Source organism: Bos grunniens, chromosome 29 (genome assembly GCF_055505025.1).
Source record: "Bos grunniens cultivar Pamir isolate PY7600 chromosome 29, Bosgru_T2T1.0, whole genome shotgun sequence".
Lineage (NCBI taxonomy): Eukaryota > Metazoa > Chordata > Mammalia > Artiodactyla > Bovidae > Bos > Bos grunniens.
This window is the reverse complement of record NC_141193.1, coordinates 347,377-414,249: the sequence shown is the minus strand read 5'-3', so window position 1 is coordinate 414,249 and position 66,873 is coordinate 347,377. Positions and strand designations below refer to the sequence as shown.

The 66,873-nt window shown below is 58.0% G+C and overlaps 2 protein-coding genes and 2 long non-coding RNA genes across 35 annotated transcripts; 1 reads left to right on the top strand and 3 right to left on the bottom strand.

Moving 5' to 3' along the window:
• Nucleotides 1–19,651: 19,651 nt before the first annotated feature.
• On the bottom strand, nt 19,652–22,704 carry LOC147341629 (uncharacterized). 4 transcript variants are annotated; one of them, XR_015157760.1, is made up of 3 exons: nt 22,331–22,704; nt 21,816–21,906; nt 19,652–21,281 (listed from the first exon to the last, which is right to left on the bottom strand). It is a non-coding gene; the product is annotated as an uncharacterized LOC147341629 (long non-coding RNA). The 4 variants fall into 4 exon arrangements; XR_015157758.1 differs by having other exon boundaries at nt 22,537–22,704; XR_015157759.1 differs by lacking the exon at nt 22,331–22,704 and adding an exon at nt 22,077–22,214.
• RNH1 (ribonuclease/angiogenin inhibitor 1) lies at nt 22,383–37,784 on the top strand. Of its 16 annotated transcripts, none has more exons than XM_086384167.1 (11): nt 22,383–22,524; nt 23,000–23,157; nt 29,405–29,510; nt 35,269–35,439; nt 35,553–35,723; nt 36,097–36,267; nt 36,360–36,530; nt 36,614–36,784; nt 37,004–37,174; nt 37,309–37,479; nt 37,602–37,784. In XM_086384167.1, exons 3-11 carry the CDS (start codon nt 29,425–29,427, stop codon nt 37,687–37,689), a joined length of 1,371 nt encoding a protein of 456 aa, XP_086240293.1. In that variant the 5' UTR covers nt 22,383–22,524; nt 23,000–23,157; nt 29,405–29,424; the 3' UTR covers nt 37,690–37,784. The 16 variants fall into 16 exon arrangements, with proteins under 16 accessions (XP_086240293.1, XP_086240294.1, XP_086240299.1 ...); XM_086384157.1 differs by lacking the exons at nt 22,383–22,524; nt 23,000–23,157 and adding exons at nt 22,839–22,969; nt 25,888–25,937; XM_086384168.1 differs by lacking the exon at nt 23,000–23,157 and having other exon boundaries at nt 22,387–22,524.
• On the bottom strand, nt 37,738–64,687 carry PTDSS2 (phosphatidylserine synthase 2). Of its 14 annotated transcripts, none has more exons than XM_086384181.1 (12): nt 64,267–64,594; nt 58,341–58,442; nt 51,315–51,397; nt 47,770–47,837; nt 41,931–42,065; nt 41,599–41,649; nt 41,079–41,192; nt 40,809–40,927; nt 40,363–40,477; nt 40,147–40,292; nt 39,773–39,831; nt 37,738–39,652 (listed from the first exon to the last, which is right to left on the bottom strand). In XM_086384181.1, exons 1-12 carry the CDS (start codon nt 64,446–64,448, stop codon nt 39,639–39,641), a joined length of 1,188 nt encoding a protein of 395 aa, XP_086240307.1. In that variant the 5' UTR covers nt 64,449–64,594; the 3' UTR covers nt 37,738–39,638. The 14 variants fall into 14 exon arrangements, with proteins under 14 accessions (XP_086240307.1, XP_086240308.1, XP_086240305.1 ...); XM_086384182.1 differs by having other exon boundaries at nt 38,937–39,652; nt 39,773–39,958; nt 64,496–64,687; XM_086384179.1 differs by having other exon boundaries at nt 38,937–39,652; nt 39,773–39,958.
• LOC147341627 (uncharacterized) lies at nt 44,204–44,602 on the bottom strand. Its single transcript, XR_015157763.1, has 2 exons — nt 44,488–44,602; nt 44,204–44,391 (listed from the first exon to the last, which is right to left on the bottom strand). It is a non-coding gene; the product is annotated as an uncharacterized LOC147341627 (long non-coding RNA).
• Nucleotides 64,688–66,873: the final 2,186 nt, after the last annotated feature.

Genomic DNA, 66,873 nt, shown 5'->3' with positions numbered 1-66,873 from the left:
CCCGGCTGACCCAGCTTTCCTGACGGGAGCCCCATTCCTGCAGGGGGACTCTGGGCTGCCCTCGGACACCCTCTGGTGGGGCTGGGGCCCCACCCCGGCATCTGGAGGGGACAGGCGCACTGGGGGACCCATCTCCTGGCAGCCTCGCCCAGTTGAGGAAGCCCTGTAGGGACCGATCGGTGCTGTGGGTCCCTGTGGACGGCTGCTCCTCGTGACGGGCAGCGTGGGGGTCAGGCCTGCCTCGGGGCCGGAAGCAGCCCTATCTCAGGGCCCAGGCCCCCAGGGCTGGGGGATTGTGCTGCCGCGGGCCTGCCGCAGCCCCCAGTCCCACGGGAAGAATGAAGCCCGCAGTAGGCCCAGCTGCCAGGGTGGCAGGGGGACGGCCTCTGGGGGATGCGTCTGCGTGCTGCTGCTTTGGCTTGGGGGGGCCCCTGCTGAGAGTGAGCTGGTGATGGGCCTGAGATCGTAGCGGTTTCGGGAACCCCATATGAAGAAGCCTGAGGAGCTCCCAGACCCCACAGGTCAGGGCTGCCCCCATCAAGGGTCAAGTGTCGCCCTGACCCTGGCTCTCGGGGCCTCTCAGTCCTGGCTGGACACTCTCTTCCCAGTCAGGACACCCTTCCTGTGGGGCTGGGGCAACGCCTGTTGGCCCAGCTCTGCTGCCGTCCTGGGCTGAGGGTGGGCTGGGGGCTGGCCCTGGCACATGTCCCAACCACAGCAGGGGTTCCGGAACTGAGGGGCAGGGTGTGTGGCCCACGGGGTGGCTGATGGGGCTTGCTTGATCGTCTCCTGGGCCTTGGAGTCAGGCTGGGCACATGGGGGTGTCACCACCTGGGCTCCATCTGGCTGTGGCCTGAGAGGGCACTGGACACCTGGCGGGCATGAGGCAGGGATGAGGGGGCTGTCTGGGTGAGGCCAGGCTTGGGGCCCAGAGGTCAGCATGGGGAGCCAGTTCCCTTCATTGATAGGAAGATGGGCTTGGCAGGGTCCCACCAGCCCCGCTGTTGGGGGAGCTCTCCGGGAAGACCCCTGGCTCTGGGGCGTGCCCAGCAGTCCAGGGCAGGCCTGCTTCTTGGTCACAAGCTGGACCAGCGCCAGAAGCTGTTCTGGCCCAGGAGCACAGCAGGACGGCCATAACCTGCTTCACGCCAGGCTCTTGAAAGAGCCAGACACAGAGAGGGCCACCCAGAGGCCGCCTCGGCTCCTGGACGGGCTCCCGGCCGGCGGAGCTTAGTGCTCTGGAGGGGCCACCTGAGAGGCCCTCGGGACTGGTGCAGGGGCCAGCTTGCCGCCTGGGTCCCCTCTGAGATGAGGTGAGTGGGGCAACGGGAGCCTCCTGCCGTGAGGGCAGGCTGGAGGCTTCACCTGGGGGGGCACGTGGCCAGGGGCTGGCCCAAGACCCCACGGTGGGCAGCTCCTGGGGCCCTCTCAGTTGGTGTTCCTTGAGGGAACGTTCTGGAAAGAGAGGCAGAGGGGGAGCTGTGCCTCGGGGGCCCCACAGGCGCCTGAGCTCCTGGGAACCTTCATCCTACCGAGCTGTTGCTGACTGGTGCGGCGTTTTCAGGAGCAAAAGCCCTGTTTCACAGCAGTGGTGCTGCTTTGGCCCTGAGCTCACTTGTGGGGCGTTTCCCCTGGCAGCCCTGCCAAGCACGGGGCCGTTCCAGCCAGGAGTCGGGCGCCTTTCTGTCCTGAAGAGCGGAGTCTGCACCCAGTGTTTCTGCCTCAGCCTGAGACTGGGGGGGCCCTGCGCCACCTGTGACCGTGTGCACCTGAGTCCTAACCAGTTCGGAGGTGCCCCTGGGCAGGGCGGGGCCTGGGCACAGGGATGCTCCCGGGTTGTGCCCAGAGCAGGCTTCCAGCCCGTGGACCAGGGCCTGCTGTCTGGGGAAGGGACACGTGGTGCGTGTTTCACGCTGATCTTCATTTCATACTGTCTGACAAACCTTCACGACAAAATAGGTGTGTTTCAGAAATAAGCCAAAAAAGCAGTGAAGTTGCGCTTCAGTGTTAAACGTTTTCAGGGGTAAAGTCTACATGCGATGACACAAACACCCCAGGTGTGCAGTTTGACGAGGTTTTGTTTCAGCTTGCTCACGTTACGGCTCAGTCTCTGGGGTGGCAGCCCCGTGGGTTTTTGCACACGTTACGGCTCAGTCTCTGGATGGCAGCCCCGTGGGTTTTTGCACACGTTACGGCTCAGTCTCTGGGGTGGCAGCCCCGTGGGTTTTTGCACACGTTACGGCTCAGTCTCTGGGGTGGCAGCCCCGTGGGTTTTTGCACACGTTACGGCTCAGTCTCTGGGGTGGCAGCCCTGTGGGTTTTTGCACACGTTACGGCTCAGTCTCTGGATGGCAGCCCCGTGGGTTTTTGTACACGTTACGGCTCAGTCTCTGGGGTGGCAGCCCCGTGGGTTTTTGCCCACGTTACGGCTCAGTCTCTGGGGTGGCAGCCCCGTGGGTTTTTGCACACATTACAGATCAGTCTCTGGGGTGGCAGCCCCGTGGGCTTTTGCATGCTGAGGGCCGGGCATATCCACACTCTGACCTAAGCTCCCCACCCATGAGCCCTAGAAGCTGCTGATACTTGTCCTCCCGGGGCTATACCTTTTCCAGAAGGTCCTATGAGTGGATTCACAGGTGGGGCTGGATTCCTTTTAAGACGTACAGGTCCCATTGAGTGAGTCAACATCCTGTTCCACTTGATGGAACCCCATGATGCATCCATCCCCTTGTGGAAGATCATCTTGGTTGCTTCCAGTTCTTAATGATCACGGATAGAGCGTGAATGTTGCATGCAGGTTTTGTGTGGATGTGAGGTTTCAGCTCATCTGCGTGGATAGCAGGGAGCATGACGCTGGTCACATGGCGAGGGTGAGTGCGCTTGGTGGGAAGCCGCCTGGCCGTCTCCACGGCGGCTGCACGTCCGCACCCCGCCCCCGCTGGATGCTGTCCTCGTGCATGCTGGTTCCCACTCCGCACGAGTCCTTTATTGGATTTACGATTGGCAGACATTTCCTCCCACCCTGGAGCTTTCTGCTCCAGCCTAAGTCTGGTGTGGAATCAATTTTACATGCAGATCTGTCTCTCATAGGTGCCCTCTCTCCTCTGACCGGCCTCTCCCCGAGTGCCCATGGCCTCGCCCTGTCCTGACATTCTGGCTTCTAATGCCACATGTGAGGCCCCTGGGGAAGGGACACAGGGAGCTTGTTTCACGCTGATCTTCATCGCAAAGAAGCCAGAGGTTTAAGATGGAGCCAGCAGTTGGCACAAGCCACGCCCACTGTGTCTCCAGCAGGGTGCGTCCTCGGACAGCAGTGGCCAGGCCCTCGGTCTAGGATACCAGCTGGCCCGCTCCAGGAGACCTTGTTCTGTGGCCAGGTCTGCGGGCTGGCAGGGATGGTGGGGCCCACCAGGCTCAGCCTCACACCTGGCTCCTGTCCCCACGATGCCTGCAGCCTGGTGGCCCCTCGGGGCTGGATGTTGCCTGGGCTGGTCGTGGCTGACTTCCCTGGACCTGGCGTCAGAGGTGAGCAGCGTCACAGCCACTCTTTCCGGGCGAAGGCAGTTGTGGGGCCGCCTGGCTTCAGGGCCAAGGACCCCCCTCCGTAGAGCACCTCATCGTGAGACGAGCCAGGTGGCCACTCCACACCTGCCTCGCTGCCGCAGTGCCACCTGGGCCAGACCCCTCTTCTCTCCAGGGTCCCAGCTCTGAAAGCACCTCTTGGTCCAGAGTGAGCGTGATGTCTTGGCTGTGCACGTGTGCCCTGCTTCTGTCATGGCAGAACCTGCCCTCCCAGCCAGCCACACGGCCTCCCCGGCTGTCAGGGTCTTAGCCCTACACCCATGTACCCAGACTGGAACAGGCTGTTCCGAAAGCAGTGAGGCGCTGGGAGACCCGACATTAGGGGATTACAGTCAAAGCTTCAGGTGTAGCAGCCAAATCAAGACCAAGCATAAGGAAAGAATGCCTGGGTGTTTCGACTGCATCACGGGGCTTGAGGAATCTTAGTCCCCGACCGAGGGTGGAGCCCTGGCTCTGCAAGAAGGTGCCAAGGCCTAACCATTGGACCACCAGGGAATTCCCAAGAATCCCTGTTTTTAGAACTCACGCTGAGAGCCTATGGACAGGGTGAGGCTAGACATTTTGGGTTCACTATAAAACACCGGTGCTGGTCAAATGTGTGGTGCATGTGGACACGGGTCAGGACAGCGTTGGTGGGGTTGGACCTGGCTGATGAAATTTGGGAAGGTTGCCACACTTTAAAAAAGAAAGACAGCGACCCCATGGATTGCTGCCCACTAGCTCCTCTGTCTGTGGGATTCTGCAGGCAAGAATACTGGAGTGGGTTGCCATGCCCTCCTCCAGGGGATCTTCCCAGCCCAGGGATCAAACCTGGGTCTCCCGCATTACAGGTGAATTCTTTACTGAGCCACCAGGGAAGGCACTAGTAGTAAAGAACCTGCCTACCAATGCAGGAAACATAAGAGACTTCAGTTTGATCCCTGGGTTGGGAAGATCTGCAGGAGAGCATGGCAGCCCACTCCAGTAATCTTGCCTGGAGAATCCCATGGACAGAGGAGCCTGGCGGGCTACAGTCCTCAGGGTCACGAAGAGTCAGACATGACTGAAGTGACTTAGCGTGCACATGCACACACTTTAAAAATAACAAATGATGGAAATTGTCTGAAAAAGCAGAAATGTATAACTAACATCAGGGGCATCATTTTGACCCCTTCCCCTGGCATTCAGTCCATCCGGGCACGGGTCCAGTCTGGTCTCTGATGCCTGGCGCCTGTCCCGCCTGCGGGGCCCTCTGGGGCCTGCTGAGCCATCCCACCTGGCCCCGCTCTCCCCCGCCCACTGCGCCGCGGCCCCCTGCTCCTCACGTGCCCACCCTCGCCCCCTTGGCGCTCTCCCCGCACTGCCAGGAGGGAGAGGCACCTCGCTGCCCAGCCCCAGGGACCCACTTGATGCTGTAGCGCACCCAGAACATGATGGAGTGGAGTCCGGCCCACGCTTCTCTGTGGGCGCGGCCAGCATCAGACCTAACCCAGACCCACTGCCCGACGCTGCGTGACAGCAGAACAAGAGCTGTTTCTGCAGAAACCTCTGGCTTCTTTCTGAAGCCAAGGCGGGTCACCAGGGACACCCGCGTCCAAAGCTCAGACGCCTGCCCATTACGGAGGCGCCTTCCAGGCCAGTTGGACCCCTCCTCCATCACCCGAAGGGGGCCTTCTAGGATGACCGCGCCTGGGGAGCTGCGCCTCTGTTCTCTGACCCCTCCGCAGGAGTCACACGGGACCGGAAGGGATAGGCGGGGACTGGGGGCGGGGCTGGGATGGCTCGGGGACAGGGACAGGAGGGGCGGGGCAGGGAGGGGCGGTGCTGGGCTGGGCCGGGCCAGGCGGGTGGGCCTCGGTGCGGCTGGCTTCCTTCCCCTCCGATCATTTCCCTCTCCTTGCGTCCTCCGGCAAGCACCCAGCTCGGGGTCCGCGAGGACTGGATGGCTGCTGAGGGCTCAGGCTCCCATCACCCTGACCTAAAACAGCCCAGGAGGCGTGCGGAGCCCCACGGTCCTGACATCTCCCTGTCAGACCCTGGTTAGGATGCAAAAATTTATCTTTGGGGCTCCCCATGGGCCTAACAGACACGCATATTTCCCGTTTCAGAGCTTTCTTTTGTTCATATAGTGAAAAACGCTTGACCTCCGCATATTATCCTGATTTCTGCGTATACCTGCTTGGTTTGGGGGCCCTTTCAGGAGCGTGATGCTGGCTGTGGCCCCACAGTGACCAGTGGGTGTCCGCCACCTCACTAGCCTCCTAGGCTCCCTCCTCCGGCTGCAGTTCCCCCTCTGGTCCTACTCGGTCTGGGTGCACAGGGCGCCTTCCCGTGTGACCTGGGGTACCCTCGTGGAGAGAGGGGCTGAGCGGTGGGAACCGACCACATGTAGGGACCTCACTTAGGAAGGCTTTCTTATCTTTCTGTGCTCATCTTTGGAACTCTGCATTCAGATGGATATATCTGTCCTTTTCTCCTTTGCCTTTTGCTTCTCTTCTCTTCTCAGCTATTTGTAAGGCCTCCTCAGACAGATATTTTGCCTTTTTGGATTTCTTCTTGGGGATGGTTTTGATTATGGCCTCCTGTACAGTCTTATGAACAGGAGTTCGGAATCGTCCATAGTTCTTCAGGCACTCTATCAGATCTAATCTCTTGAGTCTACTTGTCACTTCCACTGTATAATTGTAAGGGATTGGATTTAGGTCATACCTGAATGGTCTAGTGGGTTTCCCTACTTTCTTCAATTTAAGTCTGAATTTTGCAATAGAATGGAAAAGACTAGAGATGTCTTCAAGAAAGTTAGAGATACCAAGGAAACATTTCATGCAAAGATGGGCTCAATAAAGAACAGAAACAGTATGGACCTAACAGAAGCAGAAGGTATTAAGAAGAGGTGGCAAGAATACACAGAAGAACTGTACAAAGATCTTAAGGACCCAGATAACCATGATGGTGTGATCAGTCACCTAGAGCCAGACATCCTGGAGTGTGAAGTCAAGGGGGCCTTAGGAAGTGGGCCTTAGGAAGCATCACTACAAGCAAAGCTAGTGGAGGTGATGGAATTCCAGCTGAGCTATTTCAAATTCTAATAGATGATGTTGTTAAAGTGCTGCACTCACTATGCCAGCAAATTTGGAAAACTCAGCAGTGGCCACAGGACTGGAAAAGGTCAGTTTTCATTCCAATCCCAAAGAAGGACAATGCCAAAGCTGTTCAAACTACCAGACAATTGCACTCATGTCACACACTAGCAAAGTAATGCTCAAAATTCTCCAAACTAGGCTTCAACAGTATGTGACCTGAGAACTTCCAAATGCTCAAGCTGGATTTAGAAAAGGCAGAGGAACCAGAGATCAAAATGCCAACATCCGTAGGATCATAGAAAAAGCAAGAGAATTTCAGAAAAATATCTACTTCTGCTTCATTGACTATGCTAAAGACTTTGTGTGGATCACAAGAAACTGTGGAAAATTCTTAAAGAGATGGTAATACCAGACCACCTTACTTGCCTCCTGAGAAATCTCTATGTGGGTCAAGAAGCAACAGTTAGAACTGGACATGGAACAACAGACTCGTTCCAAATAGGAAAAGGAGTACGTCAAGGCTGTATATTGTCACCTTGCTTATTTAACTTATATGCAGAGTACGTCATGCGAAATGCTGGACTGGATGAAGCACAAGCTGGACTCAAGATGTCTGGGAGAAATAAATAACCTCAGATATGCAGATGACACCACCCTTATGGCAGAAAGCGAAGAAGAACTAAAGAGCCTCTTGATGAAAGTGAAAGAGGAGAGTGGGAAAGCTGGCTTAAAACTCAACATTCAGAAAACTAAGATCATGGCATCTGGTCCCATCATTTCATGGCAGATAGATGGGAAACAGTGGAAACTGTGACAGAATTGATTTTCATGGGCTCCAAAATCACTGCAGATGGTGACTATAGCCGTGAAGTTAAAAGATGCTTGCTCCTTGGAAGAAAAGGTATGATCAGCCTAGACAGCATATTAAAAAGCAGAGACATTACTTTGCCAACAAACAGCCATCTAGTCAAAGCTATGTTTTTTCCAGTAGTCATGTATGGATGCAAGAGTTGGACTATAAAGAAAGCTGAGTGCTGAAGGATTGATGCTTTTGAACTGTGCTGTTGGAGAAGACTCTTGAGAGTGCCTCGGACAGCAAGGATATCAAACCAGTCAATCTTAAAGGAAATCAGTCCTGAATATTCACTGGAATGACTGATGCTGAAGCTCCAATACTTTGGCCACTTGATGTGAAGAACTGACTCATTGGAAAAGATCCTGATGCTGGGAAAGATTGAAGGCAGGAGAAGGGGACGACAGAGGATGAGACGGTTGGATGGCATCACCAACTCAATGGACATCAGTTTAAGCAAACTCCGGGAGATAGTGAAGGACAGGGAAGCCTAGCATGCTGCGGTCCATGGGGTCGCAAAGAGTCGGACAGGACTGAGTGACTGAACGGAACTGAAGGTACCTCACTGGGCAACAGGAGAAGACCTGTTTCTTGTCCCGATTCAGCTTTTCAAATAACAGGCCTGTGGCTCACCTGGTTTGGCCGTGACTTCTCTTTCATGTTTCTCTGGGTGACTCCTTGCTCTTTTCCCCTGGTCTGTGCCCCTTGCTGGCTGACTCTGTCCATGCCGCCCCCACCCCCAACTGTCAGGAGGGTTTAGTTTGACCCCAGGTGGCATCTGTCCATCTCTGGACTGAGTGTCTGTACCAGGCCAAGCAGAATGGGCAGCGGGTCAGGGGTGTACGGGGCCCTCCTGGCAGGCAGGCTGGGGCTGTGGGCCTGGGAGGTGCCAGGAGAGTGCTGGGGGGTGGGTGAAGGGCCCTGGAGGCAGCCTGGCCTGTGGGCGCTGCCCCACACGAGGGGAGAGGCCTGGTCCTGCCCTCTGTTCTCTGCCTTCACCTGCTCCAGGTCCAGCAGCAGAGACCACACCTGCCCTGGCACCAGTGGAGGTTCCTCCGCAGACCCATTGGCGTGTTAGGGAGAGAAGCCTGCTCTGAGACCAGCACGCATGGGGGACGCCCAGGAGGAGATGGAGGCAGAGGCTGTGCCTCAGCTAAGACGGGCCGTGGCCCTGCTGCTCTCGCCCTGCGGGGACCCGGGCTGGGCTGGCTGCGGTCCTGGTATCAGATTCTCCCAGAGCCTTGTGAGGCGCCCAGGCCAGTGCCCTTCAGGTTAGGATGCTCCGTTGCGGCCCTGGTATTTACTCCAGTTCCTCAGCATCTTCACTCACTCATTGGCTCACCCGATCTCCAGGGCCTTTTGCTGGAAAATGGGGCGTGGTGTTGGCCCAGCTCCCAGCTTCCTAGGGAGGCCCTGAGGAGGGTGAGCTTGACAGGGCCAGGAAAGGCGCGGACCCCTCCCGGCCCGAGGATGCTCACAGGGCCGGGGCCGGGGCGGCAGGAACTGCGGCCGTGCCTGGGGGCTCTCGCCCTTCTGCCGCTGCAGCGTGGGCTCTCACCTGCGCCGAGTGGACGCTGCAGCCATGGATACTGAGGTCCTGAGTGCTGAAGCCGGGCAGCTCCTCCTGACCAGAAGACAACAGAAACAGGATGAGGACCTGGGCCCGGCCGAGTGCAGGGAAGTGCCCTGCACCCACCGACCCCCAGGTCTCAGCCCAGGAGACTCCGGACAGGAGGAATGGCCCCAGGAGGGTGCTGGCTTGGGCGGGGCTGCATCCCCACAGCAGCCCAGGAGGTGCCCCTCCTCCTGCCGGTGCCTATCAATCACCCACTCTGCCCCAAGCTGGCCAGCCCTGCCAGGAGAGCGGAGGCCTGGTCAGGCTCAAGAGCCTGAGGTGAGTCGTTGCCCAGCGCTCACCCAGTCCAGGCCACCCTCCTCCAGGAGCCCAGCACCCTCGGCCCCACCGTGGGAGCTCCGTCCCTGCACGCGCACACCTCTTTCTCCTCCTGCTCTGGGGCCTGGCCTGCTCTTCCACCCCCAGACCAAGGGGTCTCTCCTCCAGGGAGGTCTTTGAGCACCTGGAAATGCAGCCCAGATGGGAAGGAGGGGCATCCTGATGACTCACAGCAGAAGTGTGGTGACTTCGTGCAGCGAGAGCTCAGCATCTTTCCTGGGTTCCACTGGAGCCCCTGACTGGCCCTGAAACCCAGAGGGGCCGGGGTGAAGACGTCGTGGGGCAGGAGGCCTCCCCTGCCCTGCGTCCCAGGGGCCCAGCACAGACCTGCCTGCACACCCAGCTAGGACCCTGCCTGGGCCACCTGGTCCCACGTGCTGGTGCCCCTACCTGGGCATCCCCCGTGCCTCCTGATGAGGGTGTCCACCCGGACCCTGCCTGTTCAGTCTGGCTGTGAGCCCTGCCTGGAGCACAGCTGCTGCTGCTGCCGATGGCCCTGCCTGGGCGCCCCTGCTGCTCCTTGGCTCTGATCCCCGCTGGGACATCTCTGCTCCTGGGGGCTGTGATCCTCGTCTCGGCTGCTGTGATTTCTGCCCAGGGGTGCACCTGCTCTGACTGGGTCCCTGACTCTGAAGAGACATGTTCAAGCCTCACCTGATTCACCTAAGATCCCCGCCAGGACTCACCTGCCTGTCCCGGGCTTTGACCTCTGCCAGGCCTCACTTGCTCACATTTGGCTGTTATTTCTGATCATTCCAGGGCCAGCAGGGTCTCCAGCTTCTCCATTGTCCGATACTGCAAGACAAAAAACCCAGACACCCCAGGGCACCAAAGAGCCTCGGAGAACAAATGAGTGAAGCTGGCTCCCTGTTTTAAGTGCTCTGGTCTGTCTGATCAGCAGGGGAGATGACCACTCCGCCCGGGTGGGTGGCACCCCAGGTTGGCGCGTCATAGCTTGCACGCACACTCCTAACACTTCCACTTCCCAACTCCCCTCCCAGCCGCCTGGGAGATTCTGTTACAGTGAGATGATGAGGAACCGGAAGGGGAGAAGGCCCAGCAGGAGCACCATGCGCCTGGCTCTGAGTGTGAGGAAAGCAGAGGTCAGACTCGCGCTGGGCAGGGACTCCTGAGGCTTCTGGGAGCACGCCCTGCTTAAGCGGATGCCTGAGCGACAGGGCACTTCCCTGTGGCCCCGAGGTTAGGACTGCACGCTTCCCTTGCAGGGGGCACAGGTTCCATCCCTGGTCGGGGAACTAGGATCCCACATGCTGCACAGCGCGACCAAGGGAAAAAAAGCATGAGCAACAGAAAAAAATCGATAAAGTAGACTTTATCAAAATGAAAAGCTGTGCTCCAAATGACCCCATCAAGAAAATGAAAAGACAACATACACAATAAAAAATATTTGTGAATCGCCTATCTGACAAGGGGCCTAGTATACAGAATGCTATGCTAAGTCACTCAGTTGTGTCTGACTCTGTGCGACCCCACAGACGGCAGCCCACCAGGCTCCCCCGTCCCTGGGATTCCCCAGGCAAGGACACTGGAGTGGGGTGCCATTTCCTTCTCCAATGCATGAAAGTGAAAAGTGAAAGTGAAGTCACTCAGTCATGTCCAACTCTGTGTGACCCCACAGACGGCAGCCCACCAGGCTCCCCTGTCCCTGGGATTCCCCAGGCAAGGACACTGGAGTGGGTTGCCATTTCCTTCTCCAATGCATGAAAGTGAAAAGTGAAAGTGAAGTCACTCAGTCATGTCTGACCCTCAGCGACCCCAAGGACTGCAGCCTTCCAGGCTCCTCCATCCATGGGACTTTCCAGGCAAGAGTACTGGAGTGGGGTGCCATTGCCTTCTCCAAGTATACAGAATATATATATATAAGTTTATATACAGAATATATGACAAGTGTTCTTGCCTGGAGAATCCCAGGGACAGCAGAGCCTGGTGGGCTGCTGTCTATGGGGTCACAGAGTCGGACACGACTGAAGTGACTTAGCAACTCAACAGTAAAAAGTAGCAGCTCAGTTAGAAAATTGACAGAGGATGGGGACAGACTTTTCTCCAAAATCTACCCAGCTCTAGAGGACAAGGCCAAGGACACATGCAAACCCAGATCACACGGAATGGCTCCTCTCAGCAACGCGAGCCTGGGGAGAGACGGCAGCCCTTCCGGACTGCGGGCAGGAAACGCTGATCCGGGCTACACCATGGCTGCCCACGCTGCTCAGTGGAGGAAATCGGACGCAAGAGACCACAGACTCTGTGAGCCCACTGATCCAAAACGTCCCGTGTCGCCGGATCCACAGACAGAAACTGGGTTAGTGGTGTCCAGGGCTGGGGGAGGGTCGAGGGGCAAATCTCCTGGTGAATGAGGGACTCTTTGAGGAGGTAGTGAAACGTGGACGCAGTGGTGATGGCTGCATAACTCCACGAATACGCTAAAACCACGGAATGGGATACTTTAACACCTGGGTTTGGCGCTGTGAGAGCTGAAGGAAAGCTCTCTGAGCCAGATTCCCATGGAGGCAGAGCGGGGACGGGGGACCAGGGGGCTCTAGCACGAGGCACTCACACCTCCATTTGACTCACCTTGCAGCCGGTTCTTGCTGGTGATCTGCCCAGGGGACACGCTGGCCAACCCCAAGGGCACTGGTCTGGGGATGGACACGCACGACTTCAGGGGCCTGCATGGCTGAGGGTCTCTCGTCCACAGTTCTGAACACAGCACAGGGAAAGGGCTGTATCGTCCCGTTCACACCAAGGGTCCACTCATGCCTGGAGACTCGTTGGAGGCCCGGCCTGTTGGGAAACGGCTTGGGTGTGTGAGACTCATGGAGAGGGCCAGGGACAGGGCCCTGCGAGGGTTGAGGGCTGAGGCCCTGCATCCCCACCTCGGCCCCCAGGGCAGACATACTCGTGCGGCCTGTGCCCCTGACCTGGGGCAGGAGGAGAGACACGGGAGGGTCCCGGACACGAGCGCGGGGCCCCGGAGCGGCTGAAGCTCTGCTTGCCGCAGGCCTCCACCTCCCAATTCCTCCGCCCTTTGCCCTTCACCCCCTTCCCCCCATCCTTCTTCCTCCCGCAGCTGCGACACTGCCCCCGCCAGCCCCTCACCCCCTCCCTTTCTCCTGCCTTCTCCCCATTTCCTGATCCAGAGCACCGTCCATCCTCCTCAGGCTCACTCCGTCCTCCCCACTCCCTCCTCCCCCCAGCGCTCCTACTTCCTGCCGCCCCCTACTCCGTCACCCCGCATGACCCCGCACCCCTCTTCCTGCGGTACCCACCCCCCTCCGGCTCCAACTGCCCGCCTGCCTCCTCTCCCTCCAGCATCCTCTCTCCTGCCTCCTCTGGGCCAGGAGTCTAATCTCTGACCTTGGGCTCCTTTCAAGGACATGGGCACCTCTGGCAGCAGCCCTCCCCCCATGGACTGCTGAGGGGGCCGGATGCGCCTGGCCCGTGGTTGGCGCTGGGGGTCAGTGTTGGCTCGGCTGCAGCCTAGGGGAGTGAAGTTGCCTCCCGTGGCCTCTGCCCCAGCGTGGCCGCAAGGCTCGAGGGCGGCGATGGTCCTCACCTTTCTGACCTCGAGCTGCTGGAGCTGCGCCTTGTCTGTAATGATGGACCAGGGTCGGGTCGGGTGGGTTTGAGCAGGGAGGTCAGGTGAGGATCAGAGACCCTTGGGGGCTTCCAGCTGCCTACGGACATGAAGCAGAGGGGGTGCCAGCAGTGGGCGGAGCTGTGGGGTCGCTGCCACTCCAGCCCACAGTGGGGCCCCAGGTCAGAGGTCAGGGTCGTTCTAAGCCTTTTGCCTCGCAGGTGTCTTGCCTGTGGGGGAGACCGTGACGCCCTGTGGTCTCAGCTGGGAGGGCCGTGCTCTCCCACCGCCCCTGGCCCCCTCCCGAGCCCAGGCGTTCTCCCCCTGGAACGGAGGTGGTGCGCCACGGTTACCGAGTATGGCCACTGCGTCTCACAGCATCACTGGGTGCCCTTTCCACTTAGCGGTCTCCAAAATCTTCCTCATACCCTCCCAGGCTGTCTTTGTTAAAGGCTGTGTCATGTGCATTCAGTGGGTCCGTCATGATCGCTAGGGCTCCTTAGTGACAGGCACCCCTGTTCTGGTGTGACGATGCATATGGGGGCACAGGGGCTCCAAGCACTTACTCCTCCCGCCTCGGAGGATGCGGTCTGCCTCCTCTGTGCTCTGAGCTTCAGCAGCGTGTTTGTGGTACCCAGAGACCCCCGGCCAGAACCCTCCATGGTTCCTTGACCCGCAGACCTTCCCTTGTGGTGAGAAGTGCACGGTGACTCTGCTCTGCTCAATCTGCGCGTCTCTTAGTGAGATGAACAAGCGTATTCTATCAGCCCCCTTTTTATTGTGAACTACCTGTTCGTGTCATTTCCCATCCTTTTGCCCTCTAAGAAATTGATCCGTAGGAACTCCTCACCCATTAAGGACATTAGAACTGGAAATATTTTCCCACAGTTCCATATCTTCTTCTAAGTTTGATTTGGGTTTTCCTCCCCAAGCAAATACTTGATTTTCGTGTGGTTGAATCTGTTGTAAGCAGCATGGAGGGTTTTTGTGATTTAGAAACACTTTTCTTAGTTACAGTAGCGTTAGAGTAAGCTTTATCTGTGACTTGCAGCTGCTGTGGCTACTCCCTCCAACACTTGTGCAGGGTTTCCCCAACTATTCTGGTGCCACGTGGGTGCTCCCCAGTTTCTGTGCACCTTCCGCCCAGGGGGCGCTGGGGGTACAGAGGGTGGCGCGGGCTCCAGGACTGCCCCAGAAGGGCAGGTGTCAGCAGGCCTTCCTGCCGCTCACTCCTTCTCTCTGTCCTCATGGGCGGGGCTCAGAGGCGGGGCCCTCCCAGTGGGAAGGGCCTGAGCCAGGAGGGCCAGAGTGGACCCTCTGTGCCCGGGGCTGCTGACCAGGCCCAGGGCCAGGACTGGGGCAGGGGGCCTGGGGAGTGAGCTCAGCGCTTGCTGTCACTTCTGCCCCCAGGTTGGGTGTCAGGTGGGGCCCCGCTGGAAGGGGAGCGGGAGAGCACAGGGGTTGACTGTGAGCTCAGCCAGCCCTGCATCCACAGCCTCGCTCTGCACGGCCCCTGACCCACAGGAACCGGCTGGGCAGCGACACTCAGGGCCTCACCCACAGGCAGCATCCTGCTCAGCTGGGCCCCGCCTGCCTCCTGCTTCTGTCCATGAGCCTCAGCCCAGCCCCAGCACAGCAGCCGCCCTGGCCTGGCACACCCTGGCCACAGGGCCGCCCCATCCACCGCATCTCCCCGGGTGTCCGAGCCTCCTCGCCAGATGCAGGAAGGCAGCCCGCCTTACCGGCCTGCCCCCACTCCCGGCTCCAGTTTTCTCCACACTGGGCACCGGCAAACACTTGGGAACATGGTCCTGATTCCCGGTTTCCTGAAGTCCACGAGGTGAGCTGCGGGGCAGTTAGGCCGCGCGTCACAACCGCGGAGCTCGCTGGCCCCGGAGCCGGGCTCCGCAAGCAGACCTGCGGCGATGAGAGGCTGTGCAGCCAGCGAAGCCGCTCACTGCTGCTGGAGAGCCTGCGTGCAGCAGCGAAGACCAAATAAATTAAAACTTTTCAGTTAAGAAAATAAAGATTGACGGAGAAATTAAACAAAAAAATAAGAGCAGTTTTGATCAACACGCACACAGTAGGGGTGGGGGAGGGCATGCTGGCCGGGACGCTGGGGACACGCCACATGGAGATGGGGCCCCAGGAAGGGAGGTGACCCAACTGTGTTCCTCTCACAACCTCAACAAACGCAAACCCACGGAAACAGAAGGACAAGGCGCCCTGCTGTCCCGCGTGTCATAACCAACGTGTCCTATGGAAATGAACCAGTTCACAGAAGCCTCGACGCATGGCTGACGGGCTTGACCGAGGGGATGCGTGGAACCAGGGGCTGCCCGTGCCTCTTGAGCGTATGTGCAAGGGCCCCAGGACTGACCGCACACGAGGGGGAGGGCAGAACTCAGGAAGTGCTGCCCGAGGTTTCATGAGGAACAGTTTCTGCCACTAAGTCGGGAGCCAGAAGCCCATCATGGCCTGACCCCTCAGGGGCTGCAGGGGCCGGGCATGTGTGAGGAGTGTGGACGGGCGTCTGTCCCTGGCGGCAGGAGGTCCGAGGTGGGGTGGAGTCAGGGCCCGTGATTCGGCCGGATCCGTGAATGCTGGTGCTTCGGGGGCCCAGGGGCAGCCTTGACCCAGGGGGCACCTGGACGCAGCTGCACCCTGCATCATCCTGCACATGGGCACAGAGGCCGGCCACTCGGACCTGCAGCAAAAACCCCTGCCGGGCTCCAGGCTCGGCTCGAGCCCTCGGAAGCCAGGAGAGGCCTGTGGCTTGCTGGCCAGGCCAGCCAGGGACCAAGGGGCAGCAGCTCCTCCTAGGGGAAGCCCGTGGAGCCCTGCCAGGGCTGGGGGTGAAGGGCTCTGTGCAGACACCCGCTGCTCTCCCAGCTTCAGGCAGGGAAGGCTCAGGAGGTGGTTCTCCCAGGTGTCTCAGCCCCCGGCCCACCCATCCTAGGAAGCAGATGGACTGGGCAGAGGGGGCACTGCCCCCACGAATCCTTCCCTGATAAGGGGCAGGGGTGGGTGGCACCCTCATCCAGCCCTGTGTATGGTCTGAAGAAACCCTGAGGGCTTCCTGGAGGAGCTGGTCCTGCCGAGCTGTGAAACAAACCTGTTTGGTTGCGAGGCACATGCTTCATGGGCCTGTGATTGTAAGAAAGGGTTATGAAAATGTGTGTGTGTCTGTGTGATCTGATGTCTGAGGAAAAAAACAACAAAAACTTCAGGACATTTCAAAAATACACGTGTAGCAAAAATGCACAGTGCCCGGGGAGGGCTCTGCTTGGTGTGTCCGGAGCCCAGAAAGCACTGACTCGTACACGGGGCCTCACTAAGTTCTTGTTGATCGTTAACAAACAAACAAAAAGCAACCTCATACATTTGGAAACAGCTCTAATAGTTCATGGTTCTAAGAAGACATCATAAAGAGATTAGAAGTACTTCAACATGGTGACGCTAACAGGCGCAAGAGGTGGCAACCACGTGTTTCAGCAGAAATGCGAGCCTTCCTGTGATTTAAAAGAGTCACTGGAGACCCTGGAAATGGTGGGCGGCTGGGGCGACAGGAGGCTGGTGGCAGAATGGGGCAGAGCCTCTGAGTGAGAGAGGAGGACGAAGGAGGTCACAGGAGGCCTGGGAGCTGGTCCTTCCAAAGGCCTGGAGCCCATGAGCGTGTCTACCAGCGAGCAGGAAGCTCAGGGACCCCAGGGCAGGGACAGCCCCCTAGGAGCCAGGGGATGGAGGCTGCAGTCTCTTCACTGAGTGGAGAGACGGAGTGGCCAGCAGGCTGAAGCATAAGCTGCTCCCCAGACCCGGCTGAGCTCCTCACCGCCGCTGGGCAGCCTGTCCTCACTGTTGGTCTCTGCTAACTGTGGTTGGCACAGCGGGCGAGGAAGCTAGAGAGAAGACGCCCCACGCCACCTGCCGAGAGTGAGGGCAGCTCAGGGCCAAAAGAGACATGCTGCAGCGGCTGAGAGCTCGGGGCCTCGCCTCAGGCACCGGCCCCTCCCTCCCGGCGCCCTGGCGGCTCCTCACCAACAGGACAGGACCCTGCGATCGCACACCTGGACGAGCACCCCAGAGAAATGAAAACACAAGTCACGGCAGCCCCCTTCCCAACAGCCCTGCGTGGGGACGAGGCGCAGGGGTGGTCCCGCCCCTCCACTGACCTGTTGGCAGCAAGGGGGTGATGGCCATGACCCATTAGGGATTCTCTCCGGAGAACCGGGTGGCCTGCCAAGGCCAGTCCCCTACCTTGCACCGTGTGTGCGATTTCTCTGCTGCGAGGACCAGATGCTCACAGCCGCCCCTGGCATGGGGCCGTGTCCTCACAGGCCCAGGTCGTGGGCCCTCCCGTGTCAAGAGTCACCTGCCTGCATGTGACACGCCTTCCGGCCGTGCATCTTTCCTCCTCACAACTTTTCTCCCACCTGCTTCTAAGTCCCCCGATGACAGAATCATGGCGACAAGCGCTAATGCAACCTGAGGGATACAAGACTGCACCCCGGACCGCTGTAAGCCGAGTCTGGCAAAGAGCTGCCGAGTGTCCTGCTTCGGAGGGAATCCTGGGCACACGGACTCCTTGTCCCTCAGTGCTGGTCATTTCCTCAAACTGCAGAACAGGAGGAAAAGTGTCTCCTCCCAAGCTCCGCATCTACAGGGCCCAGCAGAGACCCGACACTGACGCCAGCAGTTCTGAGGCAGAAATGGGTCAGGCTGAGCTAGGAGCTGCAGATAAGCTTTCTATCTATAGCCTCCTTGAGGAAAGCGGTGTCTTTGAACACAGGCCTTTGGGGAAACGGGGGCTGGCAGGTCCCGTATTGCGGCACAAGAGCTGCCTCCGCTCGGCCCCCGGCCCGAGGTCTGGGAGCAGAGCCGGTCCCCAGCAGCCCGTCCTGGACAGAGCGTCTGCCTGCTGCTGGGGGACGGCGCTGGGGACAAAGGGGCTCCTCTCCCGGCTCCACCGGCTCCTGAGACTCAGTCACCAGGCGGCCTCCAGGCTGCCCCTCGTGCCGGTGGCCAACCCCGCGCCCATCCACAAGGCGTCCCGTACTGCCTCTCGTGGACATTCAGCTGCGTGGCACCCTCCTGTGGGTGCCCAGGAACCACGACCCTAGGTGCCCCTCAGTCCTCTGCCTTCGTTAGTTGTTCGGCTGCTCAGTCGTGTCCGACTCTTTGCAACCCCACGGACTGCAGCACGCCAGGCTTCCCTGTCCTCCACTATCTCCTGGAATTTGCTCAGATTCATGTCCATTGAGTTGTGATGCCATCCAACCATCTCATCCTCTGTCGTCCCCTTCTCCTCCTGCCCTCCATCTTTCCCAGCCTCAGGGTCTTTTCCAATGAGGCAGTTCTTCACATCAGGTGGGGAAAGTATTGCAGCTTCAGCTTCAACATCAGCCCTTCCAGTGTGTATTCAGGATTGATTTCCTTTAGGAACCACCTACTAATATGTGTCCAGACACACTAACTGTGGAAATAAAGGTTTTATACTAAAGACCCTTCTCTTAAAGTCCTTCAGGGCCCCTGAGCAGAACGAAGACCCTTGTGGTTGGAGCAGAACCCTCCTGACCGACACTGGAGGGCACCACATCTGAGGGCTGACCAGTCAGGAGGACCAGGCTGGTCTCCAGGTTCCCCATCACCCCTCCTGCCCGCATCATCCTAACAGCCAGGGGCCACAGTGTCCCCTGCTCCAGTGAGACCCTGGGCACCCCTGGCCAGCACCTGCAGCAGCCCAGATCTCACGGTCTCCATTAATTCCATTACAAGTGTCCACCCACAGGTGTGCATTTGTGGATACGTTTTAGGTGTGATCTTGCTGAGGCCACAACCTTAGGAATCTCCTGGCAACCCAGTGGTTAGGACTTGGCACCCATTGCCAGTGGCCCGGGTTCGATCCCTGCTTGGGGAACTAAGATCTCACAAGCCACATGCAGTGCAGCTTAAAAAAAAAAAGCAAACAACAGCAACAAAACCCACCTTTTCCCTTCCATTTTATGAATTCACATTGTGGAGCTCCACACTGTGACTTCTCCCACCTGTGCCCAGCAGGACCCCAAGCAGGCCTGTGAAGCAGCGTCTCACCTCTGCTGACACACGTCCTGCATCTGCGTGGCATCCCGTGAACTGCCGTGCTCGGCCTATGCACACACGGGCTGTCGCTGGTCCACACCTGGCTCTTCACTCCACATGGCTCTGCCCCCTCCTCCTTCTTCACCCCTCTCCCCACCTGGAGCCCTCTCTGCTGTGCTCCCAGGGCCTGGAGCTTGGGGTCAGCCTCACACATGGCTGGGGCCATGCTAGTGGGAGTCCAGCACAGTCTCCGCATGACCCCATGTTTCTGCCACCACAGGCAAAGCTAAAACAGTCTCCCTGTGTCCTCCTTTCTGTGGGATGGCCTGATTCCCGGGAGAGAAAGTTCTAGGTCAAAGGTCACATATCATTTCAGCTTTGCCAGACTGCTTTCCAAACAACCATTCCTCCAGACAGCACCACTAACATCAGGACACATATATTTGCTTTGATGGAGTTTGCGTCTCATGCGAAGTCTGACTGCAGGGCGATGAAAGCAGTCAATTCTAAAGGAAACCCACCCTGAATTTTAAGTTGGGTAATGTGATTCTCACACTTTATTCTTCTTTTTCAAAACTGTTTAAATTATTCTTGTTCTTTGCATCTCCTTGTGTAAGTTTTAGAAGCAGCATGTCTCTATCTACAAAAAGTCTTGCTGGGATTTTCACTGGAATTCTAATTAATTTGTAAATCAACTTAAGGAGAACTGAGATCTTCACTTCATCGAGTCTTTCTGTGAATGAACATGTATGACTCTCCGTTTATTTGTCTTAAACTCCTCCCCTCGTGTGTTTAACGGAAGTGCTGTGCTGCACCGGAAGCTAACATGGCCTTGCAGGCCAACTGCACTTCCGTGGTCTCGGCCGCGCTGGGTCCTCACGCAGCACGTGAGCTTCCTCCAGCTGCACGCAGGGGCTTCTCTTGGCACACAGGTTCTAGGGCACACGGGCTCAGCAGGTGCAGCACGAGGGCTTAGTTGCTCTGTGGCATGTGGAATCTTAGTTCCTGGACCAGGGATGGGACCCATATTCCCGGCATTGGAAAGTGGATTCTTAACCACTGGACCACCAAGTTCTTAACTATAAAAGTGTGCAACACTCAATCAAAAGTAAAGAGGTATATCAGGAAATAAGATGCACTCACAGGGACAGGTGAGAAAAACTGACCCAACAGAGATGAAGACAGCGGAGCTATTTGACAAGGACTTTAAAGAAACACACTAAATGCACTCAAGGAGAGAAGGACAAGATGAACAAATCCAACAGAGATGAAGACAGCGGAGCTATTTGACAAGGACTTTAAAGAAACACACTAAATGCACTCAAGGAGAGAAAGACAAGATGAACAAATCCAACAGAGATGAAGACAGCGGAGCTATTTGACAAGGACTTTAAAAGAAACACACTAAATACACTCAAGGAGAGAAGGACAAGATGAACAAATCTGGGCTGGAGGAGACCTGGAGACAAAAACAAACCAGTGGAAATTCTAAGGACATACACGGAACAACTAAACTCAGCTCAGCGGACAGCTGTGACGCACACCTACAGGTAAAGAGAGGGCAGGTCGGAGGAGCCCACGCAGGCTGAGGCAGAGAGTGAGGGGCACACAAGCTAAGACAAAGCAAAGCAGACCCTGGGGTCCGGGGAAAGGTCAAGAATATCTTTAACTGAGGTCTAGATGAAGAGCAGAAAGAGAGTGAAGCGTCAAAAATACGTGAGAAATAAGGGCTGAGACTTTCCCCAACTGACGAGAGATGTCAAGCTTCAGATGCTAGACGCACAGCGAGCACCGAGAAGGGTAAACACAGGGAAAACACACCCAGGCCCAGTGCAGTGAGCCTGACGACTGAGGATAGAGAAGAGAGCTTGAAGCACCCAGGAAGGCGCGCCACCTTCAAAGGAGTGACAGTGAGAAAGACAGAAAGCATGGAAACGGAAGGCAGTGGAGTAACATCCGCAGAACGCTGCTGCTGCTGCTAAGTCACGTCAGTCGTGTCCGGCTCTTCGAGACGTCATGGACTATAGCCTACCAGGCTCCTCCATCCATGGGCTTTCCCAGGCAAGAGTACTGGAGTGGGGTGCCGTTGCCTGCTCCGCTCAGAATGCCAGCAGAAACAAACGCCAGCCTATACTTCCACACCCAGTGAGAGCGTCCCTGAAAAATAAAGAACAAAAGAAGTCTTCAGAGAAACAAAAACTGGCAGAATCCATCACCAGGAAGCCCACACCAAATGAAATACCAGAAGGTGCTCTCCAGGGAGGGAAAAAAAAGTGACCCCATTTAGAAGTTCAAAATGCTAGGACTGAAGAGGGCCTGGTTTCAATCCCAGGTCAGGGAACTAAGATCCCACAAGCCACATGGTCAAGAAAGAAAGAAAGATAAGGACTCAACCAGGTGAATCAGGTAAGTCAAAAAATAATGACAATGACATAATTCCCAGTGAATTCCACAGGCCCCCACTGTGGCCAGCACACTCTGGGAGGGGTCCACTGCACGTATGGTGGTAACCTGCTGTACTCAGCGTTGTGGGGTATCTCAAAATCGACAAGCACAGGTGAGGAATGCGGGGGAAGGTCCTTGTAGACCTTCCTTTCCCTCCTCAGGAGTTTTACTCAGCTCTCAATTTTATCTCCTTCAGCTGGACCACTTCTTTCATTCAGTCTGCAGACAACTGGCCACGCTCCTCACCAGCTCCAGTCTGCAGGTCACCCTTCTGAGCCTGGCCGTCCCCTCCAGCAGGAATTTCTGTCTGCTCTGCTCAATGTTGAATCCTCAGCACCTACAACACACTTAGGCACGCAGGAGTCAAGGAATACATTTAGGTGAGACACTGAATTATTACCATTCATTGCCTATGTTAGATGAATAGATTACACCCATAGATTACAGATTTTTTTTTAATTTACAAAATTGCCTCTTTCTTTCAAAACCACTGTCTCTATGCCTTACTCTCCAGCTCCAGTTGTCAGTGCTCTTAGAATCCTGAGATCCAGACTTTGCTCTAAGTCAGAGAACTGACCCGCTGACGGCCCGGGCCCAGCGAGGCTTCATCCTCACCCGGTCGGACCTGAGAAGCCCACCCACCACCGCCCTGCTGGTCTGAGGATCAGGTCCAGCCCACGGGGGGCGTGGCTACACTCACCCCGCCCCTCAGGTACCGCCCCCGACACAGCCTGAGGCCCGCCCAAGGCCCCGCCCCCCGCCTGGGCCAGCGGACGCGAGGCCCCGCCCCCACTCTGCGCCCCGCCCCAGCGCGGGCCCCAAGGCAGCCCCTCGGTCGGAAGTAGGCCGTGTTCCTCCGGGTCTGCAGGCTGGAGACAGTCCGTCGTCGTGTCTAAGTCAGTCACTCCCGCAGTCTATCAGCAGATGGGCCAAAGAGACGACTGACCGGCCCGAAGTCAGTTCTTACCGACGCCGCTTTGGTCTTCCTGTGTGTGCACGCGCGCCGGGCGCCACTGAGCTTACGCAGCCCGGGGAGACGCGCGCTTGCGAGAAGGGGCGAGGGGTTCGCTGGGTAGGGCCCCCCCGCCCCCCGCCCCCCGCAGCCGCGGGCCTAGGGGGCGGGGCCTCTCGGGGCGGGGCCAGTGAGGCGGACCCCCCCCGAGGGAGGAGCGAATGCCGGCGCGCTCCGATGACGTCATGGCGCCCGTGTGCGCCTCCGCGCGTGCGCGCTCCCTGCGGGCCCTCCTCCCGGGGCACGCTGGGAGCCCCGACGCGCGGCGCAGAGTATGCGTCTGCGCATCGCCTCTTGGCTTGCTTGTCTCGCGTGGTCGTGGGATCCGCTCTTTGGGGTCCTGCAAGTTACACGACCGAGGGCTTGCCAGTCAGACTTTCCTTCTCAAGTTGAGTAACCCCGACCTTATTCCCCACAGAACCGACCCCTGGGAAGGACAGACAGCCCTGGCAGAACGCACTCGCCCGGATGGCGCCCGGCCTTGGGATGGGCCTTGGGATAGCCACCCGGCCTCCTGCAGCTGTTGCCCGAGGCCCGGGGGGGTGGGCGGGCAGCTCCCGTGGTGAAGAGAATGACGTAAGTGGGACAGCGCCTCGGTGGCTGAGGACTCGGGTTGTGACGAGGGCTAGCTGAAAACAGTCAGTGTCAGCCTGTGGAGATTGCTTGCGGACATTGAATACGTCTGAACTGTTGTTACAGTTAAACGCTCCGGAAACAAACTCTCAGAAGGACAGCGTGGAGAGTGGAGTGCAGTTTAGTACACCAGCGGTCGGAGGCGGAGTCTCCTCTTTAGCCAGGGACTCCGACCAACTTTTGTGAAAACCTTATATATCTTAAGTGTACTGCTCAAGCCCACAGCTCCAAATGCCTTAACCCTAGCCTGGAAAGTGTTAAAGGGAGATAAAATCAGGTTACAGCCATGAGTCATAATCAGAAGGGTCAGCTGGTTATACATTGCAGCCTACACTGATGGGGGCCATAAAGATTACAGAGCTGATTGAGTACGTAGGGGAGTATTGCATTGTTTTTGGCGACGGGAAATCTTGGTATGGAATCTTGTGTTTATCAGTCTGGGAGTACAGTTCCGCCGTAGGCATGTTATCCCCATGGCTACCAGGCACATAGTCCAAAGTTCACTGAAAGTGCAAGATGGCGTTTCCTTCTTTTTCAAGATGGAGTCAGCTCAGCCTGTTCCTTTCCTGCTTCACAGTGACACACACGGGCCGTGACGTCAGGTTGCTTACGTGTCTGTTCACATACTTGCGTCTGTTCGTGTACACATACCTATTCTTTGTTGTTCAGTTCCTAAGTCGTGCCTGTCCCTTTGTGACCCCGTGGGCCGCAACACACCAGTCTTTGCTGTCCTTCACTATCTCCCAGAGTTTGCTCAAACTCATGTCACTTGAGTCAGTGATGCTATCCAACCATCTCATCCTCTGTCATCCCCTTCTCCTCCCGCCCTTAATCTTCCTCAGCATCAGGGTCTTTGCAATGAGTTTGCTCTTTGCATCATCAAGTATTGGAGCTTCAGCTTCAGCACAGCCCTCCCAATGACTATTCAGGGTTGATATCCTTTACTATAGATTGGTTTGATCTCCTTGCAGTCCAGGGGACTCTCAAGCGTCTTCTTCAACACCACAGTTCAAAAGCATCAGTTCTTCAGTTCTCGGCCTTCTTTATGGTCCAACTCTCACATCTGTACGTGACTACTGGAAAAACCACAGCTTTGACTGTACAGACCTTTGTCCGCAAAGTGACGTCTCTGCTTTTACTACACCGTCTAGGTTTGTCATAGCTTTCCTTCCAAGGAGCAAGTGTCCTTTAATTTCGTGGCTGCAGTCTTCGTCCGCAGTAATTTGGGAGCCCAAGGAAAGAAAATATGTCACTGTTTCCACTTTTCCCCTCTATTTGCCATGAAGTGATGGGACTGGATGCCATGATCTTAGTTTTTTGAAAGTTGAGTTTTAAGCCAGCTTTTTTACTCTCCTCTTTGACCAGCAGCAAGAGGCTCGTTGGTTTCTCTTCACTTTCTGCCATTAGAGCTGTATCATCTCCATATCTGAGGTTGTTGATATTTCTCCCAGCAATCTTGATTTCAGCTTGTGCTTCCTCCAGCCTGGCATTTCACATGGTGTACTCTGCATATAAGTTAAATTAACAGGGTGACAATATGCAGCCTTGCCATACTCATGTTTGGTATGTCACAGACCCTCCCACGTGTGCCCATGAAACTTTTAGCCAAGATAGAGTCTACCACAGAGCCCTTGAGTAGCTTAGCATCATTCCCCTTTGACCTCCAAGGAGCCTTTCTGTTTGTGTTAGGGGAGGTCTCTCGGCTTCAAGAATGAGAAATATGTGGTTTAGGCAGGGCCCAGCCTCCTCCCAGAAGGCAATGGCACCCCACTCCAGTACTCTTGCCTAGAATATCCCATGGACGGAGGAGCCTGGTAGGCTGCAGTCCACGGGGTCGCTAGAATCGGACACGACTGAGCGACTTCACTTTCACTTTTCACTTTCATGCATTGGAGAAGGCAATGGCAACCCACTCCAGTGTTCTTGCCTGGAGAATCCCAGGGACAGGGAAGCCTGGTGGGCTGCCGTCTGTGGGGTCGCAGAGAGTCGGACACAACTGAAGCGACGTAGCAGATAGCAGAAAGGGAATGAATCTCCAATTGCTTTACCCTGGGGGCGGAAGGGGGCATCTGCCTTCTTGCCTTGGTCAGAAGTCTGAAATGGGCCTTAGGGGGTTACAATCAAGGTATCCACAGGCGGACTCTCTCCAGAAGGTCCAGGGGAGAACTTCGGGCTTGGCCTTTTCCAGCGCCGAGAGAGAGAGAGAGAGAGAGAGAGAGAGAGAGAGAGAGAGAGCGCGCGCGAGAGCGAGCTAGCGAGCCTCGATGCACCCTCGAGGCAGCGCGGCTGCAGCTCCGCTTCCGCTGTCACTCTTGCTCTCTGACTTTGGCTTCTCTGCTTCTCTTTATGGATCTTTATGACTACCCGGCTCCTCTCTGATTTTGGCTTCTCTGCTTCTCCTTCATGGATCTTTATGACTACCTGGCTCCTCTCTGATTTTGGCTTCTCTGCTTCTCCTCCATGGATCTTTATGACTACCTGGCCTGTCCAAGTAGTCCAGGACAGTCTCCCCATCTCAGGGTTCTTAACTTGGTCGCATCTGCAGAGACCCCCTTGTCGTCTAAGATAACTTGCAGCTTTGGGGATTAGGGCATGACCATCTCTGGGGGCTGTTATTCTGCCCACTGTTCCTTATCTCTCGTTTTTACTTGTAAAATGGTATTGTGTGTACAGGAGCAGGAGGAGCGCAGCACAGGTGTCAGGCCGTTTTCTCCTGGAGGATGGTGAGTGCTTAGGTTTTCCATTCCCTCGGCTGCCATACTCGACCCGGATAAAAGCAGGGCCCCGTCCGCCTGCTCCCCCCACCCCCGTGTGTGCCCCCTGCCCCCGTGTGTCCCCCCCGCCCCCGTGTGTGCCCCCTTACTGTGTCGCCCCAGGCACGCCATATGCATTCCAACACATGTGAGTAATAAACACACCCCCCTGAAGCTTTCCAACGATCTTTGCTGAAGGCTGCTGTGCAATCACGAGGGTGGGTCAAGTCATGACACTCGTTATGGTTAGGCCTAGAGGGGAGTGAAACAGATGTGTTATGATGCTTTTAACGTTTTTCTGATAAACATTTAGATTGTTTGCAGGTTTGGACAGTTGCAAAATGCTGTAGACATTTTGAACATGTCTCCTTGGCTCATGTGTGAATATTCCTCTTGATTGATACACAGAAATGGAGGGGTGTATAGTGTTTACATAAGCCAAACTCCACATTTGTTACCTGAAAAACTGGGTTTGCTTCATGGTGGATCTCGAGCCAAAAGATATAAACAAGCCAAAGATTGAGAGAAGAAAGGATTATTATTCAGAGCAAGTAAGAACACAGTGACCTTTCCCAAAGCACTGTCTTCCGCCAGAGCCCGAGGCTTGTGTGACTGAAGTCAGGAGGGTCAGAGGAGGTCATCTCCACCCCTTCGGTCCAGTAGGTCTGGCGGCTGAGACTTCAGGCTCATCGTCACCAGTGAAGCAGAACCGAGAGGCTACAGCCGGTGGACCACCTTGGCTGTGGCTACTTCTCTCGCCTGATGGCAGTGTTTGCTTCTGCGTTCCTTTTTCCCTTAGGACCAATTCCTAAGACCTGTTCAAGAGCCAGTATCCTGCCCAGGCTTAGATCACGGAATGGCTTTGGTCAAAATGGCTTCTCGTCTGTCAGGAAAGCCATGCCTGTTTCTCTTTCCCGGGACACCCTACTATGTCTGTGTGTGCGTGCGGCCTGCCCCGGTGCTGGGCGACGAAGTGGAAAGTCAGACGGGGACGGCAGGTTCTACCCGGGAGCTCAGCGGAAAGCGGCGCAGCCTAGCTCGGGGGCACAGGCTCGGCGCGCGTCTCAGAAAGAGCCCGGGCCAGGCGGGGAGGGCTGAGGTCGCGGGGGGTTTCCGGTGGGCGAGGGCGGCTCGGCGCCCGCCTCGGGGCACGTCTGCCCCGGCGCCGCCAGGCCCCGCCCCCAGGGCCCCGCCCTGGCCGTGACCCTAACTCCCGCCTGGCGGAAGACGCGGCTCGGCCCTCAGGTCTGCGGCGGCTGGAGGTGAGATCGCGGTCCGGGGGCGAGCGGGGCGCCGCGGCATTTCGGGGTCCTCCGGCCACTGACCGCGGGGCTGCTGACTCCCGGGCCCGAGAAAAGGCGGGGGCCGGGGGGACCGGGAGTCCTCTCCCTAGGGTGGCCCCGGCCCGCCCCTGCGCTCACCCCAGACCCCCGGACACATGCGGGGCCTCCGGCGGGCGTGGAGGGCGGCGGCGGCCCTGGGTGGCCGCCGCTCCCTGCCGCCCCCCGCGCCCCGCAGAGGTAACCGCGCTGCGCCGGGGGGGAGGCTGGGCCGTACCCGAGGCGGAAGGGACGCAGGCGTGTGTCCGGCGCGGCCTTGCGCAGCAGCTTTTAAGTCGCCGCGCTTTTAAGCGTTAATTCGGGGCCGTTATTGAGATCCTGGGCCGTGACTCAGGGCTACGGAGCAGCCCAGCTGGTGGGAGTCCTGATTCCCAGGGAGGCCGTGGGTGGGACGCGTGGTTGTTCCTGCCCAGATCAGGCAGGCTCACCCGGGGCTTGTGAGGAGGCTGTACACACAGCGTCTTTGGGGATGTTTATACTTTCTCGTGGATTTTCAAAGGGATGGGTGTCCATTGGAAGCTATGAAGCCCCGGCGTCAACGGAGGGATACTCAGAAGTCGGGTCAGGGCTGGGGCGTCTCAGCTGCTGGTATCTGCCTCCTACCAGGGAGAGCCGAGTGCCCTCCTGTCAGGCTGGGAGTCAGGGAGCTTCAGGGCGAGGGCGCAGGTGGGGAGCAGTGTGGGTCCGTGGGGCCTGGGACCGCCTGCTGGCCCCCTTCCTGGGATGACAGGACTCTGAGTCAGGGTTTGGCTGGCCACACCCTGGCCTGGGGGCGGGGGTGGGGGTGGCGGCGGGGTTGGTCTGGTTTTGCTCTGCGCAGTGGCCGGTTACCCGAGCCCTGGCCTCAGTTTCTCAGCAGGCTCCCTACTAGGACGTGCAGGCGTAAATCTGTGACTCTTGCCCGATTGTCGGCGCTAGAGCTTTCCCAGCAAGAAAGGAATGAGAGCCTTTGCCTGGCTGGCTTTCTGCCCACTGTGGGCTCCATCAGCCTGCAGATGGAGGGGCGTCCCCCGTTCAGCCAGGCCGGGCCGTGCCAGGCACAGACACACACGAGTGAGACACTGTTCTCAGGAACCTGGGGTCCCCGCAAGCAGGACTCTCACATGGGCTTGGGTCACCCTGTCTCCGGAGACCTGGGAAGGCATGGCTTCCAGGCGCGAGTCTTCACTGAATGCTTGCTCTTTGTATGAAACCCACTCCCTGCCCTGAACCTGGGCAGCCCCCCAGCTCCTGGCTCCCCGAGGGCTCCTCTCCTGCGGGCCCCGCCTTCTGGGCCACAGGCAGCAGCAGCTCTGCGTGGCCCTGCTGAGGTCTCAGGGCCTGTGCCCTCCTATCCCAGACCTGCTGGCCAGAGGCCTCCCTCCTCTCAGCCTCCTTGGTGAGCTGGCTTCTCGGGGGGCAGGTCCCCGGGCTGAGTCAGAGTGGGGCGGAGGACATGCCCAGCACCGATTACAAACTCCCAGAGGGGATCTGTAAGCAGGCACCCCAGGGTGCCACTCAAGAGTGCACCGTCGAGTGCAGGCCACTGGGCCTGGAGTCCCCACCCCACCTGCTGCGTCCTGTCCAGGGCCCTTGAAGCTGGTGCCCCTGAGGAGCTGCTGGTGACCACACGCACCTGCCCCCCACGCAGCTGCTTCGGGGCAGGGAGGGCCCAGGTGCATCCTGGGGGTCGGCTCCAGCCCCTGTGCCCCCAGCTGAGTCTCCAGGCTTTCTGGCCCACGGGCCCCCTCCTCTCCACCCGCCCTCGCTCAGGCAGGGGAGAGGCAGAACTTTGGGTGGCTGGCACGGGTTTCCACTTCCTCCTGGGTAGGCGGTGCCCAGGAGGCTACGAATGGGGGCTGGGGGATGAGAGCTGCCTCTGCTCCCGCCGCGGCACCCCTGAGCTCTGCGGCCTGTGGTGTCTTCAGTGGGGAGCCCCCTCCCACTCCTGATCCTGGCGGTGAGGTGGATAGAGGTGCTGAAGCAGGGAAACACGGCAGGCAGGAACCTCTCCTGGGGTGTCTGGGGCCCTGTGGGGTGCTCCCTGCCAGTGGCTCTGGCCTGTCAGACCTTGAGAGCTTGGCTGAAATGTTTTCCTTCTTCCCCTGCCTCTGCCAGGAAACCCTTCACTTCACACCATGAAGCTGGACATCCAGTGTGAGCAGCTCAGCGACGCCCGCTGGACGGAGCTGCTGCCTCTGATCCAGCAGTATGAGGTGGTCAGGTAGGACCGCTGTGCCCACCGACCTGGGGGGCCACCCTCCCGGGGGTGAGCTGTGCTCCCAGGTCATGGGGGGCCACCCTCCGGGGGTGAGCTGTGCTCCCAGGTCATGGGGGGCCACCCTCCGGGGGTGAGCTGTGCTCCCAGGTCATGGGGGGCCACCCTCCGGGGGTGAGCTGTGCTCCCAGGTCATGGGGGGCCACCCTCCCGGGGTGAGCTGTGCTCCCAGGTCATGGGGGGCCACCCTCCCGGGGGTGAGCTGTGCTCCCAGGTCATGGGGGGCCACCCTCCGGGGGTGAGCTGTGCTCCCAGGTCATGGGGGGCCACCCTCCCGGGGGTGAGCTGTGCTCCCAGGTCATGGGGGGCCACCCTCCCGGGGTGAGCTGTGCTCCCAGGTCATGGGGGGCCACCCTCCCGGGGTGAGCTGTGCTCCCAGGTCATGGGGGGCCACCCTCCCGGGGTGAGCTGTGCTCCCAGGTCACGTCACTTAGAGAAAGTCGAGGTGACAGTCGCTCAGTCGTGTCCAACTCTTCGTGACCCCATGGACTGTAGCCCACCCCAATCCTCTGTCCATGGGCTTTTCAGGCAAGAAAACTGGAGTGGGTTGCCATTCCCTTCTCCAGGGGATCTTCCTGACCCAGGGATCGAACTTGGGTCTCCCTTATTGCAGGCAGACTCTTTACTGTCTGAGCCACCAGGGAAGCCCTTACACTTGTAGACGCTTGATATAAACCTTGCATGGTTTTCTGCGGCGTGAAGTATTACTCTTTCTGTACTTTTCCAGCCATTTGAAGGTAAACTCATTCTGGCTGGGCCTGCAGGTCAGAGCGTCCCCTTCCCCTGGGCACGAAGTTGCTGCAGCCCGCTCATGGGGGCAGTCTGCCCCCTGCCCTGGCCAGGCTGTGGTCGAATCTGAGCCCAGACTAGCCCTCTAACCCAGAAGTTCCTCAGGGCTCACAAGCAAGAGACAAGAGCCTGTCTGCTTCACGTTTTCCTTTTGGGTTTATTTGAAGTAGTTTTAGGTTTACGGAAGAGTCACAAAACGAGGCAGGGTCCCCTGTGCCCCATCACCTGGGGCGCTGGTCAAGGTGAGGCGCCCGACATGGCCTGGACTCAACGTCACCAGCTTTTCCGAGAGCGTTGTGCAGGCCCCCACGGCCCCTCCCGTCTGTGATGGCCTCTCTGTCCCCCTTGTCCTTGGCTGCCTGACGGTGGGGTCTGCTCGCTGGGGCTCTGGTGAAAGTCCCTCTGACACCTTCCCGTGGTTGAGTCACACGTCTTTGGGAAGACAACAGAATGACATTTTGTCCTGCCTGGCATGCTGTACCGTGGAGATATTGTCCCAGGGGTGCCACATGGTCACCCCCGGTGGTCACCGTGGCTGCTGATGAGGGGGTGTTGCCGGTTCTCAGGGTGAGACACCTTCAGGCTCTGCTAACATTTTGCTTCTGCTCAGAGCTTTGCCCACCCATCTTTGCATCTGTTGGTGGGTCTTGCCAGACAGCATTACTAGGACTTTGTCAGCTGGGAGTGTAGTTTCTGCCTTCCTTCCACGTTTCTCGATTGTCTTTTCCGGGCGACAGCTGGCGCCCCTCCCACCTGGGTCCACTCGATTGTTTACTTGGTTGCCTGGCGGTGGTGCTGGGTCGCGCTCTGGCGCGTCCCGCGCTGGCCTCCCTGGGACCTGCAGCGGGCCTGTGCCCTCGAGCTGCTCCGTCTGGGTCTGGTTTCTCTTCCTGGAAGTGGACAGGCGCCGTACCTGCTGCCTGTGCCCCGTGGAAGGTGTAGGGGCACACGTCCCTACACGTGTCGTTATCTTAACAGGTTCACGAGCTGATCTGGTCACTTCTTTCTCTTTCACTGTAAGATGTGCTGTGACCTGCGTCGTTCAGTTCTTGGCCCAAGTGAAAGGTTGTTGCTGAGCCGTGAAAGACACTGGGATTCTTGGCCCCCGCAGGAGAGGAATTCAATCCAGGGCCAGTGACGAGGCTTGATCGCTCAGAGCTTTTGTGTGATAAAGTTTTATTAAAGCATAAAGGAGATAGAGACAGCTTCTGACACAGACATCAGAAGGGGGCACAAAGAGTGTCCCCCTGCACTAGCATCCATCTGTAGCTGGATGTTATATAGCTACTAGCAGTCTGCTAATTAGAGAAAGGGCTTCCCCTGTGGCTCAGCTGGTAAAGAATCCACCTGTAATGCGGAGACCTGGGTTCGATCCCTGGCTTGGGAAGATCCCCTGGAGAAGGGAAGGGCTACCCACTCCAGTATCCTGGCCTGGAGAATTCCACGGACTGTAAAGTCCATGGGGTTGCAAAGAGTCAGACACAACTGAGTGGTCATGCCCTCCAGGAGTCTATTTCCCAGCCCTGTGTCAGTTCTGGCAGCTCAGTGGTGGGGTCAATGGCGACCTCCTCCAAGAGGGCTCATGCCACACCCAGGTCTGCAGCCCACTGCTCACCTGTGCCTCCAGTGAACTAAGGAGGACTGGAAGGGGTGAATTTAACTCAGATGACCATCATATCTACTACTGTGGGCAAGAATCACCTATAAGAAATGGGGTAGCCATCACAGTCAACAGAAGAGTCCAAAGTGCAGGACTTGGATGCAGTCTCAAAAATGACAGAATGATCCCTGTTCGTTTCCAAGGCAAACCATTCGATACCACGGTAATCCAAGTCTATGCCCCGACCAGGAACGCTGAAGAAGCCCAGGTTGAACGTGTCTATGAAGACCTACAAGACCTGCTAGAACTAAAACCCAAAAAAGATGTCCTTTTCATTATAGGGGGCTGGGATGCAAAAGTAGGAAGTCAAGAAACACCTGGAGTAACAGGCAAATTTGACCTTGGAATACGGAATGAGGCAGGGCAAAGACTAATAGAGTTTTGCCAAGAAAATGCACTGGTCATAACAAACACCCTCTTCCAACAACACAAGAGAAGACTCTGTACATGGACATCACCAGATGGTCAACACCAAAATAAGATTGATTATATTCTTTGCAGCCAAAGATGGAGAAGCTCTATACAGTCAACAAAAACAAGACCAGGAGCTGACTGTGGCTCAGATCATGAACTCCTTATTGCCAAATTCAGACTTAAATTGAAGAAAGTAGGGAAAACCATTAGACCATTCGGGTATGACCTAAATCAAATCCCTTATGATTATACAGTGGAAGCGAGAAATAGATTTAGATCTGATAGATAGAGTGCCTGATGAACTATGGATGGAGGTTTGTGACATTGTACGGGAGACAGGGATCAAGACCATCCCCATGGAAAAGAAATGCAAAAAAGGAAAATGGCTGTCTGAGGAGGGCTTACAAATAGCTGTGAAAAAAAGAGAAGCAAAAAGCAAAGGAGAAAAGGAAAGATATACCCATTTGAATGCAGAGTTCCAAAGAATAGTAAGGAGAGATAAGAAAGCCTTCCTCAGTGATCTGTGCAAAGAAATAGAGGAAAACAATAGAATGGGAAAGACTAGAGATCTCTTCAAGAAAATTAGAGATACCAAGGGAACATTTCATACAAAGATGGGCTCAATAAAGGACAGAAATGGTATGGACCTAACAGAAGCAGAAGATATTAAGAAGAGGTGGCAAGAATACACAGAAGAACTATACAAAAAAGATCTTCATGACCCAAATAACCATGATGGTGTGATCACTCACCTAGAGCCAGACATCCTGGAATGTGAAGTCAAGTGGGCCTTAGGAAGCATCACCACTAACAAAGCTAGTGGAGGTGATGCAATTCCAGTTGAGCTATTTCCAGTCCTAAAAGATGATGCTGTGAAAGTGCTGCACTCAATATGCCAGCAAATTTGGAAAACTCAGCAGTGGCCACAGGACTGGAAAAGGTCAGTTTTCATTCCAATCCCAAAGAAAAGCAATGCCAAAGAATGCTCAAACTACTGCACAATTGCACTCATCTCACACGCTAGTAAAGTAATGCTCAAAATTCTCCAAGCCAGGCTTCAGCAATACGTGAACCGTGAACTTCCAGATGTTCAAGCTGGTTTTAGAAAAGGCAGAGGAACCAGAGATCAAATTGCCAACATCTGCTGGATCATCGAAAAAGCAAGAGAGTTCCAGAAAAAACGTCTACTTCTGCTTTATTGACTACGCCAAAGCCTTTGACTGTGGGGATCACAATAAACTGTGGAAAATTCTTCAAGAGATGGGAATACCAGACCACCTTACCTGCCTCTTGAGAAACCTATATGCGGGTCAGGAAGCAACAGTTAGAACTGGACATGGAACAACAGACTGGTTCCAAATATGAAAAGGAGTACGTCAAGGCTGTATATTGTCACCCTGCTTATTTAACTTATATGCAGAGTACATCATGAGAAATACTGGGCTGGAGGAAGCACAAGCTGGAATCAAGATTGCCGGGAGAAATATCAATAACTTCAGATACGCAGATGACGCCACCCTTAGGCCAGAAAGTGAAGAAGAGCCTCTTGATGAAAGAGTGAAAAAGTTGGCTTAAACCTCAACATTCAGAAAACTAAGATCATGGCATCCCGTCCCATCACTTCATGAAAAATAGATGGGGAAACAGTGAGAAGAGTGGCAGGTTTTATTTTTCTGGGCTCCAAAATCACTGCAGATGGTGACTGCAGCCATGAAATTAAAAGATGCTTACTCCTTGGAAGGAAAGTTATGACCAACCTAGAGAACATATTAAAAACCAAAGACATTACTTTACCAACAAAGGTCCATCTCGTCAAGGCTGTGGTTTTTCCAGTAGTCATGTATGGATGTGATAGTTGGACTATAAAGAAAGCTGAGCACCGAAGAATTGATGCTTTTGAACTGTGGTGTTGGAGAAGACTCTTGAGAGTCCCTTGGATAGCAAGGAAATCCAACCAGTCCGCCCTAAAGGAAATCCTTCCTGAATATTCATTGGAAGGACTGATGTTGAAGCTGAAACTCCAAGACTTTGGCCACCTGATGTGAAGAACTGACTCATTGGAAAAGACCCTGATGCTGGGAAAGATTGAGGGCGGGAAGAGAAGGGGATGACAGAGGATGAGATGGTTGGATGGCATCAGCAACTCAGTGGACATGAGTTTGGGTAAACTCCGGGAGTTGGTGATGGACAGGGAGGCCTCGTGTGCTGCAGTTCATGGGGTTGCAAAGAGTCGGACATGACTGAGTGACTGAACTGAGCTGAATTAGAGAAAGGAGATGTCCCAAAACTCAGAGACTGGCACCAGGCCCCTCACCCACAACATGCATTTTGAGATAACATTGGCAGCTGGTGAGTCATCCTGAGCCATGAAACAATTGACAGAAGTCTTGAGGAAAGGCAGGTTTCCAAGTAAAGACATCGTGTCATTAACATAGTGTAAGAGAACATTTGCATGAGTAAAACATACTGGTTAGTCAAGTGGGCTCTTAGGCAGAACCAACTTGAAGACCGAGTCTAGGGTGAATACACAGTTCATTAACATAGCTTGAGAAAAGCATTTGCGTGAGAAAAATGCTTGGTGAGCTCAAGGTTGAGAAAAGTTCTGCTGGAACCAGGTGTTGTCATGGCAACGCAGAGTTTTAAAAGAAGCCTTTCGTAAATTTGTGGAGAAGGAAAAAAACCTAACACTTGTAGTTTGTCTCCTCTGCCGCTTGAGAGAGAGTGAGTGTGTCTGACCCTTGCAGCCTGCCTCCGGTTTGGTGCCCGTGGCCTTCCTGCCTGGTGCCCTGTCGCGGGATGCTCCCCGGCCGCCGTGTGCAGTGACGGTGTGTCTGCCCGCAGGCTGGACGACTGCGGCCTCACGGAGGTGCGCTGCAAGGACATCGGGTCCGCGCTGCAGGCCAACGCGTCCCTGACGGAGCTCAGCCTGCGCACCAACGAGCTCGGCGACGGCGGCGTGCTGCTGGTGCTCCAGGGCCTGCAGAGCCCCACCTGCAAGATCCAGAAGCTCAGGTGCGGCGCTTGGGCGGGCTGGCCCTGGGCCCCGAGTCTCCCCCAGCCTGGGTGGCTTGTCTTCGGCGGGGGGGTTGGTGGCTCTCAGGCCCCCTGACGGCCCGTGTCTCCAGCCTCCAAAACTGCTGCCTGACGGAGGCTGGCTGCGGAGCCCTGCCGGGCGTGCTGCGCTCCCTGCCCACCCTGCGGGAGCTGCACCTCAGCGACAACCCGCTGGGGGATGCCGGCCTGCGGCTGCTCTGTGAGGGGCTCCTGGACCCCCAGTGCCGCCTGGAGAAGCTGCAGTGAGTGTGCCTGCCCGGGGCCCTGCGTGGCCTCAACCACCCCGGGCACCCCCAGCCCTGTTCTCACCCATCCCCTGCGTTGTGCGGAGTGTCTGCCCTGGGCAGGTCCCCTCCCAGCTCATCGCCTGCGGGGAGCTTTGAGGCGGCCCTGTGGCCCTGGGGAGCCTAGATGGGGTCAGTGTTGGCTGGAGGAGGCTGAGCCCGAAAGGCCCAGCTGGGCCAGGTCTCTACCAGGGAGACAGCCCCTGGCCCCTGTGCTGTCCCACCTGGGAGCCCGACAGCCTCTGCTGTCCTCTTCACTGAGGCGGGGGGAAACGAGACTGGACAGGTGCCCTCCAGGCCAGGCTCAGGGCTGACCACCGCTTGCCCCCAGGCTGGAATACTGCAGCCTGACAGCCGCCAGCTGCGAGCCCCTGGCCGCGGTGCTCAGGGCCACGCGGGACCTGAAGGAGCTCGTGGTGAGCAACAATGACATCGGCGAGGCCGGGGTCCAGGCGCTGTGCCGGGGCCTGGCGGAGTCTGCTTGCCAGCTGGAGACTCTCAAGTAAGCTGCTGTCGGGAGTGGGGCGGGGCAGGGGGCACGGGCGGGCATGGGGTTGGGGGCTCCCCAGCTCCCGGCGCCTCTCGTGCCCCCAGATTGGAGAACTGCGGCCTCACGGCGGCCAACTGCAAAGACCTGTGTGGGATCGTGGCCTCCCAGGCCTCGCTGAAGGACCTGGACCTGGGCAGCAACCGGCTGGGCGACGCGGGCCTTGTGGAGCTGTGCCCCGGGCTGCTGAGCCCCAGTTCCCAGCTCAGGACCCTGTGGTGAGTCCGCCCCCGGGTGGGGCGGGCAGACGGGCACCCGCGCGTGTCAGGGTCTCTGTGTTGACGGGGACCCCACCCCGCAGGCTCTGGGAGTGTGACCTCACCGTCAGCGGCTGCAGAGACCTCTGCCGCGTCCTCCAGGCCAAGGAGGCCCTGAAGGAGCTGAGTCTGGCGGGCAACAGCCTGGGGGACGAGGGCGCCCAGCTGCTGTGCGAGAGCCTGCTGCAGCCCGGCTGCCAGCTGGAGTCCCTGTGGTGAGGGGGCCGCAGGGCGTGTGGGGGCTGGAGGCCCCGGGCGCTCGGGGATGAACTTGGGAGATATGGGGGGGCGACAGCACTGGGACCCTGGAGGACCGGCCAGGAGGGCACCGTGGCCGCCTGAGGACAGGCGCACTTGGGGCTTGGGCCCCTGGGGGCCTCCCAGGGTCCCGCAGAAGTTTGGGCAGAGGTGACTGCAGCCCCTGCCGCCCTCAGGGTGAAGTCCTGCGGGTTTACGGCCGCCTGCTGCCAGCACTTCAGCTCTGTGCTGACCCAGAACAAGCATCTCTTGGAGCTGCAGCTGAGCAGCAACCCGCTGGGCGATGCGGGCGTCCACGTGCTGTGCCAGGCCCTGGGCCAGCCGGGCACTGTGCTGCGGGTGCTCTGGTGAGCTGCTGGGGGGTATGTCCACCGGGGCTGACGGTGGGGATGGCCAGGACCTAGACCCCCTGGCACCCCACTATCTGGTGGCCACCTGGGGGCGTGCCCTCCACCTGACCGCAGCTCCGCCCTCTGCCCAGGGTGGGCGACTGTGAGCTGACGAACAGCAGCTGTGGCGGCCTGGCCTCACTCCTGCTGGCCAGCCCCAGCCTGCGGGAGCTGGACCTGAGCAACAACGGCCTGGGCGACCCCGGCGTCCTGCAGCTGCTGGGCAGCCTGGAGCAGCCCGCCTGCAGCCTGGAGCAGCTGGTGTGAGTGGCCGTGGGGTGGGGGTGGCGGGGCGTAGGTGGGCAGGGGCAGGCAGGTGAGGTGAGAAGCCGGGGTGGGGGGCTTGGCTCCTCTCACCCCCTCCCCGCCCCGCTTCCCCCTGCAGCCTGTACGACATCTACTGGACCGAGGCAGTGGACGAGCGCCTGCGGGCTGTGGAGGAGAGCAAGCCTGGCCTGCGGATCATCTCCTGAGCCCCGTCCCCCACGGGGCGTTAACTGAGAAAAGGTCAAGTTAGCTCATTTCTGGCAGAGAATCTTAGGCACTTTATTAAAACTCCTTTTTGGCAGCAGGCGTCTTTGTCCATACTTGTCCCCACGAGGTGCTGGTGTAGAGGGAGTGAGGTTTTCACGAGCGCCTGCAGTGGCTTGAAGCTGGTCAGAGGTCCGGAGTCTGGGCCAGGAGTGTGCCCGGCAGGCTCCTCCACAGGGGTCTGGCCTGAGCTCCCAGGTGCTGGCAGGACCCCTGCACCCCACCCAGGCCTTCCTCCAGTTTGTGAGAAGAGCGTCCCAGCTGCACTGAGGGGCGCCGGAAGCGGGCCCTGCCTCGCTCAGCAGCAGTGCCCCCGGCTGCCCGTGGGGGAGCTGCTCCCGGGCCCGGCTCCCGCTGGTGGCCAGCTCCTGAGTGCTCTCCGGTAGAGGCTGGAGCCCTGTGGACAGAAGCACAGGGCCACGCCCTCGAGCGGGCCTCAGTTGTGCTGTGGGTGGGCCCACGGGGGGACCTGCCCTGAGCAGCACAAACAAGGTGCAGACACGGCAGCTTCCGGAGGCTCTGAAGCCTGTGCAGTGGGTTCCTGCCTTCGCTACAAAGCCCTTCAAGGTGCCCTCCCCCAGAAGGAACAGGCTCCACAGAGAGACCGGTGGTCCCAGGCTAGGTGGGAGATGCTCGGGGGGGGGCTCCTGGAGATGGCAGAGGTAGGGAGGCAGACTGGGACCAGAGCGACCATGAACCTGGGGGCGCCAGGCGGACAGGATGCTTTGTGCTCCTAACGGTGGGAAGGCATCAGCCCTGAGCCCAGATGAAAGCTGACACCAAGGCCCTGCGTCTCCTCCCAAAGTGAGGAAGCCCACCGAAGCCAGAGGCTGAGAAACAGCGCAGTTAGCTGAGGTCGATCCTTCACTCTAGGTGTGAAATTCTCCCAAAAAGTAGTTACAGCCCCCCTCCCCCCCCCCAAAAAAAAAACCCAAGGAAATGAGAGCTTTGAAGCGCTGGTGCTCCAAGAGCCGGGCCTGCCCCGCCCCTGGGAATGTCGGGGGTGTCCTTGCTTCTCTTCATCTGTGTGTATGAAGCTTGAGGCAGTGCACCCACCGCTGGAGGGCAGCGGGGGGGCCAGCACCACACACATCCCACCGGAGTCTGCCAGGACTTGTGTCCAGGGGTGAAGGGCGGGGCGGGGCAGCACAGGGAAGGACGGCTGAGGGGCAGCGAGGAGACATGGAACTGCAGGCCTCCACCATGGCTTTTATTTGCTGTTTGCTCATGGAGGTGACCTCAACTCTGGGCCACAGAGACCCTCATGACCTACTCTCGTGACGGTGGGGACCAGGCCTCAGAGTCTCTGCCTCCAGCACCATCCACGCGCCCTCCGGGTTAGAGGGTCAGATGGAAGATCCCGAGGAAGGGGATGTGCCCTTCCTCAGCCTCTTCAGGGTGTCCCTGGACAACTATCCTTCACACAGGCCGCCAGGGGGTCGTGGGGGACTGGCGGGGCCCAGGGAGCAGGCGGGCACCATGATGCCACTGCTCTGGCCAGGCCATCTGGGTGCCGAAGTGCGGGGCCGCGGAGACCCCAGGCTGACTGCACAGAGGGGCAGGGGCTCTGGCTTCACAGGGACTGGCAGGCCCAGGGGGAGCCCTGGAGCCAGGAGCACGCACTCAAGCACACACGACGAGCCCAGTGCCACCGTGCACACAGGAGGAAAGGGAAATGGGACCTTGAGGGCTGAGGCTGCTGGAAGGTTCATGGCGAGAATCACCAAGGACCGAGGGCCCAGGGGTCAGTGTGGGGCCGGCACCCCTTCTCTGTCGGCCTCCTCGGACCCCGAGGCATCATCAGGCCCGGGCGTGCGCCCATCCGCGCTGCCGTCGGCCCTGCCCTGGTGGTCCCTGCTCTGCTGCTTCTGCCGCCGTGTCTCCTTGTACCTCAGGGTGATGTCCCTGCGGGTAGCGGGGGTGCGTCACCACAGGCCGGCCCGCTGTGGGGTCCCTGGATCCCGCCTCGCAGAGGAGCTCAGGGCCTGGGGCGGCAGGCAGGACACCCGGGGCCGCGGCGCTCACCGCAGGAAGAAGCGCCAAACAGTCCAGGTGAGGGCGAGCACGGAGCCGAGAGTCCAGCACTGGGCGATGTAGAAGGGCAGGGACAGCGTTAGTGTGTGCGGGTCGTACTTCACCACGATCAGCAGCTCCGTGACCGTGATGGCCGCCACCAGCCAGGCCTGCTGGCCCAGCTTCTTGTGCAGCTTCCTGCGGAGGGAGGTGGGGCTGCGCGGAGGCCGAGGAAGGCCCCGCCCCGCCGCCCCCACCCACCACCCAGGCCCCGCCCCTGCCGCCCCAGCCCCGCCCTCACCCACCACCCAGGCCCCGCCCCTGCCGCCCCAGCCCCGCCCTCACCCACCACCCAGGCCCCGCCCCCGCCGCCCCGCGGCCCTTACGGGTCGTCCATGAAGTCATAGATCTCCCGCATGGCCACGCCACCCACGTTGACGAAGAAGACGAGCCGCAGGAGGACCAGGTAGTGCTCGGGAGGCAGCCACAGCACGAACTTCAAGTAGAAGGTGTTCAGCTCTGCCAACAGAAACTGGGGGCAGAGGAGGGTGGCTGGGAGCCCGGGCTGGGGTGCGCGGGAAGCCCAGCCTCGCCGGCCTTACCACCAGGATGATGCCGCACACAGCCAGCCAGCGGCGCAGGCTGGAGGCCGGCTTCCACTCGAAGCGGACCCAGCTGTAGGGCGTGAACTGGAACACGATCCTCTTCATCTTGCCCCTGGAACCAGCGCCCATCAGCTAGGGCAGCGCGCTCGGGACATGCCCACCTCCCCAGCCCCCCAGGCCTTTTCCTGGACAGTTTCTTTACTTCTTCGAAGAGGGAGGCAGCCGGGGAGGATGACCCCAGAAGGGCTGGCAGGGAAGACAGGGAGCTTGGTGGCCAGGATGGGCTGATGTCCTGGTCGCCGTAAGAGCGATGCCCAGGGTCACATCCCAGGTGTTCACAGGAGGCAGCACCCTCGCCCACGGCCCCTCCCCACAGGGCCTCCAGCCCCCCAGGCCCCGCACCAGGGCCCAGGCCCGCCATATCAGCAGCTCTAGAGACGTACTTGTAGGTTGGAATGTTCCAGAGGCCCTGCCACTTGTATGTCTTCAGGGACAACCACTCGAGGGTCTTCATGCCACAGTAGATGCCCAGCCCATTGCAGACAAGCACGTCCATGATCCACTGGGGGTGGGAGCCAGGTGGGAGGTGGCGGCGCCATGGGCCCCCAGCACCGAAGGCCCTGTCGGAGGGGACCGGGAGCTGCCCTCCTCCCCCCATGGTGTGGCCGGTGGGGATGGAGGCACGGGCTTGTGGTGGGGGCGGGGGCACCTACATGGTCCCACCAGCACTCGCTGAAGTTGGGTAGCTGGTGCTCCAGGCTGTACTCCAGGAACTCGAACATCACACTCACGATCGTGCACATCCACCAGTCGCGGATCATCAGGGTCTGTGGCCGAGGCCAGGGCGTCAGCTCTCCGCGGTGGGACCCTCAGGGACAGCCCGCCCCTCCCCGCCCCACAGTCCTCAGGGACACACAGGTAGGGGGGCAGCTTCCACTCCAGCTGCCCCGATTCGAGACACTGAGGCAACTCTCAGGTGTGCCCCAACCTAGGGGTGTGAGCAGTTAGCTACGGGCTTATCCCACCCAGGGACCGGAGGCCTCCGTGGGTTGGTCTCCTTTGTTCTCTGCTGGCCACTGCAATGCCCAGGACACATGAGGTCAGGTTGGGGCCCCAAGCCCAGCAGCCTGCCCGTCCAGCACTGTGGGTCCTGCTCACCTCATGGCTGGAAAACAGCCCAGAGCTCAGGGTGGGCCTGAAACCAGGAGACCTGTCCAACAAGGAGGTACCCACCTTCAAGTACCAGCCGATGAAGTGTGCAGGCACAAAGCCGTCCAGCTTGTCCTGTGGGGCAGATGCAGGCCTCGTGCTCGGTCCCCCAGTGCGCGCTGGGAGGGGACCCTGCCACCACCAGAGGGCACCCTCACACGTGAGCCGCTCAGCCCCGGGGCCCCCACCCCGTCCAGTCTGCAGAATGACTCAGGTTCCAGAAACACCCACGACTGGGGCAGCGCCCAAGAGCCTGTCCAATAATCCGCCAGCTTCACGCCCAGGACGTGGTACTGGCTTGCCGGAGGAGCCCCCATAGCGTGAGGCCCGTCAGGTGACCGCTCCCGGGCACTCACCCAGACGTTGTGGAAGGGATCGGTCTTGTTGTCTGCATCGTAGATGAGGCAGTTTCCCCCGTAGTCCCTCTCTGGAAGTGGGACCCCCAACCTGGGGTCCACGTACTTCAGAAACTGGCGGCCGTCCTGGACGGTCTGCAAGGCCAGTGCCCGCGTCAGCAGGGCGGGTCTGCAGTGTCCAGACAGCGCCCACCAACCAGGAGGGGAAGCACCTGTCTCAGTGTGGCCCCACGTGGGGCGGGCAGAACGGGGGCGTCTCAGGTCCGAGGGTGTCCCCATGCCCCCATGGAGAGGCCCAGATGGCCAATCCCCCTCTCCTACCCTGGAGAGGCCCGGATCGCCGCTCCCTCCCCTGCCCCAGGCTGCTCAGGCCGGATCGCTGCTCCCCTCCTGCCCGTCTGCTCGGGCCGGGCCGCACACAGAGGGACGGCATCGCGGGGTGTGCTTCTTCACACAGCGCCTAGGCAGCCTCTCCTGACACGAAGGCGCCAGCATCAGCCAAACATGCCTCTAGACCCAGCACAGAGACTTTGGGTGTCACCCCCAGGAGGGGAGGACCCCCAGCAAGAGAGCCCTGTTCGTCCCTCTACCCCCTCTGGCCACCAGCTGGGGCCCCAGACACTTGTCATCAGGACCCCGAGTACCGGCCAAGGGACACACAGGGAGGAGGTTCCAGGTGGGGTAACGAGATGTGGTCTGTGGTGTGCGGACAGACGGCACCCAGACCTGCATCTTGTCACATGACCGAGGTGATGCCACGAACTGAAACGTCCCCACATGTGCTCTGGGAACGTGGGATCTGAGGCCCAGGAAGCAGGGCAGCACCTGTCAGCACTGCGTCCCAAGTCAGGATGGCCCCAGACCCTGGTGCCAGGTCAGCGGGACTCAGGGCCCTGGACACTCACGCCTCAGATGTGAGCAGTGCAAGTGTAACCAGTCTGTCTCAGGGCATCTGAGGAAGTCAGCTGCCGTCCCAGCCTCGGGCTCATCAACCAAACCCAGAGGCCAGACCAGGAGCCTCCACTCAAGGGAAGGCCGAGGAGGCCGACTGACTCCTGGACCCTCTGGGACAGGGCAGCAGCCGGGCAGAAATCTGCACACAAAGGCCAGGACCCACATGGCTCCATGCTGCTGACTGACAGGGCCCAGATCTAGGTTCCTAAGACCATTCCAAAGAAACCAGGCTCCCTGGAGAAATGGTTGACTCCAGGGCTGGGGCAAGGGGCCCCAAGATGGGCCTGGGTGCGGGTATCTTCTAGCACCAAAAGGAGGGAGGTGCTCAGAAACATGAAACAAAACACCGAGATCCCACAAAGATCGGGCTTGTGAGCGCGCCCTGCAGCCAAAACCGGAACAATTTGAGCAACAGAACAAATACCGACTTATAACCCCGAGGATAACGCAGATGACCGCGAGGGGGCGCTGATGTCAGAACCGAGTTGGGGAGAAGACACGACCCCCGCAGGCTTCCCGCTGGGCTGTGGAGCTGCTCCTGCTCCGGAGAGGGGCCTCCCTCCTGAGGGCCGGGGCAGGGAACCTGGCAGACACGCCTGCCAGGGATCTGGACCATCACCAGCGGTCAGGATGTGTGTCAAATCCTAAAAGGAACACCGGTCACGCCCCCTGCAACCCTGGGAGCAAAGCCAGGAAAACACACGCCAGGCCAACTACAGACAGTGTCTCTCATGAAGACAGTCGCAGAAATCCTCTGCAGAGTCCTGGGCAAACAAGTCCAGCAGCAAATACAGAGGGCCATGCCCCACGACCCAGCGGTTCATCCCAGTGCTGAGCTGGTTCAAAATAAACGAGTTAACACATCCTGTTAATAAAGGGGAAAACCCACATGATCATGTCATCTGATGCAAAAGAAAAGCATCAAACCAACAAAATTCAACAGCCTCTCATGATAAAGACACTCAACAAATTAGAAAGAATGGAAGTCCCCACTGATAAAGAGCATCTGATGAAGGCTCCCACTGAGAAGTTGGGGTGGGAAGGCTGGCGCTGGGCAGTGAGGCCAGAGATGGACAGACACTCAGCTTGGTGAGGAAGACGTGAACCCCCGTGTTCCTGCAGAGACCCCCTCAGAAGCCCCCTGAACAGCAGCAGAGCTGTGAGAACGAATGAGTCAGGTGCAGCTGACGGCACATAGCAAACAGGCCGTGTTTCCAGATGCCAGGACCAGCAGAGCAGTGTGAAGCCAAGATAAGCCCACTGAGGACAGCATCAGGAAGAGAGATACTTAGGGCTGCACTCTGAAACCCACAAAGCACTGCTGGGAGAAGTCAAAGACCCGCGTACGGCAAGAGTCCTGTGCTGCAGAGAAGGATAAACTGAGAGAAGGTGTGGGTTTTACCTAACAATGACTACCTGTAACAGACGGTTCACATTAGTGTAAGACGTTCATAACAGGAGAAACTTGGTGAAGGACTAATGGAACCTCTCCGCACCAACCTCCAATCTGCATTAAAATAAAGTTTCTTTTAAATAAATAAAACAAAGTATGGACCATTAATAAAAATCAACCAGAACAAAAACTGGTCTCCCCAAGACATACCGACGTCCACAAACACGTGCAGAGATGCTCAGTGTCACGAGTCATCAGGGACATGCAAGCAAACCACAGGAGATGCCACCCTTCACACCAAGAGCCGGGGGGACGCGGAGAAACGGGGAGCTGTGCGTGGCTGCGGGGCTGCAATGCGGGCCCGGCCGCAGTGGAGCGCAGTCCTGCGGCTCCTCTAGAGATTAACCACTTCCAGGCGGGTCCTCAGAGGAAGGGAAAGCAGGGCTGAACAGACACTCACACACCCGCATCCACAGCGGCGTTACACAGTCACCAGAAGTGTAGGCAACCCAAGTGCCCGCTCAGCATGAGTGAACACACAGGCGCGGCATCAACACCACGGGACGCTGCTCAGCCTTGAGAAGGAAGGAGAGCCTGACACAGGCTGCAGCACGGATGAACCTCGAGGACGCGAGGCTCAGAGAAGCGGTCCAGTCACAGAAGGACGGACGCTGTCTGACTCCCCCCAGAGGACGCGAGGCTCAGAGAAGCGATCCAGTCACAGAAGGACGGACGCTGTCTGACTCCCCCCAGAGGACGCGAGGCTCAGAGAAGCGGTCCAGTCACAGAAGGACGGGTGCTGTCTGACTCCCCCCAGAGGACGTCCCTGGAGGGGTCACATCCGGAGACACAAGGGTGGATGGGGGGCCAGGGGCTGGGGCCGTGGCGGAAGGGCAGTGAGTGTCCATTTGGGAAGATGAACAGGTTCTGGGGATGATGGTGGGGAAGGTAACACAGCCTGGTGAATGCTCTAGTGTCCCGAGCTGGAAATGGTTGAGATGGCAAATTTTATGTTACAGAATTTTTTTTTTTTACTATAATTAAAAAAATTTTTAATTAAATGCATTGCAATAAACCTCCCCAAAACTGTACCGAATTCTACATACACGTGTGTGTCTGTGCACGCACAAGTGAGTAAAACTGCTCTATGGACTGCATCAATATCAATTTCTTGGTTTGATACTGTCTTACATGTATTTATTTTAAATTGAAGCATAGTTGACTCTAATGGCCAAAAGTGAAGAGAAACTAAAGAGCCCCTTGGTGCCAGTGAGAGGAGAGTGAGAACACTGGCTTAGAACACAACACTCAGAAAACTAGGACCAGGCATCCAGTCCCATTGCGCACGCGTGCTCAGTCACTTACGTCCGACTCTTTCCAACCCTGTAGACTGCAGCCCTGCACGCTCCTCTGTCCACGGGATTCTCCAGGCAAGAATACTGGGGTAGATTGCCATGCCCTCCTCCAGGGGATCTTCCCGACCCAGGGCCCAAGCCCAAGGCCTCCTACGCCTTCTACATCCCAGGGGTGCTCTTCACTGCTGAGCCACCGGAGGAGCCCCTCTGGTCCCGCCGCTTCATGGCAGACAGAAGGGGATAAAGTGGGAGAGCTGACAGACTGCTTCCTGGGCTCCAAAGCCGCCGCAGGTGGTGACTGCGGCCGTGAGATTGAGACGCTTGCTCCCTGGGAGCAAAGTGATGACAGACCTAGACAGCGCGTTGAAAAGCTTCACTTTGCCGACAAAGGTCAGTCCAGTCAAAGCTGTGGTTCTTCTAGCGGTCACGTACGGATGTGAGAGCTGGACAATAAAAGAGACAGCAAGTCGAAGAACTGATGCCTTCGAACTTGGTGCTGGAGGAGACTCCTGAGAGTCCCTTGGACTGCAAGGAGATCAAACCAGTCAATCCTAAAGGAAATCAACCCTGAATATTCAGTGAAAGGACTGAGGCTGAAGCTGAAGTGCCAATACTTTGGCCACCTGATGTGAAGAGCTGACTCACTGGAAGAGACCCTGATGCTGGGAAAGACTGAAGGCAGGAGAAGGGAGTGGCAGAGAATGAGAAGGGTAGATAGCATCACCGACTCAGGGGACACAAATTCACTCTGGAAGACAGTGAAGGACAGAGGAGCCTGTCTTCTGCAGCCCGTGAGGTCACAGAGAGTCAGACACAGCACACTGCCTGAACAGTGGCTGACTCACAGTACTGTGTTAACCTCAGGCACACACGCCATCTTTATTTAGGCAAAATATCGAGGACCTGGGTAAAGAACAGAGAACCTACCTGTGTAATTTTTTCACAACTTCCTGTGAATCTAATTATTCCAAAACAAAATGTAAAAAGAAACTCAACATGAATGAACAATCTTGGTGTAAAATATAAAACTGTGGAGGTCTTAACAGGAAACACAGGAGAAAATCTTAATCAACTGGTCTTGGACAAAGAAGTCTTTCACGTGACATCAAAAGCACAAAAAGAGAAGGCGCCAGGCCCACCACTGTCAAAAGAACAAGGCCCAGCTGCAGCCTCGGGGGAGGAACTGCAGGCGGCTGGCAGAGGGCCCTGCGCAGGGACAGCGTCAAAGTCCCAACACTACAGTAACCAACCACCCGGGTTCTCAAAATGGCAAAAATAAAACTTCACCAAAGAGGATGTTTGCTTCCTGGGTCATAAATGCAGGAGAAGTTGGTAAACATCACGAGCCATTCTAGAAATGCAGTGAAACCCATGAAAAGACACTGGCTAAAATAAAAGATTCTGAGGACGGCCAAAGCTGTGAGGGCCCCGGCTATCAGGCCGACCCGCCACGACACAGGAGCCCTCCCGGGGTCAGGTCACGACAGAGCCTGTGCCGAGGCTCTGAGCTGCTCCTCTCACACCCGTCCCACGCCAGCCCACACTGCTGGAGGGACAGACAGACGGCGGTGCCTCCACCAGAAACACCTTCCACAGCAGGGGAGCACCCAGGTGAGCTTCAGGGCCGCAAGGGCCACACAGCTCCACTCCCAAGGTGTCTGAGACAAACGGCAGGGGAGGAGGGGACAGACCGTGGCTGCAGGGGGGCTGCGGGGGCCGGGCTCCCCGCTGACTCTGGCGTGTACACACACACAGACACAGATACACGCAGCATCACGACTCCCGCCCTGCACACCTTCCCTCAAGGCAAACTTTCCCCCGTGATGGTAACTCACACAGCCCTCGCTGACGGTTCTGAGACCAAATATTGAAGTCACACTTCAGACATCAGACAGATGTCGGCGGCAACAAATCCTGATCCGAGATTTCCTAAGGAGATGAGTTTCCAACCTCCTCCCACTGACCACCTTGCCGAACACGTGCCAGAAGGGACAAATGCACGCACAGCCACGGTTGTCCACAGACCGGAAGCGAGGCCACGGCGACTGGCCCGGCCACCGGTGACAAGTCAGCGCCTCCTCTGCCACCTCACACCCACCTGAACCCCACATTCACGCAACCAAGAAAAACCTCTTACCTGGAAGAGTATAAAGATGAGAAACAGCTCGTAGACCACACTAACGCAGAGCCAAAATCTCCAGTAAGCTGCAGAGACAGAGAACACAGAGGGTGGGGCGCTCGCCCCGAGGCTCCACAGACCCCACGCGGCTCCCTGACGCCCGACACTCGTGGGCCTTGCTCCAGGCCCCTCCCGGGGTCCTAGCAGAGACTCTGGAAGTGAGCTCTAACCCGGGGTGAGCATGCGGTTCTCTCCAGAGCTCTCCCTTCCTCTTCCTCCATTCCTGTCCCTAATCGTCCGTGTCTTTTTGTCTCACTGCCGCAGCAGAGACGGCCCACGAACCACGGGACACAAGCAGCGACAGCCAAGGCCCTTGTCCTGTGTCCACTGGGGACACTCCTAACCCTCATCACTAAGTAGGTCTGCAGGGTTTTGGTAGAGACTTTTTGTCAAGTTTAAGAAAATCTCTTAATCCCAGTGTGCTATCAAATTGGTTCTATCATGAACGAATATGAAAACCTACTCTTCTGCCTTCATGGGAATTCGTTTTTCACCTTCAGTGTTAGTGTGATGAGTGACGCTAACACATTTTCTAACGTTAACTGGTCCCGAATTCCTGGGATGACAGCTTGTTTTAGGAACTGTCCTGAGTTCGTCAGCACGCTTGTCCAGTGGCGACACTCGGCATGCACACTGTGTACTTTAAAGTCGCTGAGAGTCCACCTCAAGTGTTCTCACCGTAAAAACAGCTGAGGTTACACGAGGTGGCAGAGGTGCTGACCGTACTGCAGTAACCATTCTGCAATATGTGCATGAAGTCATCACTCAGAACCCTTAAACTCGCGTCACGTATCGATTATATCCCGACAAAGCTGGGAGAAGCAGCCCTTGTGTTAGCTGGTTCTCCCCCTCACCACCCGCCTTCCACTCTCTCAAGCTCAACCTTCCCTGGCAGATGAGACAGTGGGAAGGGGAAGGTCTAGAGCTGCCCCAAGAATCTTCCTAACCCTGTTTAATGAGGCCTAAGGCACCTGCTCTCCCCATGCTTATGTCTATGGAGAGAAGAAGCCCACCCCCAGGCTATTTTTAAAAGCTAATTAAAAAATAAGCTGTGCACACACACTTGTCCACGGTAATTCCACAGCTATTCCAGGTCATCCGTGACCATGGCACATGCGCTCCCACCCCGAGCTTCGCTGCGACCCGGGCCAGGCCATGCGGCAGGCGAGCCGGGCATGTGCGGGCCTGCTCTCCAGAAGCGGGCGGGGGTGTGCAGTGCTCATCTCCTGGGTTTGAGTCCCTTGGCAGTCGCCTGGGCACAGCTGTGCACACACTGGGCCCTGGGGTGGCCCGGCACCCTTGGAGCCTGTCCTGCATCTGTTTGCCAGGAGACCTGTGAGAACCCATGCTCGCACAGGCAGAAAACCCAAGCTAGTGAATTCCTGGGAAAGTCGGCTATGTACTGGGAAGGAAACAGCTCAGGTGACAAACGTTCTTCAAGCCCGTGAAGATGGGGACGCCTGGAAAAGTCTCCCTGGCTCAAGGCTGCAGCAGCAGCTCCAGGGCTGTGGTGGGAGATGCAGGGGGACACAGCCGTGGTGCCCAGCCGCTGCCTGTGAAGGCGGCTCTGTCCCTGCTCGTCCACACCCACATGGGTCAGAAAGGCCCCCAACCCCCCTGCCAATTGACTGCGGAGCCCACCAGGAGTCCAGGCCTACGCACCCCCACCCCCGGTCCCCAGAGGCCCTTGTCCATCCCCCGGCCAGGGTCTCCACATGCCCCCCAGCCCCGCCCCACGCTCCCTGAACCACCCAGAGGCTCCTGAAGCTGGGTCCCTGAGTCCGTCTGCCCTGCTCCCCAAACGAGCACTTGTATTTTCTTCCTAAACATCAACACTGGCCCCCTCAACCGCACTGGCAATCTGCCTACCTACTCCAGCTTTCAGAGAGAGACACGAGTGAAAATAAAGACCATGAAAGGAAGGGGGCCTTTGTAACGGGCCAGACCCAATTCCAGTTTCCAAATAAATCAGCTCCCCAGTCCGGTGGGCCTGGAGCCTCGTGTCTGCTCCCCCAGGAGCGACTTGAGCCGGGCCCAGGAGGGCGGGGGAGTGGAGACCTCGAAACACCTCCTCATGCTGTCCTCCCGGCCTGTAGATGCAACCTGATTTCAGGATTTGAGTACCAGGTGAACAAGACGTCTGGCAGGTGCCCCCGTGGGAACCTACCGAGGCTGGCAGAGAAACAGGCTCACACGCAGAAACTAAAGAAGGGCCAGGCCACGGTCGGAACACAGACTCAGACACCACAGAGAGGAGGCCGGCCGGGGCCCCTCTGGCCCGGAGCCGCAGCCGGGCTCAGAGCACGCGACACGTCCTGCTGGGCGACCCGGGCGGGCCCCGCCTGTCCCGCCGGTGACTCACCCAGCCCCCGCGCCCACGTGGCCTCGCTGCCCTAGCACTTGCGTTCTCCCTTCCAAGCCCGTGTGACAAGCACGGAACACACCTGGTTTCTCACTGATTCTGGTTTCTGACACTTGAGCTCACTCCTCCACGACTCTGGTTAGGAGTCCACACCCTTCCTGGGCAGCAGTGGACAGGCCCAAACCAGTGGAGAAGGTCCTGCGGCCCGAGCTGGGGAGGCCAGGACCATCACACCGCGCCACGCCCCGGGCAGGGACCACGCAGGCTTCAGCCACACCAACGTCTCAGGGGGCCGAGCGGCTGGTGAGCCCCCAGCTCAGAGCCTCCGGGCACGTGAGACCCCAAGCCCTCCCTTCCGGAGAGAAGCTGGGCAACAGCCAACACAGACCCTTAATCTGCCGCTTCCACAGGTAATCGGGTGGGGACACCCATGCGCACACGTGGAAACTTACCACAGCCTAGCTTATCGCCGTGGAACTGGAAACCCCAAGCACACTGTTATTCCAGGACGGGATCCGTGCACGTGGCACGTTCAGATGAGGACTGCAGCCACCAAACACCCAGTTCTCAAGCGCTCACCAGGACGCGCTCGTGAGGCCTGCGTGAGCACTGAGGACGCAAGGCGCGAGCGCAGCCGCTGCTGCCATGCTTGCAGCTGCGTGTGCGTGCACACACACACACACACGCACACACACACACACACACACACACACACACACACACACACAACAACGTATCGGTGCTTATATTCACGAGCGGCTTCTATTTTCATTTAAAAGGATGACCCTGGGATGGAGGCGGGATGGTGGAGACAGGAGCGCCGGCTGCGGAGGGTGTCCAGTGACCCCCTGCCGTGAAGAGCAGGGGACCCTGCAGCGGAACGCAGAGCACCTGCGAGAGGCCGCCAAGTGCCCTGCACGGTCCCAGGGCCCCTCCGCCCCCAGGAAGACTTCCCTGACTAGCACCGTGTGGGCAGGAGCGGGACAGGAGGGCCCAGAGCAGGGGAGTCGGGGGAGAAGAGGGGCTTCCCGGCGCCTGCGATGGGGAGGCGCGCAGGACACTCACGCAGCAGCACAGACACACGTGACCCTCAGAACAGCACCGCCACTTGGCACACACGGAGAAAGGAACGGCAAGTTACCTGGATGAGGTCTGGAAAATGGCCCGTCTTTAGCTTGTGTGACTCCAAAACATAAGAAAACCAAAATACTGGCCACAATACCTCTGCAAATAAAGAACAAACAGCCCTCAGTGTGCGGAAGCGTGAAGCTGTGGGTCGGCTCCTCCTAGGCAGGAGGTGGGAGGGAGCCTGGGGCACCCACGGTGGGGACCGCCCCGACCCCCGGTGGGGCAGAGCTGAGGCTCAGCCGTGGTGAAGCTGGTGGCTGAGCACTGCCGCCCTGGCCTGCACGGCCCCCAGAGGCACCACCACCCCGGAGAAGGCCCTGGCCCCGGGCTGGCTTCTGTGCACCATCAAGGGCTAAGGCGGCTGCGCGGTAAACACACACACCACAAACAAACAAATACCCCTCCAGGCCCACACGTGACGGTCCAGGGTTCATAAGGCCCTAGAAGGAAAGAGGCTGTCAGGGTCCCAGGGCTTCCCGCTCTAACAGGCAGGCCCCTTGGTGGCTCTCTCACCCCAGGGCTGTGTGTCCAGTCCGAGCAGGAGCCCCAGGAGACAGCGAAAGGCACGCGTTCCAGGCCGTGGTGACCCCACGTGGCCCAGGAGCAGGCCTGAGGACCCCGAGCCCGGGCCCCAGCCCTGGCGGTCAGTGCAGACTGGGCGCGGAAGCACACTTCCCACTTCCGGGCCCAGCGAAAGGACTGAGACGCCCTCCCACCTGGCGAGACTACCTGGGAGAACCTGTCCACCAGAAGCACTTTTAGAGGAAAGCAAATACATCACGCTTTAAAATAATCTTTTAACTTCAGAACAGAAAACTTACAAAGACAATACAGAATCTCCCGCATCCATCAGTTTGGGACCTGTCACAACCGGTGAACCGACACTGATACAATAACTAGAGTCCACAGCACTCCTTCTTCCAGATCTCCTCAGTTTTTAAGCTAGCGTCCTTTTCCTGCTCCAGGCCCCAGGCCCCACACGACAGCCGTCTCCTCAGGCTCTGGCAGCCCCTGTTTGGATGCCTGCACAGTGTTGAGGAAGACTGGGCAGGTGCTTTGTGGGTGCCCCTGAATGAAGGCTGTCGCTGCTCACGACTAGATCAGGGCTACAGGATTTTTGGAACTGAGACTACAGATGTTAAGAAGACCATCTTTCCATCGTATCAAGGGTACACGCCATGGACACAAGCCGGACCACCGGTGCCAACCTGGATCCCCGCAGGGTGCCAGGCAAGTGTCCCCCTCGCCCTCGGGAGGGAGGCCCCTGCATGGGGGTGGGGAGCAGCTCCACAGCCTGACAGGAACACATCTGTCTTCTCCTGACTCATTGCTGACATCAGCAGGGACTCGAGGGTATCTACATTGTATTCGGGTTATAATTCAGCACTCGATTGTTTTCTTTGCTCACACTCTTCCAGCTTCGGCTGCTGGGAGCTTTCATTCAGCTCCTGTATCTCTTTGACATACCCTATCTTTGTGGGGTTTTGTATTTTTTTTTTTTTTAGCATTCCCTTCTTTCTGGTGCTGGAAGATACCCCAGGTCATTCTTGGGGGCTCCCTGTCCCAGCCCTGGAATCAGCCATTTCTCCAGAGAGCCTGGCTCCTTTATTGGGGAACGAATGGTCTTGGGAACCAAGACCTGGGTGCCCATGTGCTCCTTCCCTCTGGACCCTCTTGGCCAACAGAACAACAAGACGTGTGTGCCAACCCTGCACACACGCACACTGCAGATTCGCCTGTGTGCAACCCGGCTCCACGTTACACTGCGCCCGAGTCCTCACTGATGCCCAGCAGCACCTCTTATCCACGGGTCGCTCTCCCCTCGGTCGCCTGTGACCTGCTCCCAGCGCTGAGACCCTCGGCCCCCACCCGCCGCCTGTGTGGTCCAGGGCTCGGGGCAGCAGGGAGCCTGCTGCTGACCCGCGCCCGTGGGAACCAGCGTCGCCCCAGGGCACAGTGCTCTGTGCGCGGCCCGGGCCTTCACGCCTACAGACCCCACTCACGGCTACAAGGCAACTTACGGGGCTTTGGTTGGGACCTCGCTGAATCCACAGGCCCAGAAGAAATGACACCTCACCAATACTGAGATCCTATCAGCAAACACGGACTATCGGTCCCCTGATTCAGATCTTTGATTTCAGTCATCAAAATTTTGCAGTTTTTCTTACGTGGATCCTGTACACTTTTTTTTCCATTTACACCTGAGCGTTTCATTTTCTCCGGTGACTGCGGTCAGCGCCTGCCCCCGGCCCCTCCCTGAGGCGCTGCGCTCACGCTGAGGCAGGGGCTCCTCCTTTCACAGCGGCATCCCCGCCTGGGGTCCTCCGCCTGCTAAAGTCTTTACAAGTTGCACACTTAGCTTGGTGTTGTTCAGTCCTGTATTTACCATTACAGCATCAAGACAGCTTCAAGGCTCCCCAAATGCCCCCACTCCACCTCTTCACACTGCCCTGCCCCTGGAAAGCACTCGTCCCTCTGCCCTCACAGCGCCGCCTCGTCCAGATGTCACAGCACTGGGCACACGTGGCATACAGCCTTCCCAGATGCGCTTCTTTCACTCCACAACAGGCATTTAAGCTTCACCTCTGTCTCCATGGCTTGGCAGCTCATTTCTTTTTACTGCTTAATAATATTCCACTGTATGAACGAATGCAGTCCACTGTTCACCCATTCAGCCACTAAGGACATTTTGGTGGCTTCCAAGTTTGGTGCTTCCGAACAAAGCTGCTGTGACGGTCCCCATGCAGGTTGTGTGTGGCCATGAATATTCAGCTCCTCTGGAAACACCAAGATGCAGCTCCTGCTGCTTTCTGCTTCGTCCTGTGACGGACGCTCCCGCTCCTACTGGCGACGGACGCGCTCCTGCCTGCTGGGGCACATGTGTGGTGGCACTCTCTGCGGACACACGGGGCTGCGTGTTCTTTCCCGGGCTTGCGTCCTTGCTGGTGTCCATCCAGATCTCCTGCCAGGTTCGTCTGTGCTGCTGGAGTCCCCATGCAGAGCTCTGGAGCTCTCTGCACAGAGAAGACAAACACGCCGTCAGGCGCGTGTCTGGCGAATGTCCCCCACCAGCCTGAGGCTTGTCTTCTTGCTGTCTCAGCAGCGTGTTCTGTAGAGTAGAAGTTTTTAATTTTAATCAAGTCCAACTTACCAGTTTTTTCTTCCACAGAGCATACTTTTGGCATTCTATTTAAAGAGCCATCAGGACTCCCCTGGAGATCTAGTGGTTAAGACACCTGCTTCCCTGCAGGGGGCGCCAGATAGACCCCTGGGAACCATGATCCCACGTGCTGTGTGGCGCAGACAAAAAAGCCATCAAACCCATCACCAGATTTTCTCCTGTGTTTTTTTCAATAAATTTTAGTTTTCTATTTTACATTTACGTCTATAATCCATTTTGAATTAATTATTGTGCAAAGTATATAGGATCTGGTTACTCCAGGGCCACTTGTCATCACGCTCCTTGCTCTGCTGACTTGCCTTTCTCCTCTGTCAAGGACGAGGGGGTCGTGTGGCTCTGGGTTCTGCTTTAGCTTCCTCCAGCACCACTGTGCTGACCACTGCACCGTGTGCAGCCAGCCCTGCAGCTGGGCAGCCTCCCCCTCTGGCTCCGTTCCTCCTAAGTGCTGTGGGCACATTGTATTTCTTTCTGTTACAAATAGGCAACATACATTGATATTGTACATGTATTGATGAGTCTACACATTTACAAGTGCATAAATCCATCCTAAAGAAAATCAGTCCTGGGTGTTCTTTGGAAAGACTGAAGCTCCAATACTTTGGCCACCTGATGTGAAGAGCTGACTTATTTGAAAAGACCCTGATGATGGGAAAGGCTGAAGGCAGGAGAAGAAGCGGACGACAGAGAATGAGATGGCTGGATGGCATCACTGATTCAATGGACACGGGTTTGAGTGGAGTCCGGGAGTTGGTGATGGACAGGGAGGCCTGGCGTGCTGCAGTTCATGGGGTCGCAAAGAGTCAGACATGACTGAGCGACTGAGCTGAACTGATGTGCACGTGTACGTAAACATCCCAAATGTCACCAACAGATAATGAGCCAAGGGACTGGGGCGTGTCCACACGGTGGACCATCCCTTGGAAACGGACCAGAATGACCGCTGACAGACACGGCAACACGGGCGTCATGAAACCATCATGCTGAGCAGGAGGGGCCAGACACGAGGGCACGTGCCGGCCGAGACTGTACGACAGGCCAGAAGGGCCTGTGGGCTTCGGTGCAGATGGCCCCCGGCCTCGGGGAGCCCGCGTGCACCCACCTGGTGGTGGCGTGTGCTGACCCGGCTGGCTCGGATGGCACGCCCATAAATATTAGATGGCACGCCCATAAAGCTGCTGGAGGAGGGGAGTCTGCTCTCCTGAAGCAACAGAACACGCTAGATCCAGAAAAAGAGGTGAACTTCAAAGTTCAGGGAAAGCAAACCAATTTCCTAAATTTTTAACATAGATATTAATAAAAAATAACCATAACCTTTGGGAAGCAAACATCAAAAGCTCCGACATAATAAAAAATAAAAATACGTGGGCTCCAGCAGCCTCCAGACACAGAGGGCCGCGCCACAGCCCAGGCTGTGAGGTGCTGACTCGGGGAGAGACAGAGGGCCGCGTCACAGCCCAGGCTGTGAGGTGCTGACTCGGGGAGCAGGTGAGCCCCCTCTGGGGGTATGAGGGGTCCTGTACACTCACCAGTCCCTGGGAAAAGCTGCAGAACCTCGATCAGGTGCAGGCGTGGGGCCTGCAGGCTTCCAGGACGGGCTCCAGGCACCATGGCAGCCCCAAGGGCCTGGAGGGAACTCTCCTGCCCTGAAGTGGTTGAGAGGGCACAGCAGTGCCCAGGGCCCCAAACTCCTACCCACCTGCCCTCCCCAGCCCCGCCTCTGCTGAGATCACATGGGGGACTCGGCAGATACCCAGCTGGCCCTGTTGGCGGCATCTGTGCCCTCGCTCGGACACGGACAGCTCGGGAGAAAGGCCAGCACAGGATGAAGAGCGGGGGAAGTGCCCACAGGGGTCCCGGGGTGGCCAACAAGCCCCCTTGACACTGGGGGCTGGGGTGGGGGTCCCTGGCAGCAAGGCTTTGTGACTCACCCAGCAAGCGTCTGGTGGGACCCAGCCCTGCCCCTGGGATGGTGTTCCAAGACACTCTGTATGGGTGGGGGCGGGGAGAGTGGCTCTCCCCTGGGACCTCTCTGGCCCGGTGACATCAGGACTGCTCGACTCTGGCCCAACCTCACAGCCACACGGGACACCTCTTCAGTCTGACCAAGTTCTGCCTTCCGGGCTCCCTGCATGGCTGCGCCCAGCAGACGGTGCAAACCCTCCCCTCAGGGCCAGCACACAAATTCACAGCAAAGACCAAGTTCCAGTCAGAAGCCCCCTCGAGGCGAGAGCAGGGCCCTGGCCAAATGGCCTCGAAGCCTCCCGGATCCTCAGGGCTCCCTGAGGTGGGGGGACAGCCCCCCGGGGCCCACCCGGGGTCCAAGAGCAGAGCAGCTGCCTCCTCGGCGCCGGGCCCCACTCCCCGTGTGCCGGCCTGCGGTGTGACCACGGAGGGCCGGGGAGGACTGGGCACTCAGAGGGGCTAGACTTGGGGGCTGACACGCAGAGCTTGGAACGAAGAGGAAGACCCAACAAAGCCAATGGGGAGACTGCAGGGAGGCGGGGGGACCCCACAGAGCGTGGACCCAGGAGTCCGGGCAGGAGGCCTGCACCTCATGGGGGAGGGCGAGACGCGCCTCACGTGTCCTGGACCCTGGCGTCCACGTCTCAGTCCAGCCGGAGGGCAAGACCCCAAGGGTGAAGGAATACAAGCCCAGTCTACCCGCCGATGATGACCAACAGTCTCCTGGCACCTGTGGGCTCTGGGCGGTGCCCTCCACCTCTCCTCCTGCCTGGCCTCCTCCAGCTGCCCTACCAGAGCAGGTGGGGCCTGGGCCCCAGGACTGGACAGCAATGGGGGCTTCGTGGGACCAGAGGGGAGAGGTGAGTCCATCTAGTGTAGAAAATACACAGAAACGAGTTTTAAAACCAGCTAATCTTCCCCACGCACTTCTGAGACTGGCCCCAGAATCTATCGGATTCAGGCAAAGGACACAATCCTGCCAACTAGTTTCTTTCTGGAGATAAGAGAAGATGGGCCACACTCCTCACACGGGGCCAAAACTTTCTAACAGCCTCTTATCAGCCCAGTGCAGAGCACGGCGCCAACTGAGGGAGCCACTCCTGGCCTTCCAGAAAGCCCAGACACTCAAACTCAAAGTTACCGTGATTCACAGTGAGAAATGAGGATTTGGCCTTCCTCTGCGTCTAGCCAGAACTCCTAAAACCCCCGGAGTTCCCTAATTGCTGAGGGCCACAAAGCTGTCCCTGGTTATGTTTCGAATCCCACCTCCAAATGGGACCATCCACAGGTCCCCCAGCCCTCTGGGGGCGGGGGAGCTGACTGCCAGTGGCCTGCCTCAGTCAATCGGTCGCGCTGTGTGAGGAGCTCAGGGGCCGGGTGAGTGACCCCCCGAGGGCCTCCGGGACGCGCAGGCGCTCAGCACCCCTGCCCCACCACCCGCCCCGCGTGTCTCCCCATCTGGTTGTCGCTTAGTCTTCTTATGATGAACTTTTTATAATAAATAAGCAAAATGTTCCTTGATTTCCGTGAGTCACTCTAGCACACTAATTGAACCCATGGAGGGAGCATCAGGTGACAACCGCATTTGCCACTGGGGGCTAAGAGGGCGGGTGCAGCCTGGAGGGGCTGAACCTGGGGCCACGTGGCCTGGCGCTGCCCAGGGCGACAGCATCGGGACTGAGCTGACCTGCCAGACACTCAGGTGAGGCCTGGGTTGCCAAGGGTTGGATGGGTGGGGAAGTCGCCCCATTGAAGCTGACCCGAACCCCTGAGCCCTCCCTGGAGCCAGGTCTATGGTGCCAGGGCTGGGCCAGGCAGAAGAAGGGCTGAAAGTGCCACAAGGCCCCAGGGCCCCAGGAGTGCAGACCCTCGCCCGCTGCCAGGCTGGGCGGGTACCTCTTGGTGTTGTAGGCCGTGTCCCTCGGCGTCTCTTCCAGCAGAGTCACATAGCCCAGCACGCAGGTGAGGATGAAGAGCACGGTCAGGGTGTGGGCCCGCCTGCAACACAAATACAGCCCGCGTCAGCGCACGGACAGCACGCGGTGACCACGCGAGTGGCACGCCCCGAAGGAGCGCACTCCGTCTTTGACCTGCAGCTCAAAACCCACTGACCGCTGGCTGCTGGTCTCGTGACGCTCGGGCGGTCCTCTGCCTGCGTGTCGGCTGGGCGGGCGCGCGGCGGGGAGCGGGGGCAGCTCTTGTTCAGAGGGACTGGGCCACAGGTCACACAGCTCAAGTCACAGGACAGATCACGCTGAGAGACCAACCTCGCAGTTTATGCCATGACCACACGTGAGAGCCCCGCGAGGGTGACGCAGAGAGAGGCCCCAGGACCCAGACTGAGGGCGTGGGGCACAAGCACTGCCGCCCACCCGGAGACCGGGCCGGGGATGGCTGCCCGGACGGGCTGGGAAGTGGCCCCTCCCGCTACCGGGCCACCCGGCTGAGGCTGCAGCGTCCCGCGCGGAAGGAAGGAGGTGGCTCTCGGCAGCCAGCAGGCCTGCCTGACGGGAAACACGGCCAGGGCCACCGTGCTGTGTCGAGCGCCACACGCCTGCCAGAGCCCCTGCCTGCTAACAGCTGTCTGCAAAGGAGGCAGGGACCCAGCTCCTAGACCGAAAAGAGCAGTGTGTCCTTGGAGAGACACCTCCAGCGTTGAGCAGCGTCCTGACGACCAGGCAGACAACATGCGGGAAGCCCCGAGCCCAGGACTGGCCCCCGAGCGTCAGTTCCCTGCCTGCCGTCAGAACTCCGTGAAACAGAAGAAACCAGAGTCGGTCACGAGCTTGGAGAAAACACTCACAACACTCACGCCTGACAGAGGCCTCTGTACCCAGAACACACGAAGAGCTCTTACAACTCAACAGTGAGGACAAACAGTCTCCTGCAAACGCAAACAAGACTCGACACACACCTCACAGAAAAAGGCGCGTAACTGGCCGGCAGTACGCGGGAGGCGCAGCTTCGCCGGCGGCTGCGTGCGGACCCGCGGGAGCCCCCACCCCGGCCTCCGGCGGCCCCCCGCGTCCCCGACCCGGGCGGCTCACTCGCTTTTCTCCCATCTTCACTCAACAGCAGTCCGCAGCTGCCACAAAAGACGCCATGAGGAGTCGAACTGGAACTGCAGAGTTTTGGTTAGTACAGGAAGAACTGATACGTGACGAACGCTACATGCGAGTCCCCCCACCCAAAGACAGACTCTCTCCCTCTCTTCAGTTGGTATTTTATGCTCTTTATCATGCAAACAGAAACAGCTGGGTGCGGTAAGTCAGCTCCAAGTGAAGAAGGCAGACACTGCATTCATTCTTTCACCACGTTTCACAACACTGGCATTTAAAACTGTCAAAAGTGAACAAACTCCTACTTTAACTGTTTTAATAAAATTCAATAGTAACATATTCACGAGTGAGTTTGAGGCCGCGAGGGAGCTCCAGGACCTCAGCCTGCCAGCTGAACTCCACGCAGGTCTCAGGCCCGAGACCGGCGCGGGCGACACCGCAAGGCGCTGCTGCAGGCCGCCACTCCTGAGGCTCCCTGGAGGTGGTGACCCAGAAACTCAACTTCTGCTGGACACCAGCCTACACACAGAAGGACACGGCGAGCTCAGCTGCCTCTCCTGGGTCGAGGACGCAGCCCACCCTTTCCACCCGATTTGCACAGGAGAAGCAGAGTCACTGAGACCCCACCAGGGCTGAGCTGACAATGACGAGGCGTGGGACTCTACCTCACCTCGGCCCTGAAGATGCTCAGAGCTGAGCCGCATTGCCAGGGTCACTCAGGTCGGTGACAGGGGCCTGGGGTCTGAGCCCTGCCCAGGACGGCTCCAGCACACCAACACCAAACCCTTGTCGTGAGGTGAGGAGACCCAGCGTGAGTGCGCCCAAGTGACACAGACAACACGTTGGCTAGAATATACCATGTGCCAACAAACCTCAATCCTGCCTTCCTGCGCTCTCGCTCTTGGAGCAACACAAACAGAGGGCTGGATATGGGGAAAGATGAGGTGGGCAGGGGCAGGGCGCAGAATCAGGGAAGGCCTCACAGCAGGCCTGGAGATGCAGGTCCAGGCCTGCATATAAGAGCTGAGGGCCACCACAGGGCAGGCCAGCAGTGGGGCCCACATGGCTGGAGGAAGGGGTCCCGCCCTGTGAGGACCAGACTGGCAGGGGTAGAGAGCAGAGGGGGCTTGGGTGGAGCCACAGGAGGCCTGCTCAAGCCCGGGGAGTCTGTAGCCTGCACTCCGAGGGAGGCAGACACCCCTGTGCTCCAGAACGCCCAGCTGCCTGCCCTGAGAGGCTGGGGCCATGCTTACCCTAGTGAGCATTTTCAAAGGAAAAAAGCAAAAAACAGGAATAAGTCAGAAATCAAGGTGTTAGAACAAGCCCCAAAGGCCCCTGCACTACAGACTCCTGGCCAGGCTCCTTTTCAGCTCAAACACCAAGTCTAAGCTCAGATTTCTCCTCAAAAACCACAGAGCCCAGAAGTGGGACAAAATTCGTAAAGCAGTGAAAGAAATGTTGAAGCAGCATCCCCAACCCTGAGGAGTGAAGGTGGATGGAGGAAGAAGGCGGGAATCCAGCAGCAGGCCTGCCGCGCAAGAACCACCAAGGGATGTTCTCTCGACAGAAGGGAAGAGACATTTGAGGGAAACCCGGGGGCCAGGAAGGAAGACACTCCAGGCACTGTCCTCATGAACGCTGACCGGGGCCACCAGGGCCCAAGTCAGAAGGCCAGATGGATCAAAGCGGACTCGATGTGGCCAAGCGCAGACGCCGGCGCTCACTGTGAACAGAGACGCTGCGACAACGACACGCTGGGGCTCAGGACACAGGAAGACTCCATGCCCTCCAGACGCCAGAGCTCCCAGAACATCGCCGGGCTGCCTGGCTGAGAGGTGACGCGGGGATCTGGGCACAGGGATCGCTCGGCCGTGAATCCTGTGACTTGGCCGCTGGGCCAGCGTGAGGGCATGAGGACAGTGGGCTCCCGGCCACGGCCAGTGGAGATTGCCCAGCCGTCAGCCCCTCTCTAGAGAGGACCAACCCACTATGCCGCATGGGCAGGGAGGCAGTCTGCCAAGCCAATTAGAGGAGATACGAAGGTGTGGCTGTGAGAGTGAGTGCAGAGCGACGGCTTGGCCACGTAAGGCCAAGACCAGACGGCCAGTCCCGGGCCTGCGAGAGGCACCTAGGGCCACTGACCAGCGTGACCAAAAAGGCATCAGCTGGCAACTCATGCTGCCCAGATGTGGGCGAAGCTGGCAAACCCCAACCCACAAGGACTGAGGAAGGCGTTTCCCGGAACTTGGGGCATCTAAGATCTGCTCTGCAAATTCTCATACCTACTTTTAAAGCATATTGCTAAAAAAAATAAATAAATAAAGCATATTGCTAACAGCGGAGCCCCGAGAATCAATTTAGGGCACTCACCCAAGGCTCAGTGTTGTAAGAGGTGAGCATACAACGAGCGTTTCCCAAACGTCACAACCACCCATCTCTTCCCTGACTGGAAGCGTGGTGACCCAGTGTCGATTCACTTATCTTCCACCTACAGGTGGTAACGTTTAGAGGCAGCTGTCAGCACTGGGTCTCCAAGAGGGACTGGAACAACGCTTAGGCATTTTGAGCTGCTGGATCTTTGCACACTTTCCCAGAGTCTGTGGTGCTGGCGTTCCCGAGGCGCTCCCCACCAAAGGCAGCACGACGGCACAAGAGGGGTCGGCGCCGCGCAGACCCTGCCGGCCTCTGCCCCTTCCGGCCGGAAGCAGCCCAGACCAGGACACCAAGGCTCAACCTGAACTCCAAACTCTGTCGCTGATGATAAGTTGACCCCCAAGAAGCCCAACCTTTTTGAAAACGAAAACTGTTAGAACAAAGTTTTGAACACGGAAGAGTTATTTTGAGTAACTGTGGAACATATAGTCATTTCCACAAATATATACCTTTTAGTCTTTAATTTTTTGGTAACACTCATTAGTAAAATTCCATAAAGCAAAAAATTAAAAAGAAAGAGTTTTTAAAATCCCAGCACAGCAAGGCAATGATGGGAGACTCAGAAAGTGGCTGGGCCCTACAAATACAAGTGAGTCATTCTCGCCAGGTGAGCATCTGGTTACCTGCCTTACGGAAACATGAAGCTTCTTCCCCTACACAGGTGAGGGCAAAGCCCGGGATGCAACAAAAACCACATACGCCGGCACCCCAACACCTGTGGTGGAGAGGCTGGGGCCCCCGCCCTGGAGGCAGGTCCCCGGAGCCGGCAGCCCTGGGGCACGCCCTCCTCAGAGCCCTCCAGGCTCCATCAGACCTCCCCACAGGACAGCCAACTACGGCAGGCCTTTCTGCATCCCCACGGGCAGGGACCCATGGGCTGGCAGTCTGTGCTTCTAAAGATACCTGCACTCACTCTTCTCACTCTCTGCCTTCTGAGATCAGTGCAGTGCTCAGCAACCCTCAGCACAGGAAGCCTGCTTGTGCCAGAACCTAAGCTTCTCGTTTCGCTCTCCGTTGTATGCCCTAAAGCAGCAAGTGGCAGCCCCCAAGACAAGCACTAAATGAACAGGAAAGAAGCAAAGCAAGCCGGGCCACCACTCCAGGACCGCAGTCTCCCTTCAGTGGCCAGCAGCTCGGGTGTGGGAGGACTGTGCCCTCTGTCCTGCAGGACAGCCAACGGCCTGGTCCACGCACAGAATGTCCAGCAGGGTCCCACAGTACTCAAGTCACTAGCTCCGGGGCCGCACCCTCACTGAGGAGGGCACCCCATCCTTTCCCCCTCCTTCTGGCTTCAGGCCGCTGGCACACAGCAGCTTCCCAAAGCAGGGCCGGTCGTCCCGTCACCCACCCCTCTCCCACCCCTGCCCGAAGCAGCTGCCTGCACAAGAGGAGATAACACCGACCTCATCAGAGGGCTGCTTCCCCCACCACACCCTCTCCTTGCGGCCTCTCCTGGGTCAGATATGACACTTGTGGCCGCACGTGCACCTCCTCTGAGGCTTCCCGGACTTGCTGAAGAAGCTGCTTCCGTGCAGCATCCCTGCGGACTGCGGCCGAAAGCCACCGCTGTCCCCAGGGCCCATCGCGGGACTCACTCCAGCTGGACCTGAACTGAGCAGCAAAGGGCAGCCACAGCCCTCCTCTCAAGCACATTTTCCAGGGTACAGGGTTTGTGCCTCTAACAAGGAGCGGAAAAGCAGCTCAGACAAGCCAAGGGTAGCCCAAGGTCCCTGGGTCATCAGGTGCATGAGCCATGTCTGGGACCTGTGGACCCAAGGCTGGTTTCCTGGATCCTCAAACGCAGAAGCGCCCAACTCGGCCCATGAGCTCTTCCACCTCTGTTCCTGGCTGCCCCTCCCTCCGCGACCCCCCGTGAAGGCAGACCAGAGCACGGCCTGAGCCTGAGCCGAGGCGTGGCCAGGTCAGAGCTGTACGCCTGGCGCGGGGCCACTCAGGGGAGGGAGCGCCTTCCCTCCACACTCGTCCGCTGGGCTCCTGGCGCGGAGTGCGGCGCGGATACTACCCCACTCGCCGGGGGAGCAGGGTATCATTTCACAGGGCATCCGCAGCGTCAGAGAAAGGGGCCGGACGCAGGGCAGCGGGGGACTGCGGGCAGGGAGGTCAGGAAAAGCCGCTCTGAGGAGACTTCGGAGCCAAACCCTCCCGGGAGAAGGGACAGGGGTCAGAGGTGGGGGCTGGACACCGGGCAGGCCGTGTCCGGGGGGCGGCGGCGAGAAGCCGGCCCCGGGGTCCCGGGGCACACTCCACCCGCGCGGCGTGGCCACGCCCCTCGCGACCCGGCCGGCACCCGGCGAGCCGCCGTCCCTCACCAGAAGAAGGTGTTGGTGCCGTCGTCGTAGACCTCGGACTCGGTGCTGCGGCGGCCCGCGGCCGGCCCGCTCGCTCGGCCCGCGGCCGCGCCGTCCGGCGGCTCCTCCAGCGAGGCCTTGCCCCCCGGCACCGGGGACCCCGGCCGCGGCCCCTCGGCGCCCCGGCGCTCGCCCCTTCGCATGACGCCCGGGCCCTAGCCGCTCCGCCCCGCGCCTTGACCCCACGCACCCGAGTCAGCGCGAGACCGCGCGAAGAGCGCCGGGAAGGGGTCGCGGCGCCCGCTCCGCAGGGTCTCTGGAGAGCAGAGGCTGGGGGCGGCAAGGAAAGGGCGGGCGGTGTATTGTGGGACTTGTAGTCTGAGCGCCTGGGCGCGGGGTATCCTGGGACTCGTAGTCTCCGATGTCAAGCGTTAGGAACAGTGCTTGCTGGGAGGGATGCCACCTGGTCGCTAGGTAACAAGCGTTGCGTGAGTTGCGGGAGGAGCGACGTCTCTCTAATCGGGGCGGGGCGCCCAGGCTGCCCCAGATCCTCCTCCTAGACTGTCTGCCCCGAGCCACGCCCCAGACTCTCCTCCCCAGGCGGCCTATCCCCAGGCGTGTTCTCCCAGTCTTCACTGGGATCTCCAGACTGTAGCTTCTTGGTGGCCAAAGAGTAGTTCTTAAGAGAGGAGTAGACATGGTGATCTTGGTTGACTCAGATTATTAATATAGACAGAGCACTCTGCAAAAATATTAAGTGAACCCCATTTGAAAAAGTCTGGCAGCTCCTGAAAGGGTGAGACAGAGTTGCCATGTGACCCAGCAATTCCGTTCCTAGGTATATATTCAATAGAAATGAAAACGTGCACAACTGTACGTGGATATTGTCACCTTTAATGATAAATTAGCCAGTTATTTCACCAGCAAAGGCAGACTTATTTAGGAATAGCAGTGAGCAGTGGTGGAGCACAGGCAAATCCAGAGATCAAAGTGGGGAACTTGCTACTCTAGGGAAAAGACGGAGCTGGGAATCAGTTCAGTTCAGTTCAGTTCAGCCGCTCAGTCGCGTCCGACTCTTTGTGACCCCATGAATTGCAGGGAGGCACCAGGCCTCCCTGTCCATCAGCAACTCCCGGAGTTCACCCAAACTCATGTCCATCGAGTTGGTGACGCCATCCAGCCATCTCATCCTCTGTCGTCCCCTTCTCCTCCTGCCCCCAATCCCTCCCAGCATCAGGGTCTTTTCCAATGAGTCAACTCTTCATATGAGGTGGCCAAACTATTGGAGTTTCAGCTTCAGCATCAGTCCTTCCAATGAACACCCAGGACTGATCTCCTTTAGGATGGACTGGTTGGATCTCCTTGCAGTCCAAGGGACTCTCAAGAGTCTTCTCCAACACCACAGTTCAAAAGCATCAATTCTTCAGCATTCAACTTTCTTCACAGTCCAACAGCATCGGACCTTGCTTCTATCACCAGTCACATCCACAACTGGGTATTGTTTTTGCTTTGGCTCCATCCCTTCATTCTTTCTGGAGTTAGCTGGGAATAGAGACTGTGATAACCAGAGTCCATTGGAGGAGCTGGGGATCCAAAGTAAGGAGGTTTTGCAGGGAGGGGGTTGGGCCTCTGTGGTTTCTGATTGGCTGGGCTATGGGAAGTGGAGAGAAGCTTCCTTTCTCCTGCTGAATGTGAATGAGAGATGCCTTCCTGTTGGGGGTAAAGGGGAAGGTAGGTCTTTTTCTGTTTGCACTACCAATGAAAATAAATATGCCATTCAATTTTGCTTAATTTTAGAACTGCAGTCTTCCAATTTAATCTTAAGAAAAACGAATTTGGGGAGATCAAGTTTCCCATAATGGCTGTTGTAATTACAGATTACTTTGACCCACTTAGTTAAAAAAATGGTTATGTGGGGAGGTCCCTAAATGTTAAACATGAATCCAGCTGGAGTCCCTAAAGGAGGGCTGCCCTCAGAGCATTTAAATGACTGGATCGCATTTCCCTAAGTTCTCCTGAAAACCCTAGAAAGTTGCCAGAGTCCTAGCCTAGATTCCAAAAGGAATAAAACAGAACTCTTAGATCACAGTTACCTCAATCTCCCAAAGAGAACCTTGCTACGTGCTCTCCACAAAACAGTTGAGTACTTACCAAGGATGAAACCACCATACCCCTGAAAGGGTCAGGATTAGGAATAAAGTTGAGGGCTCAAAATGCAAAATGAGAAGCGCTCAGAATTTGAGAGGAGACTCGTCAAATCAGAAGCTGGTGGTGACGCACAGAAGCGATAAGCGCAGGGAGCCTGGTTCAACACCTCAGTTGATTTCACTTCTTGGGGGTCATCTCCAGATCCCACTTCTGACACCACATATATCAACTTCAATAATACAAATAGCCAGTTATTTTATCAGCAAAAGTTGAGTTTATTCAGAAATATAGAGAAGTTGCAATTCAAGATAGGTGAACCACAGTGGACCACAGGCACATCCAGAGAGCAAGAAGTGGGGACTTGCTACTATAGGAAACATGGGGCAGCGGGATGGACTGTGACAGCCAGAGTCCATCGGAGGAGCTGGGGCCCAGAGCACGGAGGCTCCCTACAGGTGGGGGCACTGCGGCCGCAGCTGC

Excerpts from the sequence above, each read along its gene's own strand:
- RNH1 (XM_086384160.1), top strand. The coding sequence starts at position 27,406 with ATGCGGGGCCTCCGGCGGGCGTGGAGGGCGGCGGCGGCCCTGGGTGGC. Across the intron at positions 37,175-37,308 it reads ACTGTGCTGCGGGTGCTCTG|GGTGGGCGACTGTGAGCTGA; the intron begins GTGAGCTGCTGG and ends CCCTCTGCCCAG. Across the intron at positions 37,480-37,601 it reads TGCAGCCTGGAGCAGCTGGT|CCTGTACGACATCTACTGGA; the intron begins GTGAGTGGCCGT and ends TTCCCCCTGCAG.
- PTDSS2 (XM_086384179.1), bottom strand. The coding sequence starts at position 64,448 with ATGCGAAGGGGCGAGCGCCGGGGCGCCGAGGGGCCGCGGCCGGGGTCC. Across the intron at positions 47,838-51,314 it reads ATTTTCCAGACCTCATCCAG|CTTACTGGAGATTTTGGCTC; the intron begins GTAACTTGCCGT and ends CTGTCTCTGCAG. Across the intron at positions 40,478-40,808 it reads TGGAACATTCCAACCTACAA|GGGCAAGATGAAGAGGATCG; the intron begins GTACGTCTCTAG and ends CGCTGGTTCCAG.